General features: G+C 37.3%; 4 protein-coding genes and 4 long non-coding RNA genes across 16 annotated transcripts in view; 4 read left to right on the top strand and 4 right to left on the bottom strand.

The window, feature by feature from the left end:
- The first annotated feature begins 6,451 nt into the window (after positions 1-6,451).
- Positions 6,452-11,059, top strand: LOC112188546 (cucumisin). The gene is made up of 9 exons (XM_024327686.2): positions 6,452-6,652; positions 6,816-7,014; positions 8,188-8,431; positions 8,531-9,047; positions 9,141-9,244; positions 9,514-9,741; positions 9,815-9,926; positions 10,053-10,245; positions 10,429-11,059. Exons 1-9 carry the CDS (start codon positions 6,557-6,559, stop codon positions 10,956-10,958), a joined length of 2,223 nt encoding a protein of 740 aa, XP_024183454.1. The 5' UTR covers positions 6,452-6,556; the 3' UTR covers positions 10,959-11,059.
- Positions 11,060-25,820: 14,761 nt separating this feature from the next.
- Positions 25,821-27,149, bottom strand: LOC121051452. The gene is made up of 3 exons (XR_005805763.1): positions 27,028-27,149; positions 26,385-26,446; positions 25,821-25,931 (listed from the first exon to the last, which is right to left on the bottom strand). It is a non-coding gene; the product is annotated as an uncharacterized LOC121051452 (long non-coding RNA).
- Positions 27,150-28,870: 1,721 nt separating this feature from the next.
- LOC112173754 lies at positions 28,871-30,824 on the bottom strand. The gene is made up of 2 exons (XR_002925684.2): positions 30,610-30,824; positions 28,871-30,501 (listed from the first exon to the last, which is right to left on the bottom strand). It is a non-coding gene; the product is annotated as an uncharacterized LOC112173754 (long non-coding RNA).
- An 84-nt stretch (positions 30,825-30,908) lies between these two features.
- Positions 30,909-32,165, bottom strand: LOC112173760. The gene is made up of 3 exons (XR_005802295.1): positions 32,127-32,165; positions 31,028-31,587; positions 30,909-30,923 (listed from the first exon to the last, which is right to left on the bottom strand). It is a non-coding gene; the product is annotated as an uncharacterized LOC112173760 (long non-coding RNA).
- A 7,968-nt stretch (positions 32,166-40,133) lies between these two features.
- Positions 40,134-44,384, top strand: LOC112173736. 9 transcript variants are annotated; one of them, XR_002925677.2, is made up of 6 exons: positions 40,698-41,205; positions 41,297-41,320; positions 42,313-42,370; positions 42,465-42,490; positions 43,185-43,335; positions 44,037-44,384. It is a non-coding gene; the product is annotated as an uncharacterized LOC112173736 (long non-coding RNA). The 9 variants fall into 9 exon arrangements; XR_002925678.2 differs by lacking the exon at positions 41,297-41,320; XR_005802285.1 differs by lacking the exon at positions 42,465-42,490.
- Positions 44,385-44,497: 113 nt separating this feature from the next.
- LOC121050180 (subtilisin-like protease SBT4.13) lies at positions 44,498-46,276 on the top strand. Its single transcript, XM_040509529.1, has 2 exons — positions 44,498-45,190; positions 45,337-46,276. Exons 1-2 carry the CDS (start codon positions 45,098-45,100, stop codon positions 45,709-45,711), a joined length of 468 nt encoding a protein of 155 aa, XP_040365463.1. The 5' UTR covers positions 44,498-45,097; the 3' UTR covers positions 45,712-46,276.
- Positions 46,277-51,561: 5,285 nt separating this feature from the next.
- Positions 51,562-51,954, bottom strand: LOC112201736. Its single transcript, XM_024342646.1, has one exon. It carries the CDS (start codon positions 51,952-51,954, stop codon positions 51,562-51,564), a length of 393 nt encoding a protein of 130 aa, XP_024198414.1.
- Positions 51,955-65,273: 13,319 nt separating this feature from the next.
- The window catches only part of LOC112185974 (cucumisin), a 14,673-nt gene continuing 7,857 nt past the window's right edge, over positions 65,274-72,089 (top strand). The window contains exons 1-2 of the mRNA XM_024324323.2: positions 65,274-65,565; positions 65,702-65,900. Of these exons, the coding sequence (XP_024180091.1) occupies positions 65,473-65,565; positions 65,702-65,900 (292 nt within the window). The 5' untranslated portion in view covers positions 65,274-65,472. The remainder of the gene's footprint in view (positions 65,566-65,701; positions 65,901-72,089) is intronic.

The raw sequence follows: 72,089 nt of genomic DNA, 5'->3' as shown, positions 1-72,089 counted from the left end.
ACGATATATTGTGGGCCGGCCCGTTACAAACACAAAAATTTCATTTTGTTTTTAAAAATATTAAAAAACTACAATGATGAGATTTGAATATGAGACATTTTTATTTAAAATTTCATGACAATTCCACCAATGCTTTCTTTTATATTGTCAAAATAATGAAACAAAACATTATATCCTTGTTTTGACATAAGTATTTTTTCTAAATATTAAATATATTAATAAAGACTAATCTCATAATAATACAACTATAGAATGAAGGGAAAAAAAGAAAAAGAAAAAAAAACTATAGAATGAAGGAAAGAATAATAGATGATTTGGTATATTAATAAAGATTAATCTCACAATAATATACTAAAAACAATATATTTTGAGTTTTTTTTTCTTTCTTTCTTATAGTGGAATATAAAAAATTATTAGAAATCTAATCTTAAAAAGCTAAGATTAAGAAAAACGTTGTAGAACTTAATTTATTTTAATTTTCTAAATAGTTAAATAAAATTAATTTTTATTTGTTCAAATTAAGATTTTAAAATCGTGTTTAATAGTGGGTAGGCACGAGCACGGCCCCTTATTGACCCTACACGAGCATGGCCCGGCACGATATGGGCTCGGGCCATGGGCCGGGCTGGGCTTAATGTTTAAGTAAATGGGCCGGCACGAGCCCGGCACGATAATAAATGGGCCGGCCCAAGCACGGCACGAAGCACGACTAGACCCGCTTAAAACCCGGCCCGCTTGCCACCTCTAATAAAAATTAATCAGGGAATAAAATGACTCACATTGACAGTATACCACAGCCAACCCGTAGATGTATAGGGAAGCCAACTGCAAGGAGTATATGGAAGGTCATGATCGAACTCTCTCTTCAATCGTGTTGCAGGTTCAACTCGATTAAATCGTGGAGAACAAATTATAACTCCTATCGTTGATCGATTTCGGTGGATGGCATTTACAGAGTTCGCTAAAACATAAACATTTGTAAAAACAAAATAGAAGATATACGAAACTTGGAACTAATAATTAACCAAACAATATTATACGTTCATGAAGCAGATAAAGCAGTTAAAGGAATTGGAACTTGCAATATAAAAAAAAAAAAAGTACGTACCACAGCACTCACTTATGGATCAGTTCCCCAAAATTGGAGTAACCCGCAGTAGTTTAACTTGGCATGCCTACATTGTAGGTATCACCAGACACAGAACTTGGGCTCCATGTATTTTGGCGAGTATTTCATTATTAGATTTATGCCATACTCGAGTTCACTCATGGGCGCACTAGAACGTCGTTTGCGTGCATTAATCTCACTGCTGGCAGCAGCAGCCTCGGCCTCCTTTGCAACAGCAGCCGCGGCATTCTTATAATCGGTGGCTTTCCTTGCCGCAGCAGCAGCGTATGTCTTCTTTTTAGAAATTAAAGACCTGTCGTAATCCTTCTTTCTCACCGGGTCAGAGAGAAAGTCCAAGGCAGCTTTAACATGCTTGAAAGCACCTTCAGCAGCAGCAGAGACATTCTTATCAGGGTGCACCACGAGTGCCAATTCCTTATATCTTTTATTGATAGTTAATAAATGCGTAGATTCGGGGATGCCAAGAATCACATACCAGTTTTTCTTGGAGGACATGGCCCTATGAATCTTGTATGCTGTGATAAAATTGTCGACGTTGGGCAAATTAGGGTCGAGATTTTTCGCTTGCATAGCCTCTTTGATTGCAGAGTCCAACTTTTGGAGCTTGAAATAAGCCTCTGCATCGTCTAGTGCCTTAACAGCAGCCTGGTGGTTTTTCTTATTCTTGGAGATTGCAGAAGCCATGGCGTCGACTGTGGAGAGGAAGAATCAAAACTAGTAGAAAACGTTTTGTTGTTATTGGATTTTTATACTTACTACAACTCTTTCCTTGGAACTTGGGAATCACGTACGTTTAAGGATTAGAAAACAAGGTAGTACGAAACTTTAGCAAAGTTGGATTCCTATTCTAATAAGGACTCGTTAAGTTGCTTTTCTTTCCCAAGGTAATACCGGATCCTCTCCTAAGCTCATTCTCCTCCTAACCCACCTAAGCTTTTATAGAGATTAAGACACATGTCAAGTCTCATATCCAATGGTCCACATATCTTCTCAACATAAAAAATTGCTGATTTTACAAAATAACCCTTTATAGTTTTTGTCCGTAATCTCCTGTTTCAACTCTCTCTCAGAGGCTCCCCCACGCTCCACTAGTCCTCTCTCTCCACCTTTCTTTGTTCTCAAATCTGGTTCCAAGTTAGCCCACAGATTATATATTCCTTCCATTGATTATCCTACCTCCATCATCTTCAAGATTACATGATTAAACAAGATTTTGCAACAACCACACAATTTTACAAACCAATCATCAAATCAATAAACCTTCACGGCTCCACCGTTGCAGTCATCATTTAACCTATTTCAAGATCTTGTTTTTCGGATAAGAACAAGATTATCTTGAAATTCAAATCTGAACGGTTTCAAAATATGATCTAATTATTGTCTTTTCACACCCACTTTGGCTAACAAAGTCTCTTCTCTTAGATATAGTATAGATTTAAATGAAGTCCAAACAAAACATTATTCTCATATATGTATGAATGATAAGTTCGATTTTATAATTTTAGTGACAATAGATAATTATCTTTTTTCCTTTTCTTTTTTTTTATGTTTCATACCGTCGCCAATGGAATATATTACATTTATTTTTCTCATATTTTATATCTCGCCCCCATCTACCCCCATATACACAATCTTGGCTCCGCCACCGCAGCGCCACTGAATGAGCGAGACACACTACAAAAGATCAATACAGTTTTCATCTCATTACTAACAGAATTACGTCTTTTACCTAATTTTTTCGTGTTTTACTCATGGTTCCCAAGTGTACTGTGGCAAGTAGATTCACTTAAGTTTGTTGTAGTTTTTCCTTCAAATAATTTACTGTAACTTGAAGAAACATCTGTGAGTACGCACATGATCCTTACATGTGCTAGATCTTGGCACAACATATATAAACGTTCAAGAAATGCATGCCCTACCACGCTAATTATGGCAAGGCGAGGACAATATATGAATGATCGAGTGGTGAGTGGTGGTGCACAACATGTATCCACACGTTCAAGAAATGCATGCCCCACCATGCAAATTATGCCAGGGCCAGGACAATATATGAATGATCGAGTGGTGAAGCAGGTTGATTGGTGGTACATTGGAAAACCAAAGTTGTACTTTATGCGCAAATGGAGGAAGTGATAATCACTATGAACATCATGATTGAAATTATGCCGACCGTATGCATGCTTCTGATATAAGAAATGGAGATGGCTTAGTGTTGGTGGATGTTCATGTCAATCGTGAAAAGCACCAAATAAGTTTGGTGAATAGAGATATGTGGCGTCTCTTCTTTGTATTTTTTCTTTTTATTAATAAATAAAAATAAAAGAACGGGCTGTGGGTTCTCAGAGTGTGGCAAATCCTTTCTTCTTTGGAATTGAAGGTGAGACTTGCTCCCTACATCGTCTGTTTCCGAGAAACTAATATTGTCTAATCCTTTATTTGATTAAAAAAAAATTTATTGAGCAAGGCAATAATTAAAGAAATTTTTGGTGTACCACATTTTTTGTAGGATAGAAAAGAAAATTAATTCGTAAAGCATTTTTTTCTATCCTTTTGTTAATTTGCTAGAGAAAAGTTGAAAGTTCTAATACTACGTACAATATATGTTTATAGCATATTCACCGACCAAAAGGGTTCTGCACGCTTCACTGTTCGTGGTCAAAAATCACCAGAGACCACCAGATGTGCTCTTGCAAAAGGACTGTATGGAATGCTTTAGTGGAAGAACTCAATCCTAATGGGGCCGGGGATATTTAACAAACAATAGGAAACAAAAAGACAATAATGGTCCGTATATTTCTTTTTCTTTTTCTTTTTTTGGATAGAATGGTCCATATATTTCCTCTAGATTTCATCCATATAATTTGCATATATAGTGCTGTGAAGCAATTAGCCAAAGTGATATTGTACAAAATAAAAGAGAAAAAATAAAGAAAAGAAAGCCAAAGTGATGCAACTATGGCGTAAACAATTGTGTAAAGTGATGCAACTATGACGAAAATAATTGTGCAACTCACGAAGTTGGATATGAAAATATCAAATATTGTGAACATTGTAAGGCCAAAGTTCTGAGTAATTCTATTGCTTTCTATGATTCTATTGATGTATTTTACCAGAAAAGATGTGGTAAAAACGCAAAAGAATAATGTCATCTGAGATGTACGTCGATTAAAAGTTTTTATTAGGGGGCAATAAAAGTTTTTAGAGTTTTATAGTGGCAATAATAGTCTCCGGCGACCTTTCCGATGACCTATAAGATCTTTGACGATCTCTTTGGGGATATTCGATAAGCTCCAATGAGGTTTCCGGCGATCGGTGATCGGATTTTAAATTTCGGTGACCGGATTTTGAATTCCAACGACAGGTGACCAGATTCCGGATTCCGGTGACCGAAGTCTCCCATGACTTTTCTCTCTTCCACTGTCTCTCTATGTGAGAGAAGGAGAGAGGGCAAAATTGTCTCTCTATGTGAGGGAAGGAGAGAGGGAAAAATTGTCCTAAAAATAAATAAAAAACAATTAAAAAATCACTTAATTGTGTATTTAGGCAAAAAATATGTAATTTATTGGGTAAGTAGACAATCCTATAAAGCTCCGTTTGTTTTGTTGGAATTGGTGACTGGAAAAGGAAACCATTTCCTTTTCCAATGCTTTGGCCTTAATTTTAGGTACGAAACGGAAACGAAAGAGCCAGCTGATATGGAATCAATTCCGTCTTTAGGGTGGAATTAGATTAATGCATATGAGGTGGTATTTCAATTCCAACCATAATGGGAATAGCCAAATGACGTTACATACCTCTCATTAATTGTAGAGCAATTTTAAAACTTAACCTCGAGTCTATCTCCTTTAATATTGTTGTATCGTCATCAAGGTAGATGAAATAAGATTGATGGAAATCACTGCAGTAACAAATGGATCATCCTTGATATTTATATATTTGCTTTCCCCCAGCCACTTTTTTTTGTCTGCTCCTTATTGATCGATGTAATTCTACTCTATTCTTCCATGCATAGATGACAGAAGCCTTTGCAAATTCAGTCTTGATTTTACCCTGATCTACATATAACCAACCATTAGTGATGTTTTAATTTCTCTAACTTTTACTCCTCTTGTACAATTACTGTGGTGAGATACGATTAAAGCAACAAGCTCATGAACTGGAAATTTGTATGAACGAAGGACGCAGGACTCTACAAATACACCATCATACAATTTCTATATTATGAGTCCAGAATCCAAATGAATCATGAGCAAGTGTAATTGCAACGTGTCTCCAGAAGGATTACAAGTCGGCTGGTCGATTACATCTGAAATGAAACATTAGGGGAACAACACTACTAGAAGCTTACTGTCCATGAAGGAGAGCATAACGAGCAAGCTAACGTGCCACTGTGTTCACTTGGCGATATATGTGCCCGAATGAAGACCCGGAAGGAACGAAAGATGATGTATTATGTCATTGTAAATATGCCCAAGATCATATGTATGAAACTATGAATATGATGACCCTCTGCTTGAATGGAGAAAATTGCCCCATGTCCCTCCCGTGTGTGGGGGGGCCGCCTCAGTATCTTGAAGCGATTGAGCGGATGTCGTACAAAATTCTTGAAGCTCCAGCAGTGAAGTAAACCGTCTTATCTATTCTAAGTAGCTATTTTGCAAAGGATCAATTAAAACTTTGAAATTGGATTTTCACTAGCTCCTAGAATCAAGTCTGTTGATTTGTTTGCTAATTATGCTTCCACTTGGGACATTGTGTGGCAAAAGATACATAGGAAAGCACCTATATTCTCCAACTCAAATGCTTGTGCTTTGATACTACATATGTGTTTGTAGTGTGGCTGAGGTCCACACCATGGAAAGAAAAAAAACAGAAGCACCCGTGAATGCGTACAATAATTCATATGCTTTCATTTCATGGTTTTCATCCATATAATAATGAAAGCATATGAATTATTGTACATGACAATAACCACACCTATATGAGTTATTTCTTCTTTCTTTGAATTGTCGGTTCCAAAAGTTATTATTAAATTTCTATAAAGGCAAATGTATCTTATAATATTGTATGAGCTTTTATCCTTTGATACTCAATTGTCTTTGTTAATTCTGGATGAAAAATGGTCAATTATCTCAAGGTTATGGTGCAACACTTCCACTTTAAGAACCGTTTTTGGGTTTATCCTTTTCTTAATGAAATCCACGATATTTAATATTGTCCTTAATCAAATCACATGCATCCAGAACTGTACGTACATAGAAGCCTTAAACTTTTGGCTAGCTTAAATGAAAAAGTTTAAGCGAGCTTTGAAGCTTTACTTTTTCACCTTATGTTTGCTCGATCAATTCTTGCTATAAATACATGTTGAGACTATGAGATCAATGTCCTTTATAGGCTCTAGCTAGTAGCAGCATACATAGTAATAGTATGGCGCCTCTTCGATGGTTTCTCCTTCTCAGCCTCATTTGCAGTATTCTACTGCTTGTTAATGTTACTCACTCAACTGCTCAGGATACCCGAAAGGTATATCTCCCAAATTCTATTAGTCCTAATAATCTAAATTAACTTACTTTAGCTTATGCATTTAATATTAAAAATTTGACCACATCACTTTTTGTCGATCTTCAAAGTTTCGTGATCTTCAAAGTTTCGTCTGACTTAACGTGGATCTTGCAATTTGATGCAGGCTTATGTTGTGTATATGGGCGACAAGCCAAAGAACGGGGTACCCATATTACCTGATCTTCATGTGAATATGCTACAGGACGTAGTTGACAGCAGCAACATTGATATTGCACATGAAGCTCTGCTTCTTCACAGCTACAAGAGAAGTTTCAATGGATTTGCTGCAATGCTCACAGAGCAAGAAGCACAAAAAATGACCAGTACGTACTACTGCAACCCTACCTTTGCATTGAATAAATCTTACTATTCATACGGGAATAGATGGCGTAGTGTACGTATAAATATTATAATTGCTAAAATTCTGGTATTGATGATGAAAATGAAAGAACTAACTAAGCCCATGCCAACTGATCTTGCTAACTGCTCCTATAGGCTATAGCTAATCAACACATGTTGCTGTAGAGATGACCCCTTTTCTCTATTGAGGCTTAATTTGATCATCAATTTTGATCATACGTACTTTTATCTTGACCATCTGTGTTGACTTCGACATATACTCTTAACATCCCTCCTCATTCCCTCAAACTAGTACTTGGTGTACTAGGTTGCAACAGGGTTAGTAAATGTGAAACTGGAGATTTAAGAATTTTTGCATAGTTATGTTTCTTCAAAGTTTTCTGCAGTGGTGAGTGATTGCGCGCTGTTGGACGTCATATGGTTTGTTGCTCCAGAATCAAAGTGCCACACTTCATGAGTCGGTGGTGTATTTTGACAATAGGCAAGCAATCCCATTTTTATTGTTTTTATTTTTTAATCTGGGAGGGCTTCTTTTCTTCGTCTTCTCTACCGGTGAGGAAGAAGGGGACTGGTTTAAGTCGATTCTGGTTTTCTGAAACCTGAAAAGCTCTTGTTCTTTCTCCCATGGAGACATGGAGTCATGGTGATTCGTAATTTCTCTCTCATACTTCTCTCCCTCACCTGAAAAAGCCTCTGGCTATCGCTCTGATACCATGCCAAAATTATGGTATTGATGATGAAAATGAAAGAACCAGCTAAACAAAGAAGGAAGAAGAAGAAAGATGAAGACGATGAAGAACTGGTATTGGTAATTTTTCAGGGTAATTGTACAATCGCTAACTCTCACTCAGTAAAATGACAAATCTCCCTTTTTATACTGACTCGATTGCTAACCCATGCTAACTGATCTTGCTAACTGCTACTATAGCTGGTCAACACGTGTTACTGTAGAGATGACCCATTTTTTACTGAAGCTTTGATCATTTTGATCATAGTTTTTTCTTGACCATCTGTGTTGACTTCCACATATACTCTGAAAAATAATTAATGTGTGTGTGTGTGTGTATATGTATATATATAATTATATATATACAAATAATTAATGTAAATATACATGTACGAATTTATGTATACAGGAATGGATGGTGTAGTGTCTATCTTCCCAAGCAAACAAAGGAGCGTGAAAACAACAAAGTCATGGAACTTCCTTGGTTTTCCAGAAACAGTTAAGAGAAGCGCCCTTGAAAGGGATATCATCATCGGTGTGATGGACAGTGGAATTTGGCCAGAGTCGGACAGCTTTAGTGATGCTGGTTTTGGTCCTCCACCTAAGAAATGGAAAGGCAAATGTCAAGGCAATGGAAATCTTACTTGTAACAAGTATGCTAACTAATGATCTGTTCTAGGATACATGTAATTAAATAAATTAATGACTTTTTGTACTAGCTAATATGGATTTATTTACTGAGATCTCAACAGTAAAATCATTGGAGCACAATATTACCGTGCTTCTCGATCCTTCGAAGCAGATGTTGAGTCTCCAAGAGACTCAAATGGTCATGGAACTCATACTGCATCAACGGCAGCTGGGAACACAGTGACCAAGGCAAGCCTAAATGGTTTAGGGTTGGGAAAAGCAAGAGGAGGGGTGCCATCAGCACGTATTGCTGTGTACAAAGTATGCTGGAGTAGCACGCCTGCTTGTGAAGATGCTGACGTTTTAGCGGCATTCGATGATGCCATTGCTGACGGTGTCGACATTCTCTCTATTTCCGTCGGGGGCAGTATTCCAGTTGATTATTTAAATGATGCATTTGCAATTGGGTCATTTCATGCTACTAGAAATGGGATATTAGTTTCCATGGCCGCTGGTAACGAAGGTCCGGGAGCAAAAACTGTGACAAACTTTGCACCATGGCAACTTTCTGTGGCTGCTACCACCATAAACCGCCAATTCATCACCAGAGTTCAATTGGGTAACAGTAAAATCTATGAGGTAATTAATTAAATCTAACTACTGCTGCTCACAATTAATTAGTACTTGTCTACATTCTAACTAGTAATTTATTTTTTTTATATTAACTACCAGGGACTTTTACCAAACATATATGACCTCCGGGGTAAATTCTATCCTTTAATTTATGGTGGAGATGCACCCAATAAAAAAGCAGGTGCTAACGGGACCCTCTCCGGGTATTGATCTTTCAATTAAGACTTCATCCATTAATGACTTATTATGCTTGAGTAAATATTCTTTACTAAAAAAAAATTTGGCAATTCAAAAAAAAAAAGGGTGCAATATGATTTCTAACTTAATTGGTTATTGTTGTTCAATATGTTGAAGCTGAACTTAATTATCATCACACATCATGTTTTAGATTAATGTCATCAAAATGTAATCATTCACAAAACTGCATATGTTGTATCTTGTTTGATATTTAATGTTACTAAATTAATTGTAGGTTTTGTCTCCAAGATACCTTAGAAGAAGATTTGATCAAAGATAAAATTGTGCTTTGTGATGGCCCTGTCGATGGGGCTGGGGGTGGGGCCATATTGGGTGGTGCAGCAGGAATTGTTCTGATGGGACAAAAAGTCGCCGATGAAGTGCTTGGCCCTCTTCCCGTGCCTGCATCATACGTTGGGTTGGAAGAACACAGCGACATTTACAAATACATAAAATTAACAAGGTAATTATTAAGAAACTAAGAAGCTTAACAGTGGATATTAGGATATGCATGTTAATTAATCTTCATTTTATAGGAACGCAACTGCAACTATTTGGAAAAGTGAAGAGATTAATGATGTATTGGCTCCATATGTGCCCTCCTACTCATCAAGGGGTCCAAATCCGATCAATCCCAACATTCTCAAGGTGAATTGATTAGTAATGAAATCTTAATTGTATATCTAGGCTCAAGCAAAAGGAATGATACTGTAGGTGATCGATGAAGTAGAACAAGCATGCTTAACAATTACATATCAATATATGGCCTTGCAGCCAGATTTAGCGGCTCCAGGAACTTACATTCTAGCAGCATATCCCCCAAGTGGAGGTGGCAGTAGAGCTGGATACTATTTAGAAACTGGGACATCAATGGCGTGCCCCCATGCTACAGCCATAGCTGCATATGTCAAATCATTTCACCCTAAATGGTCACCGGCTGCCATCCAATCGGCTCTCATCACTACCGGTTTGTTTTTATAATTTGCAAAGAAGAGTTTTTGATCTCTTGTGTGAAAGTACTGTTATGTTGCATAATATTGGACTTTCAATCTCTTGTGTGAAAGTAGTGTTATTTTGCATAATATTGGACTAGTTATCAAATTAGTATTAAAACGATATAGCAATCCTTATGTATTTCATTCTTTTGCAGCTAAATCTATGAGTGCCAAAACTAGCTCTGATGCTGAATTTGCATACGGAGCTGGCCTGATAAACCCTTCTAGGGCTCCATATCCTGGTTTGGTGTACGATCTTGATGAACAAGACTACATAGATTTTTTGTGTTCACAAGGATACAATGGTAAACTATTGAAAGCCATAACCAAGGACAAGACTAGTTGTTCATCAAAATCTAATAATGGAACAACCAATGACCTGAACTATCCTTCTTTTGCACTTTCCATCAAGGATCCAAAATATGTTAATGGGGTCTTCCATAGGACTGTCACTAATGTTGGATCGTTGAATTCCACATACAGAGTTAAAGTGGTGGCTCCATTGGGACTCAAAATCAATGTGAATCCAAATGTGTTATCGTTCACATCTCTCGGGCAAAAGAAATCTTTTGTTGTCACTATAAAAGGGCCGATTGAGAAATCAAATTTAGTCTCTGCGTCTTTGATGTGGGATGATGGTGTTTTCCAAGTCAGGAGCCCCATCGTTGTCTATGTTGCAGTTTAATTAAGAGGTGTGTCATGTAAGCGAAAGCGAAAAATATTGGAAATGTCCAAGTCTACGGGCACAATTATAATAATACTCCAAGATTTCATCTATAATCTATATCTTACTAGCCTTATACCTGTGTATCTGCACGAACTCACAGAGTCACGTAAAAAAGAAGAAGAGGTGATTAATTTTGATTTATCAATTTATCCACTTGCTTGTAGACGTGGGAATTTGAAATGAATGCAGTTATTTATCCTATACCTCTCCCCTTACCCATATCTCTCTTTCATGATTATCTCTTTATTTATTTAGTTATTTATTTATTTATTTTGCTTATTACTATAATAACCCTTGTATTTATTTGTTTCAAATAACTTAATCGCGGCAATTAAGGTAATACAAAATTTGGTGAAATGTTTGAGGGCTTCGCTTTATAGTAGTAGAGATTTTCTTACTTGTTTAAGCTTGCCATGAAAAACTAACTTATTTACATAATTTTATATATGACTGAACACTACGTGACACTACTTTCTTTCTCTTCTTCACGACAAATTGAAAAACAAAAAACAAAAATTTATTATACAAAATAGATAACACATAAGAAAGACATGAAGTTAAAACTTCTCAGAAGAAAGTAATACCAAAACATAAGCAAGAAGAAACATAGCCAATTGAATCAAAGATAAAGACGTACAATGGACATGTGATTGCAAGTAGGGTAAGGATCCCACAAGTTTATTTGGCCTTGCTAATTTTTTTTATTAATAAAATTTGGGAAAGCATGAGAATATGAGACACTACTTGAACATGATACACAGTTAATATATAATTAGAAACTCAATTCATATGACAAATAATAAGACCAAGGCATATTTTTACTTGATAAGTTATGTAAGTCACCCACTTTGACATGAACTCCTATCCACCCAACCATTCATTGTTTGTGTTTATAGAGTCATATCATATTATCATATACATGTCTCTGTCAAACAAGCCGAACTCAAAACTTTCCGAACTTCTGGTTATGAATTGGTAATGAAACCAAAGGGGGATGCTTGGTTATGATTTCACATTTGTTATTATATGTTTGCTTTAGTTTCCAGTAATTGACAATTGTGAACTTCGTGCCAAATTATATGGTTGCATTAGTAAGGCATTTTTTTATCTGAACTAGTAATTTATATAAAGCATAAATTGTAATCATGTAACATTTGTTTGATTTCTAGCCATTTCTTCTAAAAAGACCATAAGGGGCGAGGCTACCCTTTGCACAAAGGGTGCACTGGCACACCCCCTATTTTTTGAAAGCTTGTTAGTTAACCTATGTTATTAATAGGTGTTGATGGAATAGAAGTGATAAGATACATATTTGGAAATGTTTGGTATTTAGATTTTAGAGTGTAGAAAAGTATTACCTTCCTTCTATGTCATCGATCTGACGATTTCATTGCATGTTGCTTAATGAAAAACTGGTTCTTAATTAATTTTCTTTCTAATAAGAAGTTTTGTTAAACTTTATTTTCTTTATTACTTGCTAGGATCCAGATCTTTTCCTCAGCACATTTCTCTCCTAACCTAGCTAAACTTTCACAGAGATTAAGACACATGTCAATTATCAAATCCAATGATCTAACCACGAAAGACAATGTCAAGAGACATTAGTTATCTCCCTCAACCTAAAAATTATTGATTTTACAAAAATACCCTTTATAATATTTGTTATTCTTGCTCCCACTCTCTCTCCTCTTTCTCATCTTCTTCAAGAGCAAAGATAAACCAAAGTCAGTTTGAACAAGATATCAAGGTCTGTGTAGTTGGTGTATCCCCATCTGCCTTTACATCGGAAACCATAATCGAATGAAAAAACGTGAAATTTGAAATGAGTTTTTCTGGGTTTAAGCTAAGCCTACCGAGATTGGCTATGAGAGAGGAAGTGAAGCTCATGAGCACGAGAAAGAAGGAGATGAGCTCATGAGTGCAGTTTATTCTTCCCTGCAAAATATTCATTTATACTTGAATTTTCTCTCTTCAAGCACTTTTGGGATCAATCATACCCATTAATTTGGTCTTTTTATTTTATTTTCAGAAGATCAAATTTAATGAAAACAACTTTTTTTTTAAGGAAGGACAACAAGCTATATTAAGTGAAACTGAGGAGTACATGGAGCGATGCACAAAACATCGAAAGAAAGCAATAAAACATAACGAGATGCGCAAACGCATATATAATAAAGAAAAAACAATAAAGCATAACTAGATGCACAATCGCATCGAGAAGGAAAGGTAACCAGGTAATCATGTGACTTGATGCCAACTGGCATCGCTGCACTGCATATGTCACTAGAGCAGTGTAAATGTAATAGTAAACGTAACTGTAACCAGTGATACGAACACCTAGGAGAGGTGATTCACTCACCCAAAGTTCGAAAGTAACCAAGGGTGTCAAAAACTCAAAAATAGCAAACGAACTCCCAAGAACTAGAACCAATACCAGAGCAAAATGAGCAGTTGTCTTGGATCCAAGATCCAGAATTGAGGACGACCCGGGTTCCAAATACGAATCCAAATCCGACCCAAATCCAAAATCAAGTCTGCCAAAACAGACATGACCAAGGTCCAGGCCCAATTGAAAAAGCCACATAACCAAGATCCAGCCCATATGAAAACACTCTGGGCACCCGAGCGGCTGGGCACCCTTCCTGAGCCACACCACCGCGCCACCAAGACAGACCGCCGCGCCTTCGGGGTAGCATGGCAAAGACTAGACCGGGAACACTGCAACCAGATGGTCTAATCGCGATGCCTCTCGCCCAACGAACCTGATCTCAGTGCCTTTAACCACCATAAGTCAAACCGCCGTGGCCGGAAATAGTTTGAATGTCGTGACTCCAACCAACGTCAGAACAATGCAGCATCAACCCCACTAGCCAGAGAGCAAACCGGAAAATCAGAGCTGGGATCCCAAATGCGATTTGGATCCACGGATCCGCAAAGGAGCCTCCTTCTGGAACCTACCGGAGGACGAGCAATATCACGTCAAACAGAATTGATTGAATCCCATCTAGAGACTGACAGGATACGGGTGCAACAACCAAAGGGTTGGACGGAGGGATCCACGAGTTCAGAGAACTCAGCAGCCAGGTACCAAGGGCGCCATCAATAATTGGAAAGCTTAACCCTAGGGTTGGCCGCCGCACAAGGGAGGGAGCGAGAGCTCTTATACTATTAATGAAAACAACTTGATTAGTAGGTGTTGTATGTATTGAGGATTGGGGTTGTATATAAAAAAAATAAAAAATAACAGGAGGAGGGGGAGGAGGGAGGGAGGGGTTGTAACGTCCCGAACCTAAATTTACCAGTTTACGAGTCTTTCGATCGGTAAACGACATTTACATTTACTTTTTTGACTCTGTTTCGATATTTTAGGGGGCCCTAAAAGTTGACTTTTTGTTCGGGTCAAAATTTGAGAAAATGTTCTGCATGAAAGTTGTAGAGGACGTTAAACCGAGCGCGTGCATATATGGTATGTAAAAATCAGAGTTCGTATGAGAAAGTTATGGCCAAAATACTAAACTTACTGTTCATGATAATTTTCTATAAATAGCCGAGTTACTGTAGTAAGTTTCCAAAAATGGAAACTTACCCAACTCTCTCTCTTCTCTCTCCTCGATTCTCTCTTCCTCCCCGACCTCTTCACCATTTTCTGGCCATAACTCCTTCATCCGGCGACGGATTTTGACGTATAAGATGTCGTTGGAAAGCTCTCTTCCTTCTCTTCATTTCTGGGTCTCTTTGGTAGCTTAATTTGAACTGTGGAAGGTGCAGCAACGAGAAGAAGAGGATGGTCACTGTAGCAGATTGAGTTCAACGCCGGTTTATTCCGATTCAGGCCACCACATACGACAAACCTTAGTCTTTGGGAGCGCCTTGAGACGTAGATGATGCTCCCCAAGTATTTTTCAGCGATTTGAAGCGTGGAGGAAGAATCGACGGTTTGAAGTTTGGGGTCACTATTCACAAATCGGGTTCAAACTTCTCCTTAATTGTTGAGGTACTTTTACTCATTTTCTGACTTTGTCACAGTTGAGAAAGTTGTTAGAAATGTTGAGTTGATGATGTTGGTAAAATTTGGTAGCCAGATATGGTGGTTGACCGGCGGCACGTGAGGGCGCGTCAGGGCGTTCCTGGTGAGTTGTTTTGGTCTATTGAGTAGTATATATTGTTACAAATTCATGGATAGGTGTTTGGTGGAAATTGGAGGAGGTTTGGATATTAATCGGAATTTCCGAAGTTCAATAGTTTGGCTATTGATTTATAAGAATTCCACTATCGGATTTCTCTCAGTTTTGCTCTAGAAACCTTCAATTAAAGAATTGGTGCAAATGATAAAGTCTTGATTTATTCAGAGAAGAAATAGAAATGTTAATTTATGAGGATTTGATGTGGGAATTATATTTAATTTCCCGATTGTTATTCACGAATTATAATTGTATACAGGGTAACGTGCCGAGCTACTACTCGACGTAGGAAACTGGTAGCGTGGTCGCCTAAATAGTACAGTGAGTGGACATTTATTTTAAATTAAATGTGCATGCAGTATATTATTATTTTCTTATTGAGGTTTAAATTATTATTTGAATTATTTAGTGTTATGATTTTCTGAGCTTGATTTCTTGAGATTTATTATGCTCTATGAGTTACGGGATTTTTAGTGGATTTCCTTCCCGAGGGCTTTCAATAGATTTTCAAACTAGTTATTTATGAGTGATTGAGTTGGGAAATTATTTTGGGAAGTGATGGATTAAGAAAATATTATGAGAATTATTGATTCCGAATATCGGTTTATATGAGGATACACGAGTATGAATGTTTTATTGAATATTTGAGCATGATTGAATTATTGAGATTTCTTGAGTTTGGAGCTCCGCACCTATCAGCTTTGAAGTTAGGTTGAGATTTCTTTCCAGAAGTATTTATTGATTTACCGAGTATTTGATTTATGCTTTCGAGGATTTATTTTGATATTGAGGTTTGAGTTTGCGAGATAATCCTGAGCAACGCTTTCGGTGAATTATTAATGATTTATTGAAGTAATATCGAGTTTCTTTCCGAAAGCAAGTAATTGGAGAAGGTTGTTTCCAGTTTATCAAGGAGGCTATCTTCGGCGCATGCATACATTACCTAGTCAGCAGTCCCTTCTAGGTAATAGTCTGGTCGGCAGTCCCTTCCAGACTACATCCCGGTCGGCAGTCCCTTCCAGGTGACATGAGGTAATTAGTCGGCAGTCCCTTCTAACCACCGCCTCCTAAATCCGGTTGGCAGTCCTATCCGATGCGTCATTTGGGCGGCAGTCCCCTCCATATGGCATGAGATGACTAGACAGCAGTCCTTTCTAGTCATCAAACGAGGTTTTCTAAAAAGGATATTTCAAAAAATAAAAAGAGAAGGATTGAGTTGGAAACGTTGTGAAATCTCGTTGCAGGTCGGTTTTGTTAACAAGATATTTGAAATATGATTACTTATATGAGGGATTGGAGATTTTAAGAGATTGCAAGATGTTCTATTTTACGTGATTAAGATTGCAGTAAAGATGATGATTAAGAGTATTTCCAAGATTGTTACTGCATATGAGTTTTTAGAGAATAACTTGGGAAAGCATTAAGTTTTACTTATACATTCGAAATTACTTATTTTTGTCCACTTACTTTAACGGTTTTTAAATGTTTTCCCCTGGGCCCTTCGGTTTCAAATGCCCAGTTTGCTGGCCAGTTTAGCTTAAGGTCGAGCATACATGGGGTTGAGGCATAACTGTCATAGCTTCCGCATTATAAAAGTCTCGGTCCTTTATCTTGTATTATATTCTCTTATACGCCTGTACATTAGATTGCTCTGATAACCTATGAGATTAATATTTTTTAAGTTCAGAATTGTTTTGTGATTTGGGAGATGTTGTGTTTTAGGGAGCATGGTGGCTCCAGAAGATTAAGGGTGGATTATTTTAGAAGTGTAAATGTTTTTCTACAGGTTTTGGGTAGTCCACTTTTAGAGAGAGTTCCGCCAAATTTTTGATAGAATTTCTTCTATGGTGGGCCCCACATGGCCACTTTGGATTTCAAGGTGAAATCTGGGGCGAGTCATGTCAGGGGGGTGGGCACTTTGACAGGCTTGGAAGTTGGAAGGAAGAGAAGAATAATTTAAAGAATAGAAAAGGACAAAGCTAGATTTACTGAAGACCATTGGATCTGATAATTGACACGTGTCTTGATCTCTGTGAAAACTTAAGTAAGTTATGAGAAAAATATGCTTAGGAGAGGATCCAGACCTGTGTAACTTAGGCTTAGTTTGGGATTGTTGTGCTGTGAGAAGAAGCACTTCCGAACTTGCTGTGAGAGGAAGCACTTCCGAATTTACTGTGAGAAGAAGCAGCTAAGGTGTTTGGTAAACTGTTTTTAAAAGTGCTGTGAGAACGAAAAACAATTTTTAGGTGTTTGGTAAGTTGTAAGGCAAAAGTGTTTTGGCTGGGTATAATTACCAAAATGGTCATGCATGCTAAGATATGCTACTAAAATACATAATTTTGTTTTTTGATTATGTAACCATCACTACTAAAAAGAATTACAATTGCTTCGCTTTTTTGCTTCGGCAACCGTTGCCGTCGCAATAGAGGCCCTATTGCTACGGAAACTGTTCCGTCGCGATTAAGCCTTGTTATTTGCGACGGAAAATATTTACCGTAGTAACTTTGTAATCAATTGCGACGGATTTTTATCTTACTGTCGTAAAAATACATTTGTATGATTACTGTACAAAAAAAAAAAAAAAAAAAAAGAGGAAAGAAGACTTGGCAACAAATAAACGTCACCGTTTTACTTTTGGCGCTAATCCAAATAATCTTCCCTCTATTTTTCCCTCTGATTTTTTGGGCAAAATTTCCTACCAACAAAACAGCCCTAATTCTTTTTCCCTCTTTTTGCCCAAAGTCCCAAACACAACCGCTCTCTCTCTCGCCCAGTACCTCACCACACTCTCTCTCGCTACCTCCTTCAGCATCAACTGCCGAATCTCTGTCTGCAGTCCAGGTAATTAAGAAATCTCCCAAACACAACCGCTCTCTCTCTCGCCCAGTACCTCACCACTCTCTCTCTCGCTGCCTCCTTCAGCATCAACTGCCGAATCTCTGTCTGCAGTCCAGGTAATTAAGAAATCCTTTTAATATCGAATTGTTACTGTTGTTTGTCCTAGTCTGATGATCTATCTAGCCCAGATGGTTTATATAGCGATAAATTAGAATCCAAAACCAGAATTTGAACAAGACCCACAACGGAGAGCTCAGCTTTCCAAGAACTAATCAAAGCCAAGGAATCGAACGAATGTTTTTTTTTTTTTTTTTTGGAATATCAGAATTGGGTGTTCAAGTGTGGATGAGAAGGGAATTGATGATGAAGAGAATTGGGAAAGAAGAGGGTCATAGTTGAAGGGAAGGGGTGAGGAGATAGAGAAGTGGGTGTGGGATAATTGTTGTCTGTTCATAAACATGTTTGGCTGTTGGAGTTGGCGGAGTGAGCAAATTTGTTTGTTGCTGGTGAAGATGGGGGGTTTGGTAGCGGCAACTTGAAATCACATTCTTCTCCATTTAATTTAGATTGCTTTTTTTAGCATGCTCATTTTAGAGAGTAATGTTCCTTATTGCTACACATAGAGGTTTCTGCAGCAATTTATTTCAGTCCTTCCCTTCCTGTTTCCTTCATTTTGTTTTGGTATTTGGAGAAATTGTGGTGCTAATGCTCTGGCTCTGATTGTGCAGATGCGCTCAGTTTCTCTGGAGCTTGAGATTCTTAGCAAGCATCAGCACCCTGAATTAACGATTCCCTTTTTAAAGGTAATCTTATCATTAGTTTTCATTGTGTTACTGGGAAAGCCGGAGGAAAGAAGAGGATATTAATTACATTTTAGATATTTTTTTCCCTATCTTTGATTTGATCAAAATTATATTCTTTATTGGTACATTCATATTTTTATTATTCTAATTTCATCTAAGCAGATTTCTGATATTCTGATTCATTAATCGGAAACATGAAGAACATGGATATAATTGAGAGGTTCATATTCAGCCCACACAAAAGAAATTACTAACAAAAATGTGCATATTTAGGATGTACGACAGAAATGATGAAAACTGATGTTTTAATAATGCATGAACGCAGAGCTAAATATTCTGTGCACTTGAATTCATGGGAAAGATAATCATACTTATCCAGTGGACATAGTGATCCTCAGTAAAGTAGCGGTAAATCCAGTTCAATATGTACAATGCTCGATAGGCCCTGCATTAAGAAAACCAAAATTAAGATGCTAACACTAACTCCTCCCACAATTTCAACCCATTTAAGCTTAGACAAGAATAAAAATAAATTTTATATAGATCAAGGGATGGCAAATTGTAAAATGCTTATAGAATCCCGATATACTCCCTAAAGTTTCAGAACTTTCCTAAAACCAAGAAGCTTTTACATGAACTCTGGACTTTTATGATTAAAGAAAAGAAAAGTACTAATAAAATGAAGCTCATAAATCTATCTCTGAGCTCGTGACTGTGCAATTCCATTTACTTGGAAGAGTTTCATCATAAAGAGGTAGAGTGACAAACATATGCATAGCAGGAGGTGCCACTATGCCAGCTTAGAGACGCAGTGTGGGTTATAAGAGATCTAGATCTGCTGGATCTCTATGGCAAAAACATATGCCAGGTATCTCTTTTGAAAAGTATACAACAGTTCCAAGTGAAATGCCCACTCCCTCCTCCAAACAATAAATATACAATTCAAACTTCAATGGAATTTTTGCTGACATTTTCAAGTACCTACAAAATCTCATCTCATCCCGATCTCATTGTAATTAATTAGTAAACTCAGTATAAAACCATAGTGAAGATTGTACCCCTTTACCTCAGGATAGCTAAACTTCACTTGCTCACTAACTAGAAAAATGTTCACTCTTTCAGGTAGCCATAGAATCTCATATATTTTTAGTATCACAGATAAAGGATGTGATCTCTGCTTTGCATACATAATTTAATGTAATATACTACACAAGAGTAGTATATTTGCAGAGACTACATAGGCGCAAGCTCTGCAAAGAGTGACAAGGTTAACCTGTCTACCTGGCTATAATACCTTTTCTCAAGTCTTTCAGCCACACCAGTCAAAAAATATTGAAAACAAAAATAGTCATCAAGCAATATGATCCAGACACATCACTAACTTGAACCAACTCAAGCAATCAAGATCTTGTAACTTAGCCTCGAACCTCTTTTAGATTGAACACAACAGACAGTAAAAGTTTAAGATCAAGTTGGAAATGGTGATCATGAATGGCAATCAAATCATTATAAATATATAAATATATAAACTCAGTTTCTGATTATTAAACTGCTTTGCTGCTCATCAGCCCACTTTCCAGCCTTGGCGGTTCAGCTGCCTGGACTGATTTCAAGGTCAAAAGGTGCAAGGATGGTACTCAGGAGGGGAAGGCTCCTCGACCACATGGGAAGAGATTTCAAAGAAATCCAAGGTAATTTGTCTTAAATCATATACATCTGGTGTTTTTGATCCTATTCGTTTTGTCTATACATCTTCCCTTCTTGATGCAACTTGTATACTTCAAAAAAAAAAAAAAAAACTTCTGTTTTACCATGTTAGGAAGTCAGTTGTTGGGACAAGGATAGTTTGTTAGAAATTATAGGCGGATTACAAATTTATAAAACTTTTATCTGCTTTCATATCCATTGTGCTTAACAGTTATGCATTTGATTGTTGGGATTTGTTTACTTCAGTGCTTTATATTGTCTGGTTATGTTTGGTATATAATTTGGTCACAAAGTGGGCATCTGTAATGCTATTGTAGTCTTTCTTTCCATTTATTTGATGCAGTGCTTTTGTTCCTGGGACCCAAATCCAGCTAGCTAAATAGGGGGTTATAAAGCCATTTGAGAATGGGTGAGATGGGAGTGTAATGAATTGGAAGATGATATTTTGGTCCAATTTCTTCAATTAAGTAAAACGTAGTATAGAAGCACTGCATGAGCATAAGTACTATTGCAAAATGTGTTGAGCTATAGTTATTTTTCTCCATGTATTTGTTTATTAATTCAGGCAGAATTTTTTCTCTTACTGGGTATTGTTCTGTGAAGCTCTAGTAGCCTTTATACAAGGTGACAAGGTTGGGGTTGGACTTGTATCTTAGTTTGGGTGCATGATGAAAGCTAATATGAATGTAATTGTTTATTGCAAATATGAATGTAATTGTTATAGAGATACCTTCTCTGACCAAACTAGATATATGTTGATGAGATCATAGATTTCATTGCATTCGCAACTTCATTTATACATTCAATCTAAGATGCATTTTTGTCGTTCTGATATTCTGTTCATATATTAGTTATTATTCAATAGTCTTATGTTGTACCTGACATTCAGTTCTTGTGGTTCAATGTTGATAGGCACGCAGCAGCAGCGTTTCTAGTTTGAAATCGGTTTCTTTTTCCATTATTGGGAATCGCTTCCCATCTCTAACTTCAAGACTTGGACCCTTTCAAGTTTCCTAGTCGGTAGGTTATATCATTGTAATACTACTGTGACTCTTCTTCTTTGTTATGTTTGCCTCAACAATCTCATAGATAAATTTTTAGATTATTGGATTTTAATCAATAGGTCCAGTTTAATGGTATGGGCAGTAGCTTTTTGTTCATTGTGCTTCTCTAATCACAAGAAACACTCATATTTTAGTTTCTGCTGCAGGGAACACCATCCATTATTTGAAAAGGCTGCTCATCTTCAAGTCAGCAGTGACGGATTTGGAGTTAATTTTGGAAATCCAAAGCCAAGAGCTTGATATTACCGGGTTAGTACTTCTTCCCCATTTTTATATTTCTATTGTTTTCATTTATTATGGAAGAAGTACTAAGTTTGTCTGTGGCAATGTTATAATGTTATGGCTGTGATTTTTTATATTTTTTATTTTTGATGTACATTAGTCTTTTAGAGTCTCCACTAGTTTATTTTAAATAAAATAACATTATATAATTTACGTAAAATATAACTTGCACAAGACATACATATTCTGATGTAGCTTAGTGAAACCAAGACAAACTTCTAACTAATGGAAAACTCAATTAACACAAACATGTAGCTTTGATAAACCTTTAGCCTTTCCGATACATAATCTTGACTCAATGTTTTGTTTGATTGATCTAGAAAACTTGCATCTCACAATGGATAAGAGTTGGATAAACTTAGGCAACAGATGGTCAAAGAGGGTTATTGATGGTTATGAAGACTTTTTGAAGTTTGCATACACCAATAAGAATCAAAGTGAACTAATAAGCTGTCCATGTAGAATATCCACTAAGTAATATTAACATGGTCTATTTATACATCTTTTGTGCATTATCAGACTGATAGGTGTTACTTTATGTTCTATAGCTAGTTTATATTACTTTTATGTTTATGGTTTGTTTCATGTCTAATTGTATGTATTACTACTTACACTAACTTAAGTTTATTATGTGTATATATGTATTATATATTTCCTAGATTGCTGATGCAACTAGTGGGCATGAAATTTTGAGGGAGTCTATAGGAGATGAAGTAACTCCAAATGCAAATCATGACCAGCCCTCATTGGAGCAGAATTCTCCAGTAATATCCCCTTCACAAAATGGAACTCAAAGGGTAATTCTCCAGACTTTTGTGACTTTGCGCTTTGTGTTGCAAATGTTTGATTATTGATGATGTATTTGTGACTTTGCACTTTGTGATTTGTTCTGGTTTTAATTGAAGGATATTGATGAACTTGTATTTGCCGTAAGGTTTTAACATTTGCATTTTGTAGTTTTTGACCCAGTTGCCTTCTTACTAAAAACTGTACATTTTGGCTGGGTATTTGAACTTGGTGTCTTCATGAAATTTTCAGTAGCCATCTAGAAGATCATGTCAAAATTGAAATCTCATGAAAATGAGTTTTCTAGAGTAAGTTATGAATTTTCAAAGTTGAGCGTCTGCATCAGGAAATTCTTCAATTGATACTATGTTTCTGTTTGTACCCAGGGAAGTTGGGACTTTGTGTTTCTATGTTTTGTTCATGTATTGATGCATATTGTGTAAGGTGTTTATTGACTAGGCCTTTCAAAAAGTTTATTGTATGAATTAGTCGAACCTTGTTCAATTGCCTAGGCCTTTTGGCTGGTAAATAACAGTTGAATTTGTAAATGGAAAACTGGTTAAACTTTCTGCTTTAGATATTCGTGTTGAAAGCTTATACTTTAGGCCTAATATCTTTATAGTTTCATACAGTTTCATTTAAGATTTAGTGGTTAATTTCGAGGCTAAATGACAGAAGTCTGCATTTTGTAGTTTTTGACCCAGTTTCCTTCTTACTAAAAACTGTACATTTTGGCTGGGTATTTGAACTTGGTGTCTTCATGAAATTTTCAGTAGCCATCTAGAAGATCATGTCAAAATTGAAATCTCATGAAAAGGAATTTTCTAGAGTAAGTTATGATTTTTCGAAGTTGAGGGTCTGCATCAGGAAATTCTTCAGTTGATACTATGTTTCTGTTTGTTTCATTTGATTTTAATAATTTCCCATATTCAGACTTGTTCACGAACTGAACATAAACATTCTTAACTTCCCTACAAAAGTATACCAATATTTCAGACTTTATTTTCAGATAGTTGTGTCATTGTGAAAGTAGCTAGCCATATCGGTTCGCACGTAAGAACTGATTTATAACCTTAAGGCTAGTTATCGAGGTCTATACGTATGACTTTTTATGTTCTTTTACATGGAATTTGGTTATCTGTGTGTTGCAAATGTTTGATTATGTATTTGTTTGTGACTTTGCGTTTTGTGATTTGTTCTAGTTTTAATTGAAGGATATTGATGAACTTGTATTTGTCGTAAGGTTTTGACAATTGCACTAATGGCTTTCAAACAAAGATAGAGCTCCAGCCATTAATTACACTAACAATTCCAAAATTTTTATTGGAAATTAGTATGTATTGTTACTATTGATTGAGGTCCATCAATGTCTTAATGTTTTTTTTTTTTTTTGTTTGTATAGACACCATCACGAAAGAATATGTGCATTTTGTTGTCTATCTTGCTTACTGGACAAGTGGACATTAAGGTAACATTGGTTTTTCTATGTTTATATTACAGGTTCTCATGGCAAAAAGAGCAAAGCAAATGAAAGCAAGTGCAAAGCTCACAAAATGACAAAGTAAAATGGTGCACTTGTGATTGTTGTTTTATTTCAAGTGTGGTTATAATTTTCAATACTTGAAAATGACAACACATTTATTTTCATTTTAGTGTTTGTATTTGAATATGGTATGATGACTCAATAGATATGTTTAACTATATTTTTCATGAATTAATGTTAATTTCTGAAGATATTTAATTGCTTAATTATTATTATTATTATTTATTTGTTTAATTTTGTGGAAATAGGAAAAAATAAAAAATAATAATAAAACAAAATTAGCGTTTGCGACGGCCATTTCAGCATCGCAATTGGTATAAAATTATATAGTTTTATTTATTTATCAAAATATTTTAATAAAAATTTATAAATATATTTGCGACGGCAAACTAACCGTAGCATCAATTTTGGCGGTAAGGTTTGGCGGTTAAATTTTGGCGGCAAGGTTTGGCGGTTATTTTGTAAATATTACACTTTGCGACGGCAACATAACCGTAGCAAATACCTCCACCTGGGCTACCCTAATGGATATTTTGTGACGGAAGCCTGCGTAGCAAATAGCCGTTGCAAAACAATAACTGATGCGACGGCAAGAGAATACCGTCGCAATTATCTTTTGCGACGGAATTTTACCGTCGCAAATGGATTTTGTGACGCCACCTATTGCAACGCCAATATTTCCGTCGCAAAAGGCTCATTTTTCCGTCGCGAAAAGTTTTTTCCGTCGCAAAAGCCCAAATTGCCGTCGCAAAAGCAATTTTTTTTAGTAGTGCATACCAAATTAAAAAATTTCTCATGTATTATCCTTATACCCTTGCTTGGACCGAATAAAATATTTAATTTAAACCCTACAATATGCATATTATGTTTTACAATTACACAAAATAAGTCTAGAATATTTGGATTAATTTCCCGACCATAGTTCAACGGGAACCATTACACAAATATACTGAAGTTACTTGAAATTTGCAACTAAATGCTAAGTAGATGCATTATTAGACTTTGTGCAATTGTATTTCTTAACACCTCCATTTTTTGTCTTCCCGAACCATCTCCTTCATGTTCATTTGACCAAATATCAATAGCTGCAGTGTATTCAGAACAATTGAGTAGTAATTCTGGGGCTCGGAACGAGTGACAACATATTCTGTCATGAAATCTTTCTCAGATGTAGTTCTTGCAAGCCCAAAGTCACAAATCTTAAGGTCACAATTTGCATTTAGAAGCAGATTGCTTGGTTTCAGATCACGGTGTAAAACATATGCAGGTGTATGTACTTCAATCCCTGAAGCAATTGATACAGAAAGTACTGCAAAAAAACATTATATGTTACTTAAAGTGATCTACGCTTTGATCTCATCAAAGTTTACATGGTTACATAATTCATACTATAACTTGACCACATATGCTGCTACTGCGACATGACTAGCACATAGTCTTCGGAGGATCAGAATAGAAAGAACTAGATGGAAGCAATAAAGTTTTGATTACCAATTAACCAAAGGAATTAACACATTGGATATTTGTTCTGCCTGCATATGAGCCTATATTTATGTATAAATTTACATATATGTAAACAAAGCAACTTTTCATTCAATGGTTTTATGCATTAGACAATATCATATGGGAAAGGAGCTTTATCTCTCGGAGCGTCCTCTTGGCATCGATCCTATTGTCAAATGCATTCCCAATCTTCTTGATTGCAACCTCTTCTTTTGTCTCAGAGTCTGTTGCATAGCTACCGCAAGAAAATATCAACCACCTCTCTACTCAAATTTATGTAAAAATCACCATATACAGAAACACATATTCACCAAGAGATCTCTCAATTTTCATCAAACCAGTGAGAAGCAATACTTGTATCAACTATCTCCACAAAAAATTTGAACATTATTGTATCAGCAAGAACTCGCATTTATGCATGCCACTGTTATAGAAATCACTTCCCTAACTCCCAAAACCAAAACTGATACAGACATAATTAGATAATGAAGTAAAGGGTAATTCCCTAATTTGACATTGCCCAGATAATCCAAACCCCACTAAGCAAAAGCAAAGCCTACCCAATTCATTTCAAAATGAGCTTTTCAATTGACATACCATTTCTAACCCAGAGAAGTCCACAATTTCTTGAACACAAAAACACATTACACAGAGAAAGAAAGAGAAGATAAATTTACCAAACAATCCCGTACGCGCTGCGGCCAACTGGGTTGATAGGAGGGACATACTTGGCAAAGATCTGAAAAAAATTACCCCAAATATTGTACTGAACATACCCAGAAAGCTGTTTAGCTTCAAAATTAAGAAAAGAAAAACAAATTTGCTCATAATGATTGACAAAATCTAAATACACATACTACGACCCAACTCAAGAAACGTGCTTGCTTTCATCCAATACCTGTTTCCAACAACCATCATCAATATGCAAACGGGAACTATTACAATCAAACTAGTTTGATCAAAGTTCTGAACTATTGGGGTTCAAATTCCAGGAAAAATATAATGGACGTAATAGGAGAAGAATTCAAGAAATCGCAAAGATGACCCAGCTCTCGAATTATTGCAAAGATGCACACACGTCAATCTTTTGTAGGGATGATACTAAAGATCAGTAGCATAATGGAGATTTGGAGTAATGCATAGCGATTAGGTAAAAAGAATGGATTGAGCTCCGCTTTGGAAAGGTTTTGAGGATTCTTAACAAAATCTAGTTCGTGGAATCCAAATCTTCCATAGGATTTTCATAAACAAAAAATTATCTATCAATTGAACCCCTTTGTGAATCTTGCACAAAATCTACCAAACAAATTGAGATTTTACCTTTACAATCTGGAGAAGACGCTGCTCTCTCAACTTTATGATGAGGATGATTGATGCTTGAACCAGTCAATTATCATGGAGAGGGAAGAAGGAGAGGTGCGAAATGTTTTTGACGGCAATACGGGATGAGGCTGAATGGATACGTCTGTTGTCTCCGTGTAGTTTTTAGAAAAGGATGAGGATAGAATTGGTAACTTGGTATAATTCATTAAAGATGCACTGTTGCTCCGTGTTTTTCACAGAAGCAGTCAAGCAGCTCCCCAAATATTTGTTGCTTCTCATTATCAGCTTTTGGGAGAAGCTATTTGGCCCAAAAGCAACTTTTAGAGAACTTTACCAAACAACATCCCATAAGCCCAAAAGCAAAAGCAGCTCCAAAATCAATCACAAACTAAGCCTTAACCTTACAAAAAACTGAAGAACTAAAGTGTTAGCGAGATAATATGGTTGCCAGTACCTTGATGTTGAATGTGATAATAGTCATAATACATGCCTGGTTGCTGTGGTGCTTTAAACTAAGGTGGATAACTCTTTGTTTACGGTGCATAATTGATTAGATCAAAGCCTTACTGGAAGAATTAAAAGAAACCCGTGTTCAACATGTCTTCCGTGTCATGGTACCAATATATCAGCAAAATAGAATGAAGAACTTTTATCGTGTTTCAGATTACGTGATGTTCTGAATTTTTAAACCGCTAAATTTTTTAGTTGATTCTAACGATCGTAAAACTTTCAAGTACTGTATAATTCAAGAGATCACATTTCCGAGTGCACCCAGCAAAAGTTCTTTGTATTTGAGCAGGGACCAAGGAATTGACCAATTGGGGATAGTAATAACAATACAAACTTTGCAGCCAAAAGCCCACTATTTCTCAAAAAAAAAAAAAAAAAAAAAACCCAAACCCAAACCCAACAAAAAGAAGCCGATACGGCGTCGTATTAGCTGTGTTTCACATGATACGTCTAGGCTGGGTGGGTCTCTGGTGCGTACAACATAGCTGAATCGTTCGACTGAACTCAAGAGTGGAGCAAACATGTCGTTCACACTCGGAGTGCCACCGAACTCGGTCTCTCTCGACGAAGCCCGGCACCGAGTCTTCGACTTCTTCAGGGCCGCCTGCAGATCCATCCCTACAGTCATGGACATCTACAACCTTCACGACGTCGTCGCCCCATCTCACCTCGGCTCCGTCGTCGCCGCCGAGATCCGCAAGCACGCCTCCGTCACCAACCCCAAGGTCCCCCCCCCCCTTCTTTATCCCTAGTTTTCTCTCTGCCTTCAAACATATGAAACGACGCCGCTTTGTTCGACTCTAATTTTTGAATAGCCCTAATTGGATACCTGTTGATCGCCCGCATGAATTTTTGGTTTTATATCAAAATTGGATATCTGGAAATACCGTAGAGCTTTTCGTCTTTTATGTGCCATAATCTCTTCCAGAACCTCTTGGTTCCTTCAGGATTAGTGCTTTCTCCATCACCATTTTCTAAATATCATTATATACTAGGAATAGCGCCCGCACTTTGCCGCGGGGATTTCCGTTATATCATAATTACGTAGCCTTTGCGGTCGATACAGCTTTTGAATTCTTTAGCTGTATAATTAGGATATGTCACACAAATTTCTCCCCAGAATCAATAATTTCAAATCAGAGTTGATAAACCCTAAAACTTAAAGGTATACAATATTGATAAACGATGTGTACGTAGGGATATTCATCTCATGTTGTTGTTGCTTAGTTTAAGCTGGTGTTGTCATATCACCTTGCTTCCTGCTCCAGATTGCCTGATATAATAACGCACATGAAGAAGTCGTTACAAAAACTGCTAACACATAGGTATATAGACTTGTAATTTGAGTAAAACTTCAGTTGTAAAATGTAGGCAGAAAATACAGAGCAATCAAAGCTTGAACTACAGAGTTTACTTTCAATGGGTTCACTTGGTTATTCCTGTTACATTGGCCTCTCTTTTCTTGATAAAGTTATTCCTTAATCTGATTATGGTCAGGACATGCAAGCAAACATGATGCCATATGACTCAGAACAGAGCATGATTTTAAGTATAACATGCCATTCTTCCATTTAATAGCCTGGTGGTGCAACAGTGTATAATGGCCTTAAAAAGAATTAAAGGCTCATATACATATTATGGAAAAAAATATATATGAATTGCGGCATGAGAGAAATTCCAAATAGGTCAAATCTCATTATGCATCATTCAATAAAATAAAGTAACAGATTGTTGATTCTACCTACAGTTGATACAAATATATGAAACGACCTACATTCTTCTTCTGCTGTTTTGCTTGTGATCAGCTGCGTTTAAATGCAATGAATATATGGAAAATTAAATAAGATGAATATATTAATTCAGTTTAGGATTTAAAATTAACTTTTATGCATCAGTTACATATTAGCTTTTTTTTCTTTTCCATTTGTACTATGTGCTGTAGCCCTAGAGATACTCAAATCAGATTTTAAAAGCTTAGTACAATAATAATTGACCTTCTAGTATGATATTAAGTAGTAAACCAAAATCCCAGACATTAATAGAAGATACAAAAAGTAGGCAGAGCTTGCAATTTTTGCCAGAGTAATATGATCTTCCTATGCTGAATACTCAAGTTCAAACAAAGGCATTCAATTTTGAATTCGATTTACCCTGCCTTCATATTCCTTACCAGCATATACTGTAAGGAGCTCACCATGTCAATAGACCCAGAAACCACAAACATGAAAAGCACTCCCAAAACTCAAAACAAATTATACAAAATTACATGCAATCAATCCCAGAGAGAAATAAATGCATCCCTCAAATTACCTAAAAGGTAGTACTTTCCTTCACCTGTTCAAGCTTCAAGTTGATGTCCCGAGCAGGTGATAAAGCATCTTTCCATCTCTATGATCAAACTGGTACTCTACCCCTCTCTCCTTTAGTCTATCGATCGAACCCTCTCTCTGTGTCTATCGATCAACTACCAAAACTGGGAGATTGATGTGACATCACCCAAAATCACTGTTCCTTCACCTGCTGCTCTCTTTTCTATTCTAAATCACTCTCTCAGCTATCACCTAGAACTGGCAGCCATCGAATAAGAAGGTTATAGAAGAATGGCAGACTGTAATTGAGGAAGAACTCTGGAAGCTATAAAGTATAAAAACCAACATGCACCGAAATTGAAAAACCCAATCAATTGCACCCAAAATGTCAAACCATTTGATCAAATAAGAAGCTTACCTGGAGTCTTTCATATATCTCTGATTGCTCAATCGGATCCTCCGATTTGATCAAATGAGCTCAATTTCACAAAATCAGAAGTTTAAAAGTTTCCCAAAATGAATAGTAAAGAAGGCTTTCTAACGATACTTGAAACCGGTCCAATTGATCATCGAGGTCTCAAAATGCGGTGCCTTCTACTGTGTTAAGACAGAGATATCAGCAATCGAGCTTCTCATTAACAGCAACAGCAGCCTGTAATTAAGGAAATAGAAGATTATAGAAGAAAGGTATAGAAGATTATAGAAGGATGGCTTAAAAGAAAACATAAGGAATTTTTTTTTTTTTTGGAATAATGCTTACCCATGAGCTCCTTAATCTTTAAACTGGTCAACGCTGTGAGCACTGGTGGAGACAGTTTTTTAATGCTCTGTATGTCAAACTGTCTGGCAATGTTACCCCAGAGAGTGACTCTAAGATCTTCTCTTCTAGATTTTGAATTTGAAGAGTTAGTTTCATTTTTTCTTTTTCTGGAAAATATAGCAGATTTAATTTTGATCTAGTTTATGAAAATTTTACCTTAAAGTTTTGTAGATAAATTTCACATTTTGATTCCTCTTTATCCTTGACAGGAGCTTGATGCACTGGTAGAACTAACTTCAAACAGCCATAAACATCTTGCATTAAAAAAAAAAAAAAAAAAAACAAAGATTCTGTTAGTGAAGATTATTAAATGTCATATAATGAATAAAGATTTATTATTTGTAGTTTGTTCATTCACCTGAGAGAATTGTATTGTTGTTAATGCGTGCCCTCAGCTGGTCAAAATCTACAAAATAGAACCGATGTTGTGGAATTGGTGGGAAGCTTTCTTCAACTGGTTCAAAGACAGTCTTTGCATTGAAGTACACTTGCACTTAATGATCAACAATTTTGTAACTCTCTTGGCTTTTTCGTGTAAAGAAATGATCAATATCATACACTTTGCCTTGATGCAATTTTTTGTGAACCAAGTGGTAATCAGATTCAGTTACAATTGCATGAATTGCATCACCCTGTATTACATGGAAAAGAAAAAAAAATCAGTTGCAGAGAGACAATTTGAAATGGAACATAGTGACATTTTCCAATTCCACAACATCGAGATAGAACATAACAGATAAAAATAATTGCAGGTAAGAAAATTACCATTTCATCAACCAAAACGCATTGCAGACCATCATTTTTGTCAGTATTGTACTTTTTGCTCTCCACAATCTTGATATTCGAACTCTGATCTTATAATGACATTTGTAAGATTCCATTGCACCAACCAGCACAGGTTCCATTATATCGTCAAAGCTGAAATCATATAACAAATGTATTAGTTTATTCAAATTTAATTGATAAATGAGTATTTGATATATGAAAACAAAATTTTGGAATTTGAAACTGTAGGACATATAAGTAATCAATGAAATCTTTACATTAAGTGACATCAAAACTGTTGATTGACAAAACGTATACTGTGTTTAAATTGATTCAATTGATTTATGAACAATAAAAGTTGGTTTAAACTACTGTGAATAAAAAATGAAAAGGATATATTCTTAATAATATCATAATACTGAGGTTAATAATATTGAAACCTGATCAAACCTCCTTTATGGTTTAATATCATAAAGTTGTGGGTTAGATTCATGGCCGAACTCATCCATCTCCAATCTCAATCAAAATTCGAGCTCATCTCTATCAAAACTTACCAAAGATTCAAACTTTCACACACATACATAAGCAATAGCCAAGAAAACTAAAATCCACAACGTTTTCTCCAAAGAAAACAAAGGGTTTTCAACCAAATCAAAACCCTGAGCTGAAAACGGTGAGGAATGAAAACTTACCAAGTGAGTTCCAATTTTCCTGATGCTTAAGCTATAGCTATACCTTGAAGCAGTGGTGAGACCTCTTACTGTGTGGTAAGGAGAGGGTGAGTTTGGAGGTGGGATTTTGTTGTTGAAGACAAAACCCGAGCCGGAATTGAAATCTCCAATGAAGAAGTCGTTGAAGAAGGTGGCGTTGGAGGAAGAGCCGCAGTGAAGGAGGCAGTCATCTGAGGGAGTGAAGGAGAATGTTTACAAAGCAGGAGGAAGAAAAAAGAGCAAAAAAGTCGGGGAGGCTTCTGGAGGAACCGAGGAAGAGAGAGAGTAAAAAAATAGGTCAGTGGCAGAGGCGTAAAAAATATCCAAAGAAAAAAGAGCAAAAAAGTCGGTATGGGAGGCCTAAATTGTTTGTACTTCTATTCCCAAAGAAGGTGCATTTGATGATTTTAAATTGAAGAATCTACCCATTCCGGAAGAGCATACCAGTATTCATAGAATCGAAAAACAAACAGTTATTTACACAAACAATAGAAACTCAGTAAACAGAACCCAAACAACTTGATTATGAAACGTAGACTATTACATCACAATGGATGAACAATCTAGATACCTCTTACCATAAAACACAGAAAAAACACACGTAAAACATAGAAACCCAAATAAATAAAAACTTATCCACATCAAAAACCATCAATTCAACTAACCAAAAACGCAAGATTTACTTACTTTGATCTTTCTTTTAAGCACAAACACCTCTAAAACATAGAAACTTAAATAACTTAAAACCTAACCACAACAGAAACCGCTAATTAAAATACCCACCTTCAACAGACAAAGGAACAACGCCAAAACAATCAGTTGCAAACTTTTTCGCATCAAACCTGCAAAAGGCAAACCGAACAACAATGAAATTCTGAAATCAATCGCAAAGTCAAGCATGTAATCATACAAAATCATATATATGTAAATCAAATAGAACACCTACTTGAAAGAAAAATTTCAGATTTACCAACTAAAACCCCATCCATCTCCAATCTCAATCAAAATTCGAGCTCATCTCAATCAAAGACCCCCAAAGATTCAAACTTTCACACACATACATAAGAAATAGTCAAGAAAACTAAAACCCACAATGCTTTTCAGCAAAGAAAACAAAGGGTTTTCAACCGAATCAAAACCCTCAACCGAAAACGGTGACGAATGAAAACTTACCAAGTGAGTTCCGATTTTCTTGATGCTTAAACTATAGCTTGAAGGGTTGAAGCAGTTGTGAACACTCTTGCTGTGTGGTAAGAAGAGTGAGTTTGAAGGTGGGATTTTGTTGTTCGTGATTAAAATAGGCTAGCTTGTGGAGACAACACCTGACCTGAAATTGAAATCTCCGATGAAGAAACGGCTGAAGAAGGTGGCGTTGGAGGAAGAGCCGCAGTTGAGGAGCCAGTCGTCTGAGAGAGTGAAGGAGGCAGTTTAGGAAGCAGGAGGAAGAAAAGAGAGAACAAAAAAGTCGGTCTGGAGGCTTCTAGAGGAACCGAGGAAGAGAGAGTAAAAAAAAAAGGTAAGTGGCAGAGGCGTAAAAAAAACCAAATGAGGGCATAATAGTCTTTTCTCCTCTGAATGAACAGTAACGACGAATGAACAAATGAACAGTGAACTCATCTTTTATATATAGAATAATGTGCTTAGTGGCCAGGTGATGGTCACTTTGCACTGTGTAACCCCCATGTTCTCCATATTGCCGTGCCAGTTTGTGCTGTTGACGTCTACTTCCAATGGTACTGATAATATTGTGTTAAGCGCTGACCTCAAAATTGTTCCCTAATTAATTTACTATTACGTAACCCAGAAGGAGTCATTAATAATGCCACTGTTATGCCAATGGCCATACAAGGAGGAGAAATTGTCTGTTTGTTGTATTCTGTTACTGCCGGGACCTTCAGGTGGTTTTTGTCGTTTTTGTTTGTGACTAATCTATATATGTGATATTTTATCAAGCTTTACGGGAAGTGTAATGCCGTCTGAAAAAAAGCATAGGACTTACAGGGTAAGAGTATGCTTCATATTACAGGTTGAACACAAAGGTTTCGAGTGATACAATGGCAAAAATTGAATCATAAATGTCACTCTACAATACAATTCCGGGTTTTTTGCACCAACAGTGTCTGGAGACTTAGGTGATTGACAATATGATACCCGAACTTTAAAAGTTATCAAAATGATACCCAGACTTAATTTTTCGTATCAACGTCGTACCTGCTGTCAATTTCCGTCACGTCTCCGTCAATTTAATCACGTGCGTAGCACGTGACTCGTTAAATGAGGCTAAAAAGTCCGATTTGCCCTCAATTTCTTTTTCTTTATTTATTATTATTATTAGTATTATTATTATTTATTTTATTTTATTTTAATTATTATTATTATTTTTTTAAAATACTCAATTCCTTAAATTCCTCTCTCTCTTTAAAGGTAACCAGTTTTGAATTAGGAGGATCCATCTCTTCGAAGGGCACTTCTCGAGCCTCGAAGTTCATTGTTTGCTATCTATCTCCGAACCTTTCCGGCTGACTTCAGTTAGCTTGGCCTTCAATTCTACTGGTATGTCCATATTCAATCCAATCCATAAACCTTTTCAATTATCCATCTATTTAATTATCATCCTCGTAACATCTCTCTGAGATCTCCATCTATTTAGAGAAAGGAACTGGCACTGGCACTGGGTTCTCCATCTCTCTATATGAGAAAAAAACTATGGCACTGGCAATTGTCAATTAATGACTAATATCCATCAAAACGCATAGACCAAATCAAGCCATACTGCCATAGTACAACGAAAACTACCAATAATTAACAAAACCATTAGTCTGGGTTCTTCCGATGGATGGAGCAGCAGAGGTAGATATGTGTTTATCGAAACGATAAAGAAGATCGAGAGAAAAGGAATATCTCATACTCATAAAAGGAAGGTCGCCGGAAAAGGAAGACCAATTTTGATATCTGAGTTGAAATCGAAGGTCGCCGGAAAAGGAAGAAAACCCACCGTGAAATCCCTACACCATCTCTCCTTCAATTCTCACTCATGCTTCGTTGTTGGGACAATCTGACACAACAAGGACGTCCACGACGTCAAGAGGAAGCTACGGCCACCGGTTGAAGGTCTCGAAACGGTCGGAATCTGGAAAGCTGGCCGGAAATCCATGAAGCTTCTCCCCTTCGATTCTCCTTCCTCACTTCACGACTTGACAAACGAAGACCACCAGGTCGGTAGCCGCCTCACCATTCCCTAAAAGACCTGAAGCCGGCGTCATGGGTTCAAAAAAGATAACCTCTTTCCCCTCCTCGCCGCAGTTCAACCTCGACTTGCCGGAACTCATGTTCGTCCCTGGCCCAGTTCCGGTCTTCTCAGCCCCAGTTTTGGGCGTCCCAGACCAACCCGACCACCGCTGCGGCAACCCAACCCGATCCACACTCGCAGTCAGCGAGTCGACAAAGAAAACGCAAAAAACCTCTCCCCACCGATTGAGATCTTTTTTTTTTTTTTGAGAAACACCGATTGGGATCTTGGTTAATAAACAAAATAAAAAAAAATTCAGTTTTTATTTTTAATTTTTAATTTATTCATTTAGGATTTAATAGAGGGGAAAAGACTTTTTTGCCCTCATTATGCGACTCACGTGTCTCGCATGTGGTCAAAATTGACGGAAACGTGACGGAAATTGACAGCAGGTACGACGTTGATACGAAAAATTAAGTCTGGATATCATTTTGATAACTTTTAAAGTTCGGGTATCATATTGTCAGTCACCTGAGTCTCCAGACACTGTTGGTGCAAAAAACCCTACAATTCCTTTATGACAGTGTCCAGATTTGAGAAATGTTTATCCCTAGCGCCAAAATTGATACTTTGATTGCACATAGGCAACAATGTTCCCTCCTTACTACCTCAGCTCAAATTTAATGTGTTCAGAATCAGACAACATAACTTCATTTATATGTTGTCTGATTCATGAATACAAAATAAAAGGAGTCACTGCTCGCATCTTTGACAACTTATCTAGGCAGGCTTAGGGGGGTGTATTGTATATGGAATTAGTGGAAGTTTTAAAGAAATTTATGGAATTTAAAAGTCTGGGTGTATTCAATATAGACTTTTAACAGTCCATGAAAGTCTTGAGGTATTCAATTAGGATTTTTAAAGACTTCATGAATTCCACCAAAATCTAGGGGTATTCAATTAGGACTTTTAAAAATGAATAAAAGTACAGAGGTATTCAAAATATCATTCATATTTATGGAATTAGAAAATCATGGACTTTGTAGTGTTAACTGTACATAACAAACTCCAATAATTTTCCAGCCTCCAAACCAAATGTGATGCCCCGGAAATTCGTAATTATTTTTCGAGGAATTTCCGGAATCTAATTTATGGTTGTTGGACGGTTTCGTGGCTTGTGGATGGAGCGGAAGTGTTTCGGACGAATTTCTATTTGAAAGGTATGACTTTAGGGGGGGGGGGGGGCTCAAGGTTGACTTTTTATTCGTTGGGATTCTCCGAAAACTTCCTTCACGAAAGTTGTAGAGCGCGTCGATACAAGTTCGTGGATATGTGGAACGCGAGAATCGGAGTTCGTATGAGGAAGTTATGGCCATTGGAAGAAATTTCCATTTTGGTATAAACAGAAGTTTCCCGAAGGAGAAACTTACTATTTTCATAATTTCCATTTCCGGAAACTATTCCTTTCTCTCTCTTCTCTCTCGTTCACACCCTCAGAATCGAAATTATCCGGCTGACCCGACCCGAACCCAGACGGTCCGACCCGACTTTTCTGGCGAGTTGCGGCGGTCTCCGGCGACGAAACTTTCCAGATAGGATCGTCTCCTCCGTCTGGTCGTCCCTGTGGTGTCCTCTAGCACCGATTCTCGGTGGTGGCGGCGGTAGAAGGCGGTGCAGGTTGGCGTTTTCGGACCCGGTCGGAAATCCTTGTTCCGACGTCGGCGAGGCTTCAAGTCTTCTTGGTTGAGCTCAGAGTAGCCTCGTTGATAGATCCTTGGTGGTTGTTTGGATCGATTCACGTGAAACTTCGATCAACTCAGTTGGGATTACTGTTCACTGCTTTTGAGGTAGTTTTCGATCCCTTAAGCTTGTTTCTGACTTCGAGCTAGTTATGAGAATTCACAAGCATGCTTAGATGAAGAATTTTGATGTTGGGAGTTTTGTGAAATATTGAGTTTTGGCCGGCGGCGGTGCACCACCGTCTGTGGTGGTGTTCCGGCAGTGTTCCGGCCACTTAAGGAACTGTTTTTGGTATTATATATGTTCTACTCGTTGATACGAGCGTTTCGATATATAATATGCAAATTTTGGAGTTCGTATGGAATTGTTATGATTTTTGCAGTTTCATATCGATTGATTTTTCTGTCCGTGAGGATTTGAGCGTCCGATCGACTTGTGGTTTGGTCACATCGATCGTGGACGTATTCCGGAGACTTTGGGAGGTCTCGGATGTGGTTTTGCCTCGATTGGCGCCACTTTGGGGATTTTAGTTCAAAATAGGTGTTTCGAACTTTAATCAAATGTGAATCGTTACTGATTTGAGATCATTGGTGATTAGTTGCTTCTAAAGGTGAATTGGACGAGTTGTTGGTGATAGTGTTAGTTCGGTTCTGTATAGAAGACGCAGCGGGAATCTGAGGTGAGTAATCTCACAAGGTTCATTAGTGAACGAATTTCCGTTATCGTTTGTTGAGTATGATCGATATGTGTTATGAGCAGGATCGATATTTGTTATGAGTAGGATCGATATGTGTTATGAGTAGGATCGATATTGTTATGAGTATGATCGATATTTGTTATGAGCAGGATAATATTTGTTATGAATATGGTCGATATTTGTTGTGAGCATGACTACCCTATTGTCTTGGAGTTATTAGGTTAACTACGACCATAATTGGTATTAGTGGCATTTCTGAGTGGATGACTATGTGTGTCTATATATATATTATGGGGTATATAGATATACATATATATTCATGTATTAGTGACTTCGTGGTGAATCTTTGTGATGATTGTCATGAAAAGCTTATGTAGGAATATTTGTGTAATGAATCGATGACATCAGTATGGTGAATCTTTGTGATGATTGTCATGTAAAGCTTGTATAGAAATATCTGTGTAGCTTGTGTAGGAATATGAGTAGGATGATCGCTATCTATGTGATGACCAGCAAAATCTATGTGATGATCGCTATCTATGTGATGACCAGCGAAATCTATGTGATGATCGCTATCTATGTGATGACCAGCGAAATCTATGTGATGATCGCTATCTATGTGATGACCTGCGAAATCTATGTGATGATCAATGAAATCTATGTGATGATCGCTATCTGTGCGATGAGTGGCGATATCTGCGTGAATCTATGTGATGATCCTTGAAATCTAGGTGATGATCAGTTGGACGATGAATATCTGGGTGATGCTCGGTGGAAATCTAGGTGATGATCAGTGTGATGATTGCTCGGTAGCGGAGCTGAGTTGTTATTAAGTTAACAAAGATCGAGAGGACTGCTGTGATGGTTGGGGTTACCTACAGACGTCAGAGTGTAGGATTACTACGATTTGAATTGCTTGACTTAATGTGACCTCCTGAACTAAATTATATGCAGGGGTTACTATGATTTGTTTGGCTTGTTTTGATATGTGATTGCCTTGTTTCTTCTTGATTGTATTGATTGATGGTTTGATTTATCTTAAGAGCATAGTGATGACGAATTGTACTCTGTGTTGAGGATAGGAAGGTGACTCTTTGATTTTTACCTTTGATGTCATGTTGATGACAAAGGCTCCTAAGGGGGAATGGGAAATGAGTGTGATGTTGGAATTCGCCGTAGTGCGTTAGGATGACGCCAAACATTGCTTGAGGAAGTCCTGTTTGACCAAAATTTGTGTAATTGAATGCTAGGAGTGAGGTTATGAGCAGGAGGCTTTTGTGAAATTTGTGTAATTGGTTTTGAGTTACTCATACGAGCTTCATAAGCTTACCGGGTTTTGTTGTGTGGAAACCCGGTGCACTATTCAATGGAATGGTGTAGGGTTAATCCTGCAGGTCAGGGAAATCGTGGCTGAAGCTGAGGTGGCGCTTTTGCAGCTTTACGGTAGGAAGCCATCTTTGTGACTTTACCGTTGATAAGGACTTCCGTTGTATAGTTACTCTGAGCTACATTTACGTTTTATCTTGTTGTTGACAATTTAATTCGTAAGCTTGTGAAATATATAACTCTATAGAGCGAGTGTATATTAACTTTGAGGGTTCAGTGCATCAATATCTGTGTAAGTTAAAGGGAAAAAGATTTCAGGTATTTTGTATTGATGACTGGACGTTCACGCATATATAATTATGGGGTTATATATATCGATTTTCATGTGTGTAAAATCAGGGGCGTGACACCAAAGATTTCAAAAAGTCTATCAAAGTTTCCTCTTCAAAAAAAAAAAAAAGGTCTATCAAAGTTATTCTCTCTACGCACAAAGAAGTTTGTCCTTCATCATCTCTCTTTCTTAATTTTTTGTCTTTTCTCTAATTTTTTATGATATCAACTTTTTTTGATACCCAACATGTTCATTGTAGTTGTTGAATGTGATTTTTGTTTTTTTTTTTTCAATTGTGATACTTCGAACCCTAATAGCAATAAAAATGATTTATGAAACCCTAAAACTCAAATATTGTGGTCTAAACCTAAGACCTTGAACCATACTAAATTTTATCTTATTAATTAATTATTCTCATTAATTTGAATTTATATTATGGTTCAAAAAAATGTTGAACAATTGAATTTCAATTGATTGATTATAGATCAAGACATTGATCAATATTGCTACAATATATGTTAATCGGCGAAAACAAAATTGATGAGAATAATTAACCATAAACATCAAGTGATCTATATTGTATATTTATGTTGTTGGGAGATTAGGAATGAGAACAAACTCGCTAAACAGACTAACAATCATTTATTTGAGTCCATTTCTATTAGAAGATAGTGGAGCATTGAAGAGACAACAAGTTATTATTTTGTTTTGTGTTTGGGCTGCATTTGATTTATTTCCAAACACTTGAACAAAACACTCGGCCTTTTCTTCTAGAAAAACACTATCATTCTGAAAACACCATCTTCTCAAAAGTCAAAACACTTGGCCATCACCATCTTCTCACTCTCCCAGTTTTATAGTTTTTCTGTAGAAACTCCATTTCAATTCGTTGGTCTGGTGATTGGGTCGGGATTCTCCGTTGGAACGCGTTAATGCGAAGGATCCCTAAATCAAAAGAGCTCTATGGAAACCCCCAACAGAGTTTTTACGATTAGGGCTGGCATACTCGTCTCTCCTCTCTGTTCTCATCGCTTCTCATTCATTTTCCTCTGTTGAAATTGCTCTCAATCGATTGCCTGGGGTCTGTAATCGGAGTCGGATAAAATTAGGGTTTGAGATTCGCTTCGGTTTTTATAAGGCTTCCCGATTTCAGTCGCTATTCAGGGCGAGACAATATTCTGGTAAGCAATTTTGATTTTGGAAATCAGCTATTGGGGTTGGGATTTGGGTTTTTTTTTTTTTTTTTTTTTTTTTTTTTTTTTTTTTTTTGTGGTTTTGGGTATCGGAGTCAGATATTGGAGCTGTGGATTTGGGATTGAAAGGGAAAATGCTGAAATTTGGGGATAAATGCAATACTAGGTCGATGGGTTAGATTAGAAAATTCGGGGGTTTTGTTTGAAACTTATTGAATCGATGGAAGTTATTTATTTTTAAGGTTTTATTTAAGTTCTTAGCTATTTCCAGGTTACCCAGAATTTGTAATTGTTAATTTAGGCAAGAGGATTGATACTCTGGAGCTAAGCACTATGGAGGATGTTGGTACTTCTTCTCCTCCAAATAGCTCAAAGAGATGGATTACGAGGAAGAAAACCAGAGGTGAAAAGGTGGGTGATAGAGATGTAGGTCATCAATTGAGATTTCTGGCAGGTTGATTAGCAATGGCAGCAGCAAAGTTGCTTGCTTGTATACTTAGTAGGGCAAGAAGGAAACCAATCAAGATGCCATGCTTGTTTGGAAGGTTAGTAATGACTTGGTGCTTACTTTGTTCTAGATTTGAACGTTTTGTTGCTTTGTGTATAATCAGTAAAACCAAATTGTTTGACTTGCAGGGAGCATCTAGCTTAGGAGCTCCTGTAAGTACTTGAACTTGTGTTGGAGTTATATTTAGTGAATACATACCCCATTTTTGATTTAGTATACTTTTGAGACATCGCACTCACTAGGATATGCTTAGGGTCTTATAGGAAGTTTTTAAAATTTAGGAAGACAGTCGACTTGTTAAGAAAAATAAGCTGGAATTATTGTGAAGCATCAGAGCTTCAAGGGGGAAACTTATCAACCAGATCAATGAAAACTAAGGAAATGCTACCAACAGGATTTAGCAGCTAAAGCTAAAAGAAATGTCATTCCCTCTCAACTAAATCCACAATCATGAGACCCTTCCAAAATGCTTTTAATAAACCATCACTAATTGGGTTATTAGCTGCAGCTCCAGACCTATAGTCTAAAAATGAAAGCATGTAAATTAGTTAGTTTCTAGTTAAGTACTATTATCTCTTGTTAGAATTTGTAGCGTTGATACCACTGTTGGAATTTGGTGCAGAAGCTTTAGATAGTAGTGGGGTAGGACAATATATTTTGGACAATGTGTTTAGGAGCTAGAAGTTGGGAGAAGATGTTTATAAAGCAAAGATCTTAGGAGGAAATGACTCAGAGAGGAGAAGAAATTTGATACAGAGGAGGCTTTTTATGATTATTGATAGTTCATTGATTGATTAATTGCCCAAAGCTTAGTACACACACACACACACGCGCACACACACACACACACACACACACACACACACACACATATATATATATAGGCCAAGTCAACCAACATAAGTAGCCAACCGTTACACCACCGACTTAACTCATACAATTATCAATTATATTCTAGGCTTTTCTACAACTTGTTTATATTCCAACTTGCATGATTCTTCTAGATATTTGCTGCTATGATTTAATGATTCCAGATCAATCTACAAGCTCTAGATTAATCTAGTTAATTTGAAGACAGTTTTATACTCCAATGAGCATTACTGTTTTAACATCTCTTCATTTGCTCATTATAACCTTTCTATAGGTGACATCTGGAACAATAGATAAGACCAAAAATGTATCAACTGGAGGGTAATCATCTGGTTAGTTTTGGAAATTTGCTTTATTTAGCATAGGATTACTTAATGGACAAGGGACAACTGATTTTATTGTTCTTTTCTTTTAACTTTGATCCAGGGAGTCCTTGTCCTGATACAAGTCACGTAAAATTTCTCTACACTATGCTAACTTTTGTCAAGAAGTTCAACCTCTGTTTTACCATTTACAGTTGGTTAATCTCAGCTGTTCTTAAGCTCTTTCCGCTTTACAGCTTTTACTTTTAATTCCATTATTGACACAAATCATGCTATTTGTGCACTTTGTTGATGAATCAGCAAGAAATTTGTGGTCAATAGTCATCTGAAAATTATTTTTGACAGTGATGTGGGCCTAATTTCATAACCCATTTCTGCAATTCTTACTATAATTTTATCTTTCTATCTTTTATTTTTCAGTGTACACGCTCATAAACCTATAAACATGCCTCATGCATATCTTAAACTTTATCTCTTTATCTTTTCAAGTTTCAGATTATAGTTTAAGATTATGAATTATAGATCAGATTTCTCTTTTCCAAGCATGTATCTATTATAAGATTATGAATTATAGGTGACAGTCCAATTGAAAACTAGATCAAATAGAACAAGCTAATGATGAAATAAGGTATAGATCACTTGCTAACAAATCTAGTTTTCAAAACAGGATTACTTTTAACATACCTTTGTTTTCTTTCTCCTCCCAGAGTTTCATTCTCATGTCACTTAGATACTAAGTGCAGTGTTTCGTAACATTGCTTGAATAGGTTCTGTTGGATGTCTACTGATTACTCAGTGGCCACGTGTATTTTATTTTTCACAGAGATGGGATAGAGAAGTGGAAGAGCAAAAGCTTATTGGTAGTGGAGCACTGGATTTGTAGGTACATGCCTCCAATGTATGGAGCAACCAGCTGAGCACACACTGGATTACAGATTTGGGAATGTGCTGATATATAGACACCATTATATCAGGTTCCTCGATCAAATTCAATCCTTACTTTTTAGGTCTCAATTTGCTATTATGACTTATGGTTTTGACTGAGTGAACATGCAAGAACTAAGTCATTATTAAAATGATACATGAGTTTAGGATGCCTGATGTTGTCGTTATTGCTTGCTTGTTGTATTGTGCTATACTTCTATTGTTTCTTTTTCCATTGTTACAACCTCAAGTTTTGTTGCTATACATGAGTTTATGTTGTTGTCGTTATTGCTTGTTGTATTGTGCTATACTTCTATTGTTTCTTTTTCCCTTCTTACAACCTCAAGTTTTGTTGCTACACATGAATTTAGGATGCCTGATGCTGCACAATGGTATTGTTGTTATAGCTTCTTCTTTTTTGTATGAGATTGGAAGGTTTCTATTATTCAATAGACTAGAGTAAATTCCAAGCCAAATCTAAATAGCAATGCCTAAGTACTTGCAGTGCAGCAAACTACTAACTGCATTTTCAAAAATCTCCATAAGAGCAACATTTTTCTAGTATATATTTGTGTATAAAAGGAAAGCAGAATCCTGTTTCACATCTTCTGGGATACTTTGACATATTAATTAAGCTATGTTATCAAGGCGTGACTATATTATTATGTTTTGAAAGATCACCTGTCTTCCAAACTTAGGTTTGCATTACCAGATGTAAATGTAAGTCTTTTTATTTGGTCTTTCTCTACAGCTTCTTGCTTGTGTCATGTTGTCATGTTGCTCATGGGTAGTGTGGCTTTTGATGTGGGAGTATTGCATGCAGCTTCTTGAAACAAGTTGATATGGTGGCAGAAGCAGAAGAAAAAAAGAGGAGCAGCAGGAGCAAGCATTAGTCGTGGCCGAAGTGGGCAAACAATCATAAATAGTCCAATAAATACTGTTTCATTTCTAGCAACTAATGTCTTTGCCCTTGATGCAATGTTAAACAATAAATTGTCACCTATTCATGATTTTGTGGAACAATGATTAATATGAATTGTATCTTGGTGGATCCAATGTATTTTGAAGTTTAAAATATGGTTGGAGTACTATTAGTTCATTTGATTGTTTGCATCAAATTTTATTTCCATTTGATGACTACTGGTAAAATGGATGTTTAAATGATCATACAACAAATTTCTCATTTATCAGACAATGGTTTTTTCAAAAAATAAGTCTTCTAATTTACTCTCACACAACAGAAAATACTAGAACTCTGTTGTCTGACAATGCTTAACAAATAACGGATTTAACAAGTTCTGTTGTCTGAAAGCAGTGTCTCAACTGCTGCGCAATTGTGCCTGGCATCTGCCGAGCTATCGGACAACACTTTTAACATATACCCGTCATCTGTATGTTTCTCAGACAACTGTGTTCTACCGTTGTCTGTATTTTCATCAGACAACGGCTCGGTCTACATCGGTGGCTCTCCATATCACACAATGGTTTTCCACCGTCATCTGATAAGATTTTTGGCATAGTGTTAATTGTGGATGAAAAATGGTCAACTATCTCAAAGTTATGTTACAACACTTCCACTTTAAGAACCATTTTTGGGTTTATTCTTTTCTTAATGAAATCCACATATTTAATATTGTCCTGAATCAAATCACATGCATCGAGAACTGTATGTACGTGAAAAAGTTTGAGTTTTGAAGCTTTACTTTTTCACCTTATATTTGCTCGATCAATTCTTGCTATAAATACATGTTGAGACTACGAGAGCAATGTCCTTTATAGGCTCTAGCTAGTAGCAGCATACATAGTAATAGTATGGCTCTTCGATGGTTTCTCCTTCTCAACCTCATTTGCAGTATTCTACTGCTTGTCGATGTTACTCACTTAGCTGCTCAAGATACCCGAAAGGTATATCTCCCAAATTCTATTAGTCCTAATAATCTAAATCAACTTACTTTAGCTTATGCATTTAATATTAAAAATTTGACCACATCGCTTTGTGTCGATTTTCAAAGTTTCGTCTCACTTAATGTGGATCTTGCAATTTGATGCAGGCTTATGTTGTGTATATGGGCGACAAGCCAAAGAACGGGGTACCCATATTACCTGATCTTCATATGAATATGCTACAGGACGTAGTTGACAGCAGCAACATAGATATTGCACATGAAGCTCTGCTTCTTCATAGCTACAAGAGAAGTTTCAATGGATTTGCTGCAATGCTCACAGAGCAAGAAGCACAAAAAATGACTGGTACGTACTACTGCAACCAGTGTTCTAAAAATCGGCCGCCCAGGAGCTGGGCGGCGGCTCTCCGCCTCAAGGAATGGCAAATCGGTGGGTGTGGGCGGGATGGCGCTGAGTGGCCGCCTAGGCGGGCGACTAGGCGCCTGGGCGGTTGGGAGAAACGTGCTGGGCGGTTGGACTAGGTGGCAGTGCATTGGTTCTGAGTCGTATCGGGAGGTCAAATATGGGTAGATGCAAACAGACAACAACGTTTTGGATTGGAAAAAGAGAAAGACAGGTCTGGGAGAAAGATGCTGAGATGGGTTTTGTGGGGAGATTTGAGAGGAGGGTGGATGGCATAGCAGCTTTGGAGGGGTTTGAGGATTTCAAAGATGGAGCTTTCTTGGTTTCAAAGGCGACAACTTTTGGGTCTGAAACGAAAGAAATGAGAGAAATAGGAGAGAGATGGGTTTGGAGTTGTTGAAGAAGAAGAAGAAGAGCAGAAGAGGAAAATGGTGGGTGGAGTGGTCGAGATATATTCACGCAGAGATGGAGAGAGAAGAAGATAGAGATTGGGATTTCTTTTTTATAGGAATTAAAGATAGAGATTGGGATTTGACCGGATTTCAAGAGAGACAGAGAGATGATGCTTTGCTTTTTTTAACTTTTCTTTTTTTGTTTGGACCATAGATAATGTACTTGTCTGACCAAAAAAAAAAGTACTTGGTTGTGCAGCTTGTGCAAGCTTTTTATTTTTTCTAAATTTTACCGTAATGGTGTGTGGTTTTTTTTATTATTTTATTTTATTATTCATTAAGTCATTATATATTCTTATTTATATAATTATGTGCTATAAAAACAAAATTAAAATTAATTTTAAATACAAAACCGCCTAGGCGCCGCCTAGTTGTCCACCTATGCGTCTAGGCGCTAGTCCCTTGGCCACCGCCCAACTAGCGCCTAGCGATTTTTCAAACCTTGACTGCAACCCTACCTTTGCATTGAATTTTTTTTACTATTCATACGGGAATAGATGGCATAGTGTACGTATAAATATTATAATTGCTAAAATTCTGGTATTGGTGATGAAAATGAAAGAACTAACTAAGCCCATGCGGCCATGCCAACTGATCTTGCTAACTGATACGCTAAAAACAAGCGCTCAACTTAACCCTGCAAGATGTAGTTGTTAGCAATATAGAGTAAGCAAGGATCGTTTGATGCCAGAGATTGAGGGTAACCAATTAATCACAAAGAAAAATAAACTAAGCTAAACAAAGAACACAAATCAACAAACAAAGAAAAATAACTAAAAGAGGAACAAAACGCAGAATAGGGAAAAGAAGAGAGGAAGCAACGAAATAGAAGAAGAAAAGAAAAATAAATGTTTTTGGGGGTTTTTAGGTTTTACGAAAATTAAAGGAAAACAAAGAAAGCAATTTCGATTTTAAGTTTGAAAAACAATATGGAGAAGACGTTAGAGACTCGGAAATCCACCACCAATTACTTTCGAACAATGTTAAGTTAACCTAGTTTCAATTACTAAGGTGTGAACAGAAATCAACCAAGAAACAAGTCGGAGCAGATCATATCCCTTATTAATGTTTCCCTAATTACTTAGTCTACGTGAACGCACAATAGCTAAGCCTATCAAACATGCAATCAAGGTATAGAATGCTATCCTATCAACAACACATATAGTGTCAACATATTTGAAGCATTAAGATCTCATGGAAACAATTGATTATAGAGTTGCAGTCTAGTGTGGAACGCCTACCTAGCATGCTCTTCTAGTTGTTTAAAACATCAACTTTTGTTCAAACCCTTGCATACTTGTGGATTAGAAAACAAGACGATTAGGTGAATTATTTTCTAAACCTAGCGCCAGTTACATGCATAAATCCTATGTTGGCCACCATAAAACAAACACATGTAAAAGTTTTCAATCAATCAGAGATAAACAACCAATCCACACCACAGATCAAGAAACTAAATTTAAACAAACATATGTTCTACATAATTGGGGCTTCAAACCTCGCCCCTAACAAGAAGTGACTAGCCACACATCGTCTTAAATTCAACAATTAAAAGCATGAGTATTAGATTACAAGATAATAAAAATCGTAAAAGGGAGAGCATGAGAGCCACGAATTCACTTTTAGGCAGCCTTAGATGCAGGTAATCCTTCAAGATAGGTCACGGCAGAAGCTTGATGGAGATGGATGGTGATGTGCACGGTTTTCCTTCTTGAAGACTTGGGAATTTTTGAGACTTTGTGTGCTAGGGTTTGGGAGCAGAAGATGGCGCTGTAGGATGGTGTCTTTCAACGTGTTCAGAGCCTCTATATATATAGAATACATAGCCCAAGTTTCTTTTTCCAATTCCGCTTTGAAAGCCTCTCCTAGTTGCTTGAGGATTACTCTACTTGGTGCATAATTAAATGATTTTCAAGCTTTAATAATCTTCCCAAAATCTTGAGGAATCATTCTAGGACTCTCCTTCATATTTGCAGCAGTAATAACCTTCCAAAAATGCCCTTGAAATCCGTCCAAAGAAGAATCTCGGCCAAAATGCCCTGTTTTGACTAGGATTCAATTTCTGTCTCTGAAGCTTCCTTCTTGGACAAGGAACGACTTCGTCTTGACACGTTTCTGGATGGTTCTTGACTCCCACGTGCTCTATGACATCATATAATCTAGATTAATCAATAAAATTCTGGAAAAACTCCAAGAAAATCGCCGGAAAAGATCTCCCAAAAAGCTTCGTGAAAAGCTGACAGTTTCTGCCTTATCGGGAAGCATACTTCGACTTTGATTTCCTACTGCCTCGTTGATGCTTATGACCTGTTATTTAGCTGTAGTTGAAGTATAAAATCATATATTCAAGGATCGCTGGTCCTTTCTGCAAAGGTACATCTGCAAGGGTGTAAGAACTGCTCCTCAATACCATTCCCAGAAAGCTGATTCTGAAACTGCAGTTTTCTGCTTTGCAGAAACTGTTTTGCACAATGAATTCCGTGGACTTCCCTTGTAATTTCTGGCCAAATGGTTAATCAAACTTGGTCCTTTGCATCAGTACTTCATGATCCATGGCTTCGTTGCTCCCTTTCAGCTCTTATTTCTCTTGAATCACTCCACGAAATACCTAAAAAGAAAACAGAGTTAAAACTGACTTTCTCACGGAATTAACTAAGAAAAGTGTAAGGGATTTCACACTATATTCGTCGCATTTATGCTCCTATCAAATTCCCCCACACTTAGCTTTTGCTAGTCCCTTAGCAAAATCAAAACAGAGAAAATAAAACAAAGACTCAAAAGACTCAAAACAAACTATGCCTTCAACATTGTTGTCTCAGAAATCTCTTACTTTCATAGCATCAAGATTAGCACGTAACCAAGAGTCAATCATGAGAATTCGAGAGTTAATTAAAACATATATTCCACATATAAGCATGTAAGACACGGGAGTGACAATGGTGATGGGTGGAGCTCAGCATGTATCTAACAAGTATGATTCAAACCTCACAGGATTCACCACTCTTTCTTCTCTCCGATCAAGGCTAATGCTTAAAAGCTTTTTCACTCAAATATATGTGAGAGATGATAATATTGTCGACAAACTAAAAGCTCACATATATAAAGAAAGAAAGGTTATGTCGAAATTTATATATATATATATATATATATATTTTTTTTCTTCGATCTCATGAAGGATACCAACTACTTGCCTGACGGACCGAACCATATGCTCAACTCTTGTAACCAATCTCCACAGATCAAAGGCTGCCCATCTTAAGGATCAAAGAGGTCTTACTTCAAGGTTGTAATGGGGCCAAGGTTTAGGGGTTTAAAGAAACGAAGGGGTAAAGAAAAATCACAAAGTGTTCTAAAAACCTAGCGGAGCTTTCATTGAAGCATTGAGACGTCTTCTTTTAGTCACCAAGACATCTTGCAACGTTGAACTTCATGTGTGTCTTTATTAAGGGCCGAATGTCATTGTGTTGGACCCTTACTTCATTCTAACATTCCTTCGAACACTTGTGAAATAGGACAAAGACCAAATTCATCGTACTTAGGCCTTCACTTCAAAACAAACTCCTTATCCATAATGGGGGGACTAAAATCCATAAATACTTGAACTTTTTTTTTTTCTTTTTCTTCGGCATACATCTTTTCCTTCTTTCTCATGGACAAGTCTTTCCCCCACACTTATTCTTTCTCATCATCTCTTAGTGCCTTCAAAATCTTGTCTGTCTCATGAATTAGCTCCACTAAATCCTTAGAACAAGGGTAGGGATTTAACTATACTAAGGTTTAAAGGTTAGGATTTTGAGGGTGATGAAAAAAAAGGTTTAAATGTAGGCTCAAAGGGGTTAAACTAGGGGAGTCCCACGACGGGCACAAATACGGACACAGGCTATTTTTGGCTTTGGTGGAATTTCCTAGGTGCCTTTATCCTTTCCAGAATCAGGGACATGTATTGATAAAAGTTTCGACCAGTACAAGAGCAAGTTCTAGTAATCTCTAGAGTCCGTCAAACTTAATCTGTGGCAAGCAGTCAATCAAAGAGAAAGATAATGAGATCATTAAGTATCGCCAAGAAAATAGGAGTATAATTTTTCAATAAACACTCACAAAGAATGGCAAATAAGCTCAAATTCTCACAAGGGTTATTAAGAATCAAAACTCATCATCAACATGCTCATAATTCTGTACCAAGGTCAACAAAAACCACATCTACTACACAATCATATGCTTTACATATATCATAATTAACCAAAGAATTATTTTAACATCATCTCAATATTGTGGTCCTCTTTTATCCATAATTTCAGAGATTAAGTTCATCCTAGACAGTTGAAGGCAACCTAAGACTCGAACAACAAAACAAAAACTGAAAACAAGAACTAAAGACTCCAAAAGAAAGAAAATTACTATCGCAATTTATTTTTTTATTTTTATTTTATTTTTTTTTGTAAAATAAGACTCAAATATGACAAATTCCCTTCCCCCACACTTGAATCAGACATTGTCCTCTATGTATGGCAAATTAAATCAAACAATGCATAATCGAAGTGTCAAGAAAGGAAATCACAAGATGCAAAGGAAGAAAAGTGAAAAAGTGTAGAGAAAAACTCCCCCTTGTAGACCTCCCATGCTCACGACCTTTGAAGATGACAACCAAGACCCCAACCTCAAGACCTTAAGGCCTTGACTTCCTAACGTAAGCTCCAGGCTAAATTGAGTCCAAGGAAGAAGTAAGTGAGGGTGAGAAGAAAGAAATCATCTTGGTGCATCTTTGGAAACCACAAGTTTATTTTTCTCAGCAGCCCATGTTCCAGATCCCATAACTTTTCGATGCAGCTTCAGATGATAGGGAGACCACTTGGAGGTGAAAGTTGACCTTCCTAGCTTTCTGTGCATATGTGGAACACCTCCTAACTCCAAGTGGGTTGAAAGTTATACCCTTGTGATGTTAGAGAAAGAGCAGGAAAACGAGCAGAAAATCTGAGAGAGTGACCTTTACCCTTTCAAACCTGTATACAGAGAGCATCCCTGGTCCAATGGAAGTGATTCTTGGGCCTGATCGTAGTACACAGATAGATCTTTGAGTACATATAAAGAGTTCCTCATTTGAACCACGGAAATATGCCCAGTTGTTCCTTTTCTGTGACACAACTGCACAGTTTTCTGTTTTCCTGAGCTGACCTTGCTGCATTCAAACTGAAACTGGGAATGCATATGAACTCCGAATCTAGTTCTGTAACCTACAGAAACTAGACTCAAAGATCTTTCCAGCTTGTATGGTACATCTTCTGGTTCCATCTGAGCGAAAAACAGCAGTCATCTAAAGTAGACTGACTGTATGGTCAACACTCTGTTTTTACAGAAGGGACACTTTCCACACTGCTTTACAACCTCATGACCTGCACACAAACTAAAAACATAAAAAGGAACTAAATAGAAAACAAAGAAAGCAAAGAAAACATCCTTTGGGTTGCCTCCCAAGAAGCGCTTGGTTTAACTTCTGTCAGCAAGACGTAGTGAATGCTTTTAATCCATGGAAGGTGGTGTGTCATGAAAGTCCTCTTCCTCCACGTTGCTCTCCTTAAAGGCTGTGTAATATGGCTTCAAGCGATGGCCATTCACCTTGAACTCATTGCCTGTTTGCTCACTTCGAATTTGCACAGCTCCGTGAGGAAAAACGTAAGTAACAACAAAAGGATCAACCCAACGTGAGCGAAGCTTACTAGGAAAGAGTTTGAGACGAGAGTGAAACAATAAAACTTTTTGGCCTGCTATGAATGTTTTTCCACGAATCATCTTGTCATGAAAGGCCTTAGTTTTCTCTTTATAAATCCTGGAGCTCTCATATGCATCATTACGTAGTTCTTCCAACTCATTCACTTGAAGCTTTCTATGAATCCCAGCTTCATCTAAGTCCATATTAAAGCTCTTCACAGCCCACCAAGCTCAATGTTCCAATTCCACAGGTAGATGGCAAGCTTTTCCATACATCAACCTAAAGGGACTCATCCCTATTGGCGTCTTATATGCTGTCCAGTACGCCCACAAGGCATCATCTAGCCTTTGACTCCAATCCTTGCGACTTGGGCTAACTGTTTTCTCCAAAATCTTCTTGATCTCACGATTTGACACTTCTGCTTGTCCACTAGTTTGTGGATGATATGGCGTTGACACCTTGTGTGTCACATTGTACCTTCTAAGCAAAGCTTCAATTGATCTGTTGTAGAAGTGCGATCCTCCATCACTTTTGATTGCTCGAGGCATTCCAAACCTAGAGAAAATATTAGATCGAAGAAAATCTGCAACAACTTTGGAATCATTAGTCCGGGCGGCTGTTGCTTCCACCCATTTTGAGACATAATCCACAGCAAGAAGAATATAAAGAAAACCTTGAGATGAAGGAAAAGGTCCCATAAAATCGATACCCCAAACATCAAAAATTTCAACAACCAAAACATTAGTTAAGGGCATTTGATTTTTAGGTCCTATGTTTCCGGTTCTTTGGCATCTATCACATGTCATACAAAAAGCATAAGCATCCTTAAATAAACTAGGCCAATAAAAATCAGATTCCAACACCTTAAGAGCAGTTTTCTTAGAACCAAAATGACCCCCACAATTTTCAGAATGGCAAAATGTCAAGATATGATTAAACTCACTTTCAGGCACACAATGTCGAATTATACCATCCGCACAAAATTTCCAAAGATAAGGATCATCCCAAACATATTGCCTAGCATTCTTTTTAAGTTTCGCATGCATAGAACTTGACAACGTGTTTGGTATTTTTTTAGTGACTAAGAAATTGACTATGTCTACATACCAAGGTTCACTTACCTCAATTCCGAAGAGTTGTTCATCCGGAAAAGTTTCCACAAGAGGTATGGCGTCCTCACCATGTACAAGGCGGCTCAAATGGTCGGCAACAACATTTTCACTCCCCTTTTTGTCCTTAATTTCGACATCAAATTCTTGTAGAAGAAGAATCCATCGAATTAGCCTCGGTTTTGCTTCCTTCTTTGAGAGTAAATACTTCAAGGCTGCATGATCAGTATAAATAACAACTTTAGTTTGAAGTAAATAAGTTCTAAATTTATCCAAAGCAAAAACAACAGCTAATAATTCTTTTTATGTAGTCAAATAATTCAATTGAGCATCATTCAAAGTTCGAGAGACGTAGTAGATGGCATAAGGCTTTTTCTCTTTTCTTTGGCCAAGCACTGCGCCTACTGCATAATCAAAGGCATCACACATGAGCTCAAATGGTAAGGATCAATCCGGAGGAAGCATGATAGGAGTAGAGGTCAAAAGCTCCTTTAATTTTTCAAACGCAACTTGGCAGTCTTCATTCCATTCAAACGTCACCTCTTTTTGCAAAAGTCGACATAGGGGTCTTGCAATTTTGGAGAAGTCCTTGATAAAGCGTCTGTAAAATCCTGCATGTCCAAGAAAAGAACGAACCTCTCTCACAGAAGTGGGAGAGGGTAAGTAGCGAACAAGATCAACTTTAGCTTTATCTACTTCTATTCCCCTAGAAGAAACAATATGCCCTAGAACAATACCTTGAGTATCCATGAAGTGACATTTTTCCCAATTTAAAACAAGGTTAGTTTCAATGCAACGTTTCAAGATTAATTCTAGGTTCCCTAAGCAATTTTCGAAACTATCCCCAAAAACACTAAAATCATCCATGAAAACTTCAATTATTTTCTCAATATAATCAGAAAAAATACTGAGCATGCATCTTTGAAACGTACCTGGGGCATTGCAAAGTCCAAATGGCATTCGATGGTAAGCAAAAGTGCCAAAAGGGCAAGTGAAAGTTGTTTTCTCTTGATCCTCTTGAGCTATGCATATTTGATTATAACCAGAATAACCATCAAGGAAACAATAAAAAGAATGACCAGCTAACCTCTCAAGCATTTGATCGATGAAGGGTAAAGGAAAGTGGTCTTTCCTGGTGGTGGCGTTAAGCTTCCTATAATCGATGCAGACTCTATGGCCAGTTACGGTTCTTTGGGGCACAAGTTCATTCTCTTCATTCTTTACAACTGTTATTCCGGACTTCTTTGGCACAACTTGGACTGGTGAGACCCATTTACTGTCTGAAATAGGATATATGACTCCACAATCTAGCAATTTGATGACTTCCTTTTTCACAACTTCCATCATTGGAGGGTTAAGACGCCGTTGAGCCTCTCTAGTTGGTTTGGCTCCCTCTTCAAGAAGAATTCGATGCACACAAGTAGTGGGGCTTATTCCCTTGATGTCAGCTAATGTCCATCCAATTGCAGTCTTGTATTTCTTTAGCACTTTAACAAGTTCTTCTTCTTGGGATGGCGTCAACTTGGATGATACTATGACAAGCAATGTTTTGTCATCTCCCAAATAAACATACTTCAAATGATCCGGTAATGGTTTGAGCTCAAGTGTAGGAGCCTGAATCACTGAAGGAAGAGGTTTATTAGTAGATAACTGAATTGACAAAGAGGGAGGATTTTTACCTTTATAACGCAGATGAGTTTCAATGGAAGAAACATCCTCCAATATTTGGGGGTCCAATGTTTCCTAAAGTTTCTTCATAGGGATTATGACGCCATCATGGGTGTAACCAACGCCTTGCTCAATGGTTGTGACCAACGTATCCTCTCTTATTGCTTCCAAAACTTTCTGTGTAAGAGTATCAAGTATGTCAATAGAAAAACATGAATCAAATTCAATTGGATACCTCATAGCCTCAAAGATGTTGAAGCCTATCACATCTCCATCAAATTCCATGGTTAGAGAGCCAGCATAGACGTCAATTTTTGTCCTAGCAGTCCGCATGAAAGGTCTACCCAACAAAAGTGGCGTTGGGTTTATGGTGGATTCCTCCATGTCCAAAACATAAAAATCCGCAGGAAAGATCAAGTGATTAACCTACACAAGCACATCTTCCAACAATCCTTTCGGAAAGGCCTTAGATCTATCCACCAATTGAATAATTACGTTATCAGTTTTAAGTTTACCTAGACCTAAAGATGCATAAACAGAATAAGGCATAACATTTATAGATGCACCTAGATCTAACATGGCATTCTCAAATCTAGTGTTACCAATAACGCAAGGAATGGTGAAGCTTCCAGGATCTTTGCATTTTGGGGGAAGTCTCCTTTGAATAACAGCTGAGACATTCTCATTCACCTTCACAACCTCCTTATCTCGAATTCTCCTTCTTGTTGTACAAAGCTCCTTCAAAAACTTTGCATATTTGAGCACTTGCTTTATAGCTTCAAGAAGGGGAATGTTGACCTGCACTTTTTTAAAGGTATCCAAAACAGCCATGTCGCTTTCTTCTTGTTTGGATTTAGCAAATCTGTGAGGAAAAGGCATAAGAGAAAGGAAAGCATTAGTATTAACCGGAACTGAAGAGTTAGACACTTTACCTTTGGTTTCTGGTTTCGTTGGGGATTGCAATGAGCGTTCAATCCTAGACATAGCAGATCCACTTTTATCCTTTTCTTTTGGCGTCAAGCTTTCCTTTTTCTGCGTTGCAAGATCTTCTTCTTTGTCATTTTTCTGGACAATGACGTCCTCCTCATCCTCTTGGGCAACTTGATTCTTCTTTGACGCCATAAGGGGGTCTATTGTGGTCCTTCCACTCCTTATTGTTATAGCTTGTGCTTGCTCAAAGTGAGGATTAGGAATGGTGCCACTTGGGAGCTTACCTTGCTTATGAAATTTTCCCATGAACTCCACTACTTGGCTCATTTGCTTCTTCATCTCTGCCATGTCAGTACCAATGGTATTGATCTATCTCTCATGATTAGTTTGACCTGCAATCAAAGCTTGAGTAGACTTTGCTAATGCTTTAATCAATTCATCATTAGAGGAAGAGACATTAGAATTAGAATTTGAAGTATTGAAAGAAGTAGGGTTTAGAGAAGCCTGAGGCTTTGGGAAGAAGCCTGGAGGACGTTGATTGAAGGCTTGAGAAACTGGTTGGGCGTTGTCATTGTCCTTCCAACGAAAATTGGGGTGATCCTTCCATCCAGGGTTGTAGGTGTTAGAATATGGGTCATTCCTTGGACGTTGGTACCCTTGTTGGAACCCTAGGGCGTTGACACCTTCAAAGTTTCCTCCTTCCATGAGTTGAGGGCATTGGTCAGACATATGCCCTTGCATTGAGCATACTCCACATACCATAACTTGTCCCTTCATTCCCTGAGAAACAATAGAAGTAAGCCTGTTAATTTTATCTTCCAATCGAACCAAAGTACTTACCTCATTAACTTTTTCACGTGTATGGGTGGACTTGGAACCGCCATATTGTTGTTGATTCAAGGCCCTATTCTCAATTAAGACCATTCCAGCTGCAGGTTCCTTGTCAACAAACGATCCTCCGAAAGCTGCATCGAGCATATCTCTTTCCAAGTTGGTGAGACCATCATAGAAACAAGTGAGCAAGGTCTCATTCTTCTTGCCATGTTGAGGGCATTGAGTGATAAGAGTCTTGAACCTTTCATAGTACTCTGCATAGGACTCATCTTGCCCTTGTTGAATGCCACTTATCTTCTTCCTAAGCATGATGATACGAGATGTAGGGAAGTATTTTTCCAAAAATGCCTTCATCATGTCTGCCCAAGATGTGATGCATCCACTTGGCAACTCATAAAGCCATTGCTTTGCCTTGTCAGCCAACGAAAATGGGAAGCCTTTCAACTTCAAGATTTGCTCATCAACTCCTTGTGGCTTCATGCTTGTGCAAATGAACTGAAACTCCATTAAGTGTTGATTGGGATCTTCCATAGAGAGTCCATGGAATGTAGGAAGACGATGTAGTAGCCCAGATTTCAACTCAAAGTCAGCTGTTGCTCCTTCAACTGCACCAGGGTAGGTTATACAAGTGGGGACGCCACCTGGTGGAATCATAGAGGTTGAAAGTTGCCTAATGGTGAGAGCCATTGGTTGAGGTGTAGGCGTTGAAGCTTGCTCTTGGAAAAGTGATGAGATGTCGTACACCTCTCCTTCTTCTTTTGGTGAAGACGAGCTTGCTTCCTTAAGCTTTTTATTGATTCGAATTGTTTTCAGAAGTTCAGGATCAAAAGGAACAAGCTCGCCTTTTGGATTTTTCCTTGTATGCATAAACGAGTTGAAGTACCTGAGGAGCAAACAAGAATGGCGTTAGAAACCTAAGAAGAAAAACGAAAAACAAAAGGGAATAATTATAAGGGACGAAATTATGAAAGACTAGCTAACACAAAACAAATTTTATTTCAACTAGAAATCGTAAATCAAGTTAGAAAAGAAATAGAATTCTAATCGTTAACAAAAACTTTCTCTCTAAGTCGTTCGGTAACTCCTTTCCAACACGACCAGGTAGGTAAGGAACGATTTTGGTGGAGACAAAGCTCACTTGAGAACACTTCTCGTATTCAGACCAATCCTAGACATCGTGTTGTAATAAGATGCGCCTAGAGGAAGTAGAGATAGAGTCAATGTTAAAACCAGAATTCCAAAACTATTCAAGTATGATTTACAACCTCTAACCGAAACTTGAATTAAAATTGTAAAAAATAGGTATTTTTCAATCCCCGGCGACGCGATGCCAAAAATTGATACGCTAAAAACAAGCGCTCAACTTAACCCTGCAAGATGTAGTCGTTAGCAATATAGAGTAAGCAAGAATCGTTTGATGCCAGAGATTGAGGGCAACCAATTAATCACAAACAAAATAAACTAAGCTAAACAAAAAACACAAATCAAACAAACAAAGAAAACTAACTAAAAGAAGAACAAAACGCATAATAGGGAAAAGGAGAGAGGAAGCAACGAAATAGAAGAAGAAAAGAAAAATAAATGTTTTTGGGGGTTTTTAGGTTTTCCAAAAATTAAAGGAAAACAAAGAAAGCAATTTCGATTTTAAGTTTGAAAAACAATATGGAGAAGACATTAGAGACTCGGAAATCCACCACCAATTACTTTCGAACAATATTAAGTTAACCTAGTTTCAATTACTAAGGTGGGAACAGAAATCAACCAAGAAACAAGTCGGAGCAGATCATGTCCCTTATTAATGTTTTCCTAATTACTTAGTCTACGTGAACGCACAATAGCTAAGCCTATCAAACATGCAATCAAGGTATAGAACGCTATTCTATCAACAACACATATAGTGTCAACATATTTGAAGCATTAAGATCTCATGGAAACGATTGATTATAGAGTTGCAGTCTAGTGTGGAGCGCCTACCTAGCATGCTCTTCTAGTTGTTTAAAACATCAACTTTTGTTCAAAGCCTTGCATACTTGTGGATTAGAAAACAAGACGATTAGGTGAATTATTTTCTAAACCTAGCTCCAATTACATGCATAAATCCTATGTTGGCAACCAAACTAAATTTAAACAAACATATGTTCTACATAATTGGGGCTTCAAACCTCGCCCCTAACAAGGAGTGACTAGCCACACATCGTCTTAAATTCAACAATTAAAAGCATGAGTATTAGATTACAAGATAATAAAAACCGTAAAAGGGAGAGTATGAGAGCCACAAATTCACTTTTAGGCAGCCTTAGATGCAGGTACTCCTTCAAGATAGGTCACGGCAGAAGCTTGATGGAGATGGATGGTGATGTGCACGGTTTTCCTTCTTGAAGACTTGGGAATTTTTGAGACTTTGTGTGCTAGGGCTTGGGAGCAGAAGATGGCGCTGTAGGATGGTATCTTTCAACGTGTTCAGAGCCTCTATATATATAGAATACATAGCCCAAGTTTCTTTTTCCAATTCCGCTTTGAAAGCCTCTCCTAGTTGCTTGAGGATTACTCTACTCGGTGCATAATTAAATGATTTTCAAGCCTTAATAATCTTCCCAAAATCTTGAGGAATCATTCTAGGACTCTTCTTCATATTTGCAGCAGCAATAACCTTCCAAAAATTCCCAGGAAATCCGTCCAAAGAAGAATCTCGGCCAAAATGCCCTGTTTTGACTAGGATTCAATTTCTGTCTCTGAAGCTTCCTTCTTGGACAAGGAACGACTTCTTCTTGACACGTTTCTGGATGGTTCTTGACTCCCACGTGCTCTATGACATCATATATTTAGATTAATCAACAACCTTCTGGAAAAACTCCAAGAAAATAGCCGGAAAAGATCTCCTAAAAAGCTTCGTGAAAAGCTGATGGTTTCTGCCTTATCGGGAAGCATACTTCGAATTTGATTTCCTACTGCCTCGTTGATGCTTCTGACCTGTTCTTTAGCTGTAATTGAAGTATAAAATTATGTCTTCAAGGATCGCTGGTCCTTTCTTCAAAGGTGCATCTGGAAGGGTGTAAGAACTGCTCCTCAATACCATTCCCAGAAAGCTGATTCTGAAACTGCAGTTTTCTGCTTTGCAGCAACTCTTTTTCACAATGAATTCCGTGGACTTCCCTTGTAATTTATGGCCAAATGGTTAATCAAACTTGGTCCTTTGCATCAGTACTTCATGATCCATGGCTTCGTTGCTCCCTTTCAGCTCTTATTTCTCTTGAATCACTCCACGAACTACCTAAAAAGAAAACAGAGTTAAAACTGACTTTTTCAAGGAATTAACTAAGAAAAGTGTAAGGGATTTCACACTATATTCGTCGCATTTATGCTCCTATCACTAACTGCTCCTATAGGCTATAGCTAATCAACTCATGTTGCTGTAGAGATGACCCCTTTTCTCTACTGAGGCTTTGATCATTAATTTTGATCATACGTACTTTTATCTTGACCATCTGTGTTAACTTCGACATATACTCTAAACATCCCTCCTCATTACCTCAAACTAGTACTTGGTGTACTAGGTTGCAGCAGGGTTAGTAAATGTGAAACTGGAGATTTAAGAATTTCTGCATTGAAGAGGTGAGTGATTGCTGTTGGAGGTCATATGGTTTGTTGCTCCATAATAACGTGCCACACTTCATGAGCCGGTGGTGTATTTTGACAATAGGCAAGCAATCCCATTTTTATTGTTTTTATTTTTTAATCTGGGAGGGCTTCTTTTCTTCGTCTTCTCTACTGGTGAGGGAAGAAGGGGACTGGTTTAAGCCGATTCTCGTTTTCTGAAACCAGAAAAGCTCTTGTTCTCTCTCTCTCTCATGGAGTCATGGTGATTCGTAATTTCTCTCTCATCCTTCTCTCCCTCACCTGAAAAAGCCTCTGGCTATCGCTCTGATACCATGCCAAAATTCTGGTATTGATGATGAAAATGAAAGAACCAGCGAAACAAAGAAGGAAGAAGAAGAAAGATGAAGACGATGAAGAACTGGTATTGGTAATTTTTATGGGTAATTGTACAATCGCTAACTCTCACTCGGTAAAATGACGAATCTCCCTTTTCCATAGTATTCATAGTATTCACTTCCTTTTCCAGCCGATGGTCAAACTCTAAGTTAAGGCTCAAAGGAATCTTCTCGATCATTCCTAGTCAACTTAGGCTCCAGCCTGCATTTATTGGTGAGTTAAAATCCTCTTCAAAATTTTTGGTCACCAATAATGGGGTTCGTTTATGGGAACCACTTTTCGCTCAAAAGTGATGGAGAGAGCTGCACCTCTAGAAATCTCATTTCTGTGACTAAGGACTGGGAATGATAGAATACAAGCCCCGAAAAGGCAAGAGTCTGGATTCAAAGGGAAATAGGGGCAATTCCATATCTCAGGTTGAAAATGATTCTTCACCTCAAGGAAAGAATCAAGGTGGCCAGGGCTCGAGGAAATATTCGACCAAGATACGAGCAGCCGGGGATCTAAAAATTTTCTTTTAGGACGAGCGTCCAAAGAGAAAATTTGGGGCATTGTGGGGGTGGTCAATTATTCTAGACCCATAAATAGGAAAATTAACTTAGTCATTGATACGGTTGTAAATGTCGGTCGTGAGAGTGACAATCATTATAGCCATATGTACGGTAATAAGTGTGCATAATGATTACAATTATTTAGTGCACAATGATCAACTGTCATAAGTGCGCAGTGATTAACCGTTATAAGTACAACAATGATTACCATCATAAGTGCATGAGTAAATTCTACCATAAAAGCAGCAGTAATGAAGGCTTGTCACTCAAGTATTTTATCACTTATATAAAGGAGGCCCAACATCTAGGTAATGCAGCTCATACTGACTTATTCCACTATACTCTACTAAGAAATATAGAAATATATTGACATAGACATCATAGGGTTTTCTGCAGATATCCCCCTTCTCTTCCAGTCATCGGTCAAACTCCAAGTCAACGCTCAAAGGAAACTTGTCGGTCATTCCTGGTTATTTCCCGCTCTAGTCCGCATTCATTGGTGAGTCAAAATCCTCTTCGTAATTTTTCGTCACTAACAGTTATTTAATATAATAAAAATGTATTTAAACTATTTTTTGTTCATTCAATAAATAATATAAATTTAAAATTAGCTAAATTTTAGAGAATTGGTATAAACGTAATCTAAAAGTGTGAACCCGGCCTAGAAAAAATTATCGAGCTTAATTGAGATAGTTTGATAAATTACTTATCGATCTCGGTATTTATAAAAGGTGTTTGAGAATATTTTCAGAAATTTTCACAAGGTGAAATGCCCGATTTAAGGATTGGATAATGAAGCACATGACACGAAGAGTTTGTGGGAATTTTCGGGAGATTTTTCTGACTCCCAAGCTATTTATAATGATTTTTTGAAGTTTCGAAACTTGCAGCATTTCATCATAGCCGTCGAACATTAAGTGGAGAAGCTTATAAATAGTAGAAAACGTTTCATTGTTATTGGATTTTTACACTTGCTTCAACTCTTTCTATCAGGTACGTTGAAGGATTAGAGAACATGCTAGCTAGTACGAAACTTTAGCATAGTTGGATCCCTATTCTAATAAGGACTCGTTAGTTGCTTTTCTTTCCCAAGGTGATACAAGGAGTTCGTAGAATTAGACGACACCCTTGTTTCACTTGTTTGGACCAAGGATTAAAATATATGTATCTACATATTTATTGAAATTTTGAAAAAGGGAGATATCAGAAATATCATGGATATATCGAGGATATCCGGGAAAATATATCTTTTTTGAAAGAGTCAATTTATTGGAATTATATATAAATACATATCAATGTCAACTTCATCTACATCCAAAAAGAGATTCTAGGTGGTTGAAAAGTCACTCGTTGGTCTACGAAAGTACAATAATCAAACCAAGACATATTACCCATATAGTATGAATTATAGTGATGAACATAATAGTTATATATCTCTTTAGGGCTGCCGACTGTTTCCTCTATAAAGGAATGATAATGAGGATAAATCCAACTGAATGATTGATCATGTAATTCTCCATATTGATTATATCAATAAGCGTTATAGCCAAATTGATTATTGACTTCATCATATTCATCTGAGGTCCCACTGCGCTTTGTGCCTAAACTAACATAGTCAAAACTTAAGGAAACTGAAGAAACATCAGATGGGGTATGAAATTGCTTCATCATGAATTCTCCTTGCCCAGATTCGTCTTCAGGGAATTTCTCCTCACCTGGATTCTACTCTTCACTTGAATTTCCCTCGAAGTAAATACTCCTCACCCAGATTCGCTTTGAGCAGATTTCTCCTCACCCATATTCGCCTTGAGCAGATCTCTCTTCACACAAATTTACATTTAGAGAACTACTTCTCATCTAAGATCGCCTTGAGGGTATTTCTCCTCACCCAAATTTGATATCTCTCTTGACACAGATTTGTATTTAGATAATTACTTCTCACCCAAAATCTCTTTGAGAGGATTTGTCCTCACCCATATTTTCCTTGAGAGGATTTCGCTTCACCCAAATCTGCCTTCATATGTTTCACTTCGAGTTATTTTTCCCAAACATGGTAATTTGCCTCTTTATTAGGCAATATCCTGACTAGAAACCGTTGTTAAAATTTTACACCTTCATATAACCTCCATATTCTATAATGTATGTTTATTTGTGAATAACTAAGTTTTTTTTTTTTTTTTTTCATCAGATTCTACAGATATTTCTTCATTTTATTGGGGATATATCCCAAATATCTAATACATCAGCGATATTTGACGATATCGAAGAAATTTCGTAGAAATAATGGAAGATAAGATATTTTCCTCCTACGATATATCTGTCTCAAAATAAAATAAAAAAGATATGGGGGATATGTCGGAAATATCGCAGATATTTCAATTCGTAAGAAAGAAAGATGATAGATTATGTCATTGGACATATGCCCATGCCAAGATCATATGTATGAAACTATGAATATGATGACCCTCTTCATGAATGGACAAAATTGCCCCATGTCCCTCAGATGTGGCTGTGTGGGGGGGCCAATCATCCGTATCTTGAGGCGGGCGGATGTCATACAAAATTCTTAAATCTCTGGCGGTGATTTTAATCGTCGTATCTATTCTAAAAGTAGCTATTTTGCAAAGGATCAATTAAAACTTTAAAATGGGATTTTCGTTCCTATAATCAAGTCTCTTGATTTGTTTGCTAATTATGCTTCCACTTGGGACATTGTACGGCAAAAGATACATAGGAAAGCACATATATTCTCCAACTCAAATGCTACTGCTTTGATACTACATGTGTATATTCTCCAACTCAAATGCTACTGCTTTGCTACTACATGTCAAGGGGTCATCATTTGGCCCGCGGGCCTAAAAGCCAATGGGCGTCCGCCCAGCCCTGTGGAAAAAAGCCCGACCCGGCCCACAGCAAAGCCCATCTCGGCCCTGCCCATTGGGCACGAGGAAGGGCTAGGGTGGAGGGTTCAAAGCCCAGGCCTGGCCCTCTGCCCGACCCGTTATATGCCCATTAAAGCCCGCCCGGCCCGGCCTTATAAGCCTGCCCAAAAGCCCATTCAATTTTTGTATTAATATATTTTTATATAGTTATATTGAACTAATTATTGCATTAGGTCATATATTTTTTTAATTTTGTATTTTATTTTGTTTAATAATTAACATATCATCATTTTTTCATAGCTTTTTGTATTTTTTTAACAAAATAATATGACATATAAATATAATGAGCTCGGCCCTGCCCACCCAAAAAAGCCTGCCCGGCCTAGCCCTAAAAAGCCCGTAAGGCCCTGGGCCCATGGGCGACCTTGAGCCTTGATTTTCAAGAGAAGCCCGGCCTTGGCCGGCCCAAAAAATAAAAAAAAAAATATGTTTTGGCCCTGCCCGAGCCCATTAATTTTGGACAGGGCCGGCCCTACCTTGCCCATTGATGAGCCCTATACATGTGTTTGTGAACCTAGTGAGGCCGAGGTCCACACCAAGGAAAGACAAAAGAAAAAAAAAACAAACAAAAAAACAAAAGCACCCGTGAACGCGTAGAATAATTCATTTGCTTTCATGTCATCCATACAATTCATGAGGATGGAAATAATTAGCCAAAATTATGCAACTATGACGTAGACGTACAACGTCAATATTGCTTTGCATTTCGTCTGTCACCAGGTTGATTTGTTTGCTAATTATGCTTCCACTTGGGACATTGTATGGCAAAGAATACATGGGTATAATATCCAACTCAAATGCTACTGCTTTGATAGTTGATACCACATGTGTTTGTGAACCTAGTGAGGCCGAGGTCCACACCAAGTAAAGACAAAAAAAAAAAAAAAAAGCTTTCATGACATCCATACAATTCATGAGGATGGAAATAATTAGCTAAAATTATGCAACTATGACGTAGACGTACAACGTCAATATTGCTTTGCATTTCATCTGTCACCAGGTTGGAAATTAATTAGCCGTATTTAAAATGCGTAAGAATTCAGTCGAAAAATTCTATAGTACTGTGATGTAGGCTAGTGTTGTAGAAGAGGCTCGACGGGAGGGGACTCGTAATCGCATGGAAATGCCTCTTGGGGGATTAATTGGATCTTTTAAATGGACTCGCGCAGTATGACTTTTAAATGTATGATGAACAAAGAAAATTATAGTGTGGAAATAGCCATACCCATATGACAAACATGATAATAACCACACCTATACGAGTTTTTTTTTTCTTTTTTGTGTAAATCATATATATATAATTGTTAGTTCCAAAAGTTATTATTAAATTTCCATAAAGGCAAATGTATCTTATATCGTATGAGCTTTTATCCTTTGATACTCAATCTAATTGTGGATGCAAAATGGTCAACTATATCAAAGTTATGTTGAAAAACAATTCCACTTTAAGAACCGTTTTTGGGTTTATCCTTTTCTTAATGAAACCCACAATATTTAATATTGTCCTGAATCAAATCACATGCATCCAGAACTGTACGTAGAAGCCTTAAACTTCTATTGGCTAGCTTACATGAAAAGGTTTGATCCTTGAAGCTCTACTTTTTCACCTTATATTTGCTCGATCAATTCTTGCTATAAATACATGTTGAAGTCCTTTATAGGCTCTAGCTAGTAGCACCATACATAGTAATAGTATGGCTCTTCAATGGTTTCTCCTTCTCAACCTCATTTGTGGTATTCTACTGCTTGTCGATGTTACTCACTCAACTGTTCAAGATGCCCGAAAGGTATATCTCTCAAGTTCTATTAGTTCTAATAATCTAAATTAACTTACATTAGCTTATGCATTTATTCAACCAGATCAATTTGTGTCGATCTTAAAAGTTTCGTCTCACTTAAGGTGGATCTTGCAATTTAATGCAGGCTTATGTTGTGTATATGGGCGACAAGCCAAAGAACGGGGTATCCATATTACCTGATCTTCATGTGAATATGCTACATAACGTAGTTGACAACAGCAACATTGATATTGCACATGAAGTGCTTCTTCTTCACAGCTACAAGAGAAGTTTCAATGGATTTGCTGCAATGCTCACAGAGCAAGAAGCACAAAAAATAACCGGTACTGCTGCAACCCCTACCTTTGCATTGTATAAATCTTACTATTCATACAGGAATAGATGGTGTAGTGTACGTATAAATATTATAATTGCTAAAATTCTATTGATGATGAAAACGAAAGAACTAGCATAGCCCAAGCCAGCTGATCTTGCTAACTATTCCTGTAGGCTACAGTTGATCAACACATGTTGCTGTAGAGATGACCCCTTTTCTTTACTGAGGCTTGATCGTTTTGATCATACTTTTATCTTGACCATCTGTGTTGACTTCGACATATACTCTTAACATCCCTCCTCATTCCCTCAAACTAGCACTTGGTGTACTAGGTTGCAGTAGGCTCAGTAAATGTGAAACTGGAGATTTAAGAATTGCTGCATAGTGATGTGTCTTCAAAGTTTTCTGCTGCGGTGAGTGATTGTTGTTGGAGGTCATATGGTTTGTTGCTCCATAATCAATGTGCCACACTTCATGAGTCGGTGGTGCGTTTTGAGAATAGGCAAGCAATCCCATTTTTGTTGTTGTTATTTTTTAATCTGGGAGGGCTTCTTTTCTTCGTCTAGCTTCTGTACTGGTGAGGGAAGAAGGGGACTGGTTTACGCCGATCGATTCTCATTTTCTGAAACCTGAAAAGCTCTTGTTCTCTCTTTCTCATGGAGTCATGGTGATTCGTAATTTCTCTCTCATCCTTCTCTCCCTCACCTGAAAAAGCCTCTGGCTATCGCTTTGATACCATGCCAAAATTCTGGTATTGATGATGAAAATGAAAGAACCAGCTAAACAAAGAAGGAAGAAGAAGAAAGATGAAGACGATGAAGAACTGGCATTGGTAATTTTTCTGGGTAATTGTACAATCGCTAAATTTCTCTCAGTAAAATGACGAATCTTCCTTTTTATACTGACTCTCACTCAGTACAATCGCTAACCCATGCTAACTGATCTTGCTAACTGCTACTATAGCTGGTCAACATGTTTTACCGTAGAGATGACCCATTTTTTTACTGAAGCTTTGATCATTTTGATCATACTTTTATCTTCTTGATGTCGCTTTTGTCGAGCGACCAATTTAACCCTGAAATGTCATTAGTAGTATAAAGTAAGTAGGGATCGTTCTATTCCGGGGATTGAGGGTACACCTGTCATTATCAAACAATTAAACAATTAAAATTAAAACAAAGTATAATATTTACAAAATATAGACATATTTACGAAAAGGGGGAGTTTTTGGTTTTAATTTCCGAAAATAAAATCTAAGTTACCTAAATAATTAAAATGCAAAAACATAAAAATACAAATGGAATGCAAGAACAAAGATCAAAGTCGAAACTCATGATTAAAATTAATTCAAGTTCATCATTGTTCATCATAGTCATGCAAGAGGAGTTGATCATGTGAAACGTTCAAAAGCAAACAATTTCCCATATTTTACTTTCAATGCTAATTTACCTAAGTGAAAGCACCTAGATTAATTCTATCAAACATGCAATCAAGCCCTAGAAAGCTAGTCAATCATGTCATGTTTAACGCAATAAACACCTAGAAAGGCTATCAACTCAAATGTGCAACTTAGTATGAAAAAGTCCACCTAATTGCAATCTTCTTTGATTAAATTCGGTTTTTGTACAAAACCTTTACTACTTATCGATTCAAGAACACAAAACCAAAAAGTTGATTCATGTTCTCAAATTCGTAGCAACATTCACATAAAAACCCTAAATGTTTCGAACCATTCAAGATAATCATACAAAAGATTTCTATCATGCAAATTTAATCAAACACTCACACAAAAGCAACCATAAATCGCAATATATGAATCTGAAAATTAACAATTCATCATAAAATTTCAGAAAACAATACTTGTTCATACATATGTGTCAACTAAGGCAAAACCAACGAAAATACAAAGCAAAGGTACAAGGAGAATCGGATTACACCGTGATGAAGATGAGATGAATGAAGTGATGATGTGGTCTCTTGAATTTCGAAAGCAATCTTCAAGGTGGAGGGTGGATGGTGTGCACGGCTTGTCTTCTTCTTCCTTGGCCTTGCTTGCACTTCGTGGTTGCCCTAGAGGATGGAGAAGAACACGGCTAGGCTAGAGAGAGTTTTCTGATTTTTTCTCAAAGTATAAACGTAAAGAATGGAACTTGGGAACCCTTGACGTTGAGAGAAGAGAGGAATATATAGGGGACGGCTTCTAGGTCTTCAATCCGTCCACAACCCTAGCAAAGCTCACGGCAATCTCTTGCTTCCTCCACATAATTTTCTCCAATGATTTCGTGCCACATAAGCCCTATGAGGTGGTGCAACCAATCACAAAATTCCAATATAAATTCCCTAAATAATCTTGCCGAAATATATATAGATATTTTCTGATTTCCTTCACCAATTTCGGCAACAATATACTTAGAGAATAAAGGGGGACGAACCTAGACTCCTTTGAGAGCTTTTTGTGTTCAACACATATTCTCTTTCCTTTAAAAGCTCCCTAAGAAATCTCCACGAAATCTCTTTATTTTTTTTCTGATTTTTCCTCACGGCAAAACCCTAGTTTTTCTCTTCATTATCTTTTGCCGAATTCCCTAGGGTTTGCACGGCATCCCCTTGTTTTCCTCTTGGCTTGGACGGCTAGGTCTTCTAGGGTTTTATCTCTTGATTTATTTCCATAAAAATAACCCTAGAAAATCTCCTTTTAATTTCTGATTTTCTTGGACGCCACCTCCTTGTTTCTCTCTTGCAAATTCACGGCAACAACAACCTTAAGGGTTAGGGTTTGCGTCACAAACCCTAATGTCATGGGCTTTGATGGGCCTTTATCCAATTTGCCGAAAATCCAAAGAGTTCTTGGGCCTCGTTGCTTCATCTTCAAGCCTTCTCATTTTCCAACGCAAAACACAATATTTTTCCATTTCTTTTTCATGGTTGCGTTGGAAACTTGCTAGGGAAGCCTTCCTCCATTTTGTAGGGTTTCCTGGTTGGACTAGGAAAGCTTGTTTCTTCATTTCTGCTCAAATGTGTGGGCCATTTTCTCTCATGTTCGTTCGTCTTGATGTTCGCAAGCTCCTCTTTCCATTCGTGCGTTCATTTCCACTTTCTAGCTCGGAGGTCCTGAAAATAGAAACTATACTTAAAATAGAAACTTTCTAAAAAATGAAAATAGAAACTTACTAAAAATGAAAAATAGAAACTTTCCAGAAATGAGAAATGAGAAATGAGAAATGAAAAATGAAGACAAAAATGGAAACTTTCTACAATAAGGAACTTTCCCAATCAAAGAATGGAAACTTTCCCAAACAGGGATTTTTCAAGGAAATGGCGCAGAAAAGTGTAGGGAAATGCAGTTAAAACGTCGCATTAAAATGCTCCTATCAAATTCCCCCACACTTAGCTTTTGCTAGTCCCTTAGCAAAATCAAACTAAGACACACACTAAGACTCAACGAAAATTTAAAGACTTGACAAAAACAATGACTCTATTGCCCTTCAACTATTTGTCTCAGCAATCTCTTACTTTCATAACACCAAGATTAGCACTTAACCAAAATTCAATGTTAGGCATTCGAGAGTTAATTAAAACACATAACTTACATATACACAAGTAGGACTTGGTTGAAACAATGGTGATGGTTTCTGTCAAGCATGTTTCAAACAAGTTTGATTCAAATCTCACAAGTTATATCCCTCTTTCTTCTCTCAGATCATGGCACTGCTTAAAAGCTTATACACTCAAGTATATGTGAAAGATAACAAGTATATCACATAATGTAAGAAACGAAAGCACATGTATAATTTTCTTTAGAGATCTCATGAAGGATACCAACTACTTGCACAGATGGACCCAAGCCATAGGTTCAACTCTTGTAACTCATCTCCACATCAAGGGCTGTCCCATCTTAAGGATCAAGAAGGTCTTCTCAAAGGTTGTAATGGGGCTAGGGCTTAAGGTTTAAAGAAATGAAAGGTAAGGATTTATCAAAGTGTCCTAAAAACCTAGCAGAGCATATGTAGATGTAGAGACCACAAGAAATCCACCAATGCATTGCAAAAACGTCACTTCCCCTAGAGGTATCATAAAAGGGGCCTAGTGTCTTCATGTTGGGCCCAATCTTCATTGTAAACTTCCCCTGAACTATAGTGAATGGACAAAGGTCAAATTTTTCTTTAATAGGCCTTCATTTCAAAGTAAACTCCAAAATCACTAAGTATGGGGGACTAAAATCCATAAATATTTCTTTCTTTTCTTTTCTAGCCGTACATTTTTTCTTTTCTTTTCATTTTTCACGGCTTTCACATATTTTTTTTTCTTTTCATGGACAAGTCTACCCCCACACTTGAACTTTCACCTCTTCTCAATTTCCATCCTTAGCACCAAACCCATGTAGTATGTCTCAAAAGATAGCTCCACTAAGTTCTTAGAACAAAGGGTAGGGTTGTTACTATACTAAGCTTCATGGTTAAGGATTTTAGGGTGATGAACGAAAAGGCTTAATGTAGGCTCAAAAGGGCTTATCTAGGGGAGTCCCACGACGGGCACAATTAGGGACACAAGTTTATATGGCAATGGTGGTAATTCCTAGGATGCCTCTATCCCTTCCAGAATCAGGGCCATGTATTGACATACGTCTCAACAAGCACAAGAGCGAATTCTAGCATTCTCTAGTCCATCAAACTTAATCTATGGCAAGCAGTCAATCAAATGAAAGAATAATGAGATCATCAAAACATCGCCAAGAAATTAAGAATATATATTTCATTTTCACTCCAAGAAAAAGGGACATGGCTCAAATATCTCACATGGGCTTTATGAATCAAAACTTATCTTAACATGCTCATATTTTCTGTACCAAAGTTACGAAATCCATATCCACTACAAGGCACACATTTTTCATATATCTCAATTAACCAAAGAATACCATGTTTAAAAATCATCTCAATCTTGTGATCCTCTTTTAGTCATGATTTTAGAGATATAGAATCATCCTAGATAGTTGAAAGGGCATCCTAAGACTCAAAACAAAAACAAAAGCAACGAAAATTTTTAAATTTTTGACATTTTTCACTTTTTTTTGTATTTTTCAATATATGACTCAAGATAAAAGTGTAAATCCCTTCCCCCACACTTAAATATTGCATTGTCCTCAATGTAATCAAGTATAAACATGCAATGAAACACTTAAGTATATAGGAAAAAGATTTACGAAAATAATGACTAAATTCAAAAGCAAAAACGAAAAATAAAAGATAAGGGTAAAGAAAGCAAATCTGATTTGCATGGGTTGCCTCCCAAGTAGCGCTTGGTTTTAACGTCTTCTCAGCCTAGACGTGGTTTCCTCTTCTCCTCAGTTGGTGGAACCTTCAAAGCTTCCCTTTGGGTTTTGAATTGTGTTGCTCGGAAGCTTACCACTCTCATGAAACTTGGTCATGAAGTCCACCACTTGTCCCATTTGCTTCTTGAGCTCTGCAATATCCTTGGCATTGGTCTGTTGTCCTTGAAGCAAAGTCTGTGTGGCATTAGTCAATGCCTGAGTAGAATTAGTCAATGCCTCTATCGTCTTATCATAGTGAGAATTGGGATTCCCTACGTTGTGTTGAGGAGGCATGTAAGGTCTTTGATAGGGAGGTCCTTGAGGACGTTGGAAATTGCCACCAAGAGGGTTCTGAACATTTTCATTGTTGGTCCACTTGAAGTTAGGGTGGTCCCTCCATCCAGGGTTATAGGTATTCGAATATGGATCATACCTTGGACGTGGGGGACCCCCTTGGTTCCCTTGATAGCCTCCTATAGCATTCACAGATTCCCAACCACCATTCTCACTCAGTTGAGGACATTGATCCGTAGGATGTCCTTGAGTAAAGCATACCCCACAAGCAGAGGGTCCTCCATGGCCTTGAGTAGTCGCCACCTTGTTCACAAGAAGGGTGAGTTTGCTCAATTGATCCGCAATGGCAGGACTAGTGCTCACCTCATTTACCCTACGAGTGGGTTGTCTCACACCCTCATATTGTTGGGAGTTCAAAGCACGATTAGCTATAAGCTCCTTCCCAACTGTAGGGGATTTATCCACAAAAGCTCCTCCAGCTGCAGCATCCAACATTTGCCTTTCCAAGGGTAGGAGTCCTTCATAGAAACATGTGAGTAGGGTCTCATCCTTCATCTGATGTTGAGGACATTGTGCAAGTAAGGAATTGAACCT

The sequence above is a fragment of the Rosa chinensis genome, chromosome 1, assembly GCF_002994745.2.
Source record: "Rosa chinensis cultivar Old Blush chromosome 1, RchiOBHm-V2, whole genome shotgun sequence".
NCBI classification, from domain to species: Eukaryota; Viridiplantae; Streptophyta; class Magnoliopsida; order Rosales; family Rosaceae; genus Rosa; species Rosa chinensis.
The sequence above is the reverse complement of the archived record's forward strand: the minus strand, read 5'-3'. Positions and strand labels throughout refer to the sequence as shown.

Excerpts from the sequence above, each read along its gene's own strand:
- LOC112188546 (XM_024327686.2), top strand. The coding sequence starts at position 6,557 with ATGGCGCCTCTTCGATGGTTTCTCCTTCTCAGCCTCATTTGCAGTATT. Across the intron at positions 9,742-9,814 it reads AAATACATAAAATTAACAAG|GAACGCAACTGCAACTATTT; the intron begins GTAATTATTAAG and ends TTCATTTTATAG. Across the intron at positions 10,246-10,428 it reads ATCGGCTCTCATCACTACCG|CTAAATCTATGAGTGCCAAA; the intron begins GTTTGTTTTTAT and ends ATTCTTTTGCAG.
- LOC121050180 (XM_040509529.1), top strand. The coding sequence starts at position 45,098 with ATGGCTCTTCGATGGTTTCTCCTTCTCAACCTCATTTGCAGTATTCTA. Across the intron at positions 45,191-45,336 it reads CTGCTCAAGATACCCGAAAG|GCTTATGTTGTGTATATGGG; the intron begins GTATATCTCCCA and ends AATTTGATGCAG.
- LOC112201736 (XM_024342646.1), bottom strand. The coding sequence starts at position 51,954 with ATGGACTTAGATGAAGCTGGGATTCATAGAAAGCTTCAAGTGAATGAG.